Source organism: Dreissena polymorpha, chromosome 8, assembly GCF_020536995.1.
Source record: "Dreissena polymorpha isolate Duluth1 chromosome 8, UMN_Dpol_1.0, whole genome shotgun sequence".
Taxonomy (NCBI): domain Eukaryota; kingdom Metazoa; phylum Mollusca; class Bivalvia; order Myida; family Dreissenidae; genus Dreissena; species Dreissena polymorpha.
In genome coordinates, this window is record NC_068362.1 from 58,355,717 (window position 1) to 58,427,805 (window position 72,089).

Sequence of the window (72,089 nt, forward strand, 5' to 3'; positions counted from 1 at the left end):
TATTATAAATTCCTCTGTTAGGACTATTCTGCATGTGGATTGAGATAAAAATAAAAGAATTGTTATTAATAAACCCTTTCCCACTAAGAACCAAAGTGGAAATGGCTATGTGCAAACAGTATAAAACCAGAACAGCCTGCAAGTAACTTGCAGTCTGTTCAGGTTTTATTCTGTTTGCTGCTCATCAGCATCTAAGGTTTATAGATAAAGCCTTAAAAACTTGAATCTAGTAAGAAAGGTCTTAAATTAAATTAAACTTTCTAAGGGACTACAGATGCATGAAAATACGTATCTAAATGGTAAAGGGTTAATGATTTTACACCAAACCACAGAGGAATATATATGAGACTATTATTGACATTCTTGGCATTGCTCATGGATAAAAAAGCTACCAAACCAAAAAAGAAAAATAACTAGGTGAAAAATGCAAAACTATAGTTTGAAGCCCACTTTCACCATATATTATTAATAAATCATTTAATATATATCTGTAAATATATACACTACTGTCTTATGACAAACGGACATGGCCCTCTCATTCATTACACATGCAATTGCCCTGCATTATCAGGGCTATGATATTGTTCAAAACTTATTCATTACAATTTAAAAATAAAAAGAGGGCCATGATGGCCTTGTATCGCTCCACTGCTGAAAAAAGGCTGAAACAAATATTCTCTGCATGTGCAAATACTTAAATATAGGCCATATTTAAGCACATGTACACTTTTGTGACCCCCTGGGCTTGGTGAAATTTAACCCCAGGGGCATGATTTTAGCAAACTTTGTGGAGGACTACTATATCTCACTACATGGACATACAAAATATGGTAGCCCTAGGTCCTAGAGCTAAGGACAAGAATATTTTAAAAGTTTTCACAAAATAAGCAAGATATAAGCATATATAATGTTCAATTTTGTGCCCCGCGGGTCAGGGTCAAAGTTGACCCACAGGGCATAATTTGAACAAACTTGGTAGAGGACTATAAGATGTGACTACATACCAAATTTGGTAGCCATAGCCATAGTCTGAATGGTTTTCGACAATAAGATATTTAAAGATTTCACAAAATAGGCGTTTTAGAAGCGTTTATTCAATTTTGTGACCCCCCAGGGCAGGGTCAAAGTTGACCCCAGAGGCATTATATGAACACATTTGGTTGAGGTTTATTAGATGTCACTACATACCAAATTTGGTAGCCCTAGGCCCAATGGTTATGGACAAATAGATTTATAAAGTTTTCACAAAATAGGCCCCATATAAGCATATGTTCAGTTTTGTTACCCCCTGGGCAGGGTCAAATTTGACCCAAGGGGCATAATTAGAACAAACTTGGTAGAGAACTATTAGATGTCACTTCATACAAAATTTGGTAGCCCTATGCCTTATGGTTAGGGACAAAAAGATTTTTAAAGTTTTCACAAAATAGGCACTATATAAGCATATAATCGATTTTGTGGCCCCCAGGGCAGGGTCAAATTTGACTCCTGGGGCATTATTTGAACAAACTAAGTGGAAGACTATACAATGTCACTACATACCAAATTGTGTAGCCCTAGGCCTAATTGTTATGGACAATATTTTTTTTTAAGTTTTCACAAAATAGGCCTTATATAAGCATATGTTCAATTTTGTGACCCCCGGGGCAGGTTCAAATTTGACCCCAGGGATAAAATTTGAACAAATTTGGTAGAGGACTATAAGATGTCACTACATACCAAATTTGGTAGCCCTAGGCCCAATGGTTATGGACAACAACATTTGTAAAGTTTTCACAAAATAGACCCTATATAAGCATATGTTCAATTTTGTGACCCCCAGGACAGGGTCAAATTTGACCCCAGGGGCATAATTTGAAGAAATTTGGTAGAGGACTATTAGATGTTTCTACATACCCAATTTATTAGCCCTAGGCCCAATGGTTATGGACGAAAAGATTTTGAAAGTTTTCACAAAATAGGCCTTATATAAGCATATGTTCAATTTTGTAACCCCTGGGGCAGGGTCAAATTTGACCCCAGGGGCATAATTTGAACACATTTGGAAGAGGACTATAAGATGTCTCTACATACCAAATTTGATAGCCCTAGGCCCAATGGTTATGGATGAGTAGATTTTGAAAGTTTTCACAAAATAGGCCTTATATAAGCATATGTTCAATTTTGTGACCCCCGGGGCAGGGTCAAATTTGACCCTAGGGGCATAATTTGAAGAAATTTGATACAGGACTATTAGATGTCTCTACATACCAAATTTGATAGCCCTAGGCCCAATGATTATGGATGAGTAGATTTTGAAAGTTTTCACAAAATAGGCCTTATATAAGCAAATTTTCATTTTTTTGACCCCCGGGGCAGGGTCAAATTTGACTCCATGGGCATAATTTGAACAAATTTGAAAGAGGTTCACCCCAGGAACATTCCTGAGAAATTTAAACAGAATTGGACCAGTACTTTAGGAGAAAAAGATGTTTTAAGGAAAAGTTAACGCACGCACGCATGCACGCACGACGGACACAGGACCATGACATAGGCCCCGCGGGCCTCTGGCCAGTGGAGCTAAAAATGAAAAATGGAAGAAACATGTTCTATCTAATCTAGAGCTATCGATGTTGTGCCTGAAAAATTCCCCATGCAGCTTTGCCAGAGGCCATATGCACCTCAGTTTAAAGAAATAGTTTTTAAACAATCAAGCTTCATTTCAATGAAGTTTTCGTTCGATATCTAATATTATAATGAAGACATGTCCTGGACAAAAGTTCAGCATGAACAATGAAAAGCACATAACTTAGAAAGTATGGCTCTCTTGCACCTCTTATAGTTTGTTTTAGATTCAAAATTTAAATGTAATAAATATACAAAGGGCAATAAGAATAAAATTATCAATTAATAATCAATTACCAATTAGGTTTCAAATGAAACCTTACAGAGTTTTCAAGATAAAGTCGGGACAAAATTTAAGTACAAACTAATTCAAAGGTCAATAACTCTTTAAATGTGGAAGCAAGAGTCATAGTTCATGTACACATCCCAGAAATGAGTTCTTTCCTCCTTATAAGTTTCAAGTTTACCTGTTTGTTATTTTTTTAGATATTTTCTGGAATTGTTTAAAATAAAAACAAAAAAATAACAAAGGTCAATAACCCTTAAAACAGGGGAGTAAAATGTATGCTTCAAAGTTATGCACTGCATAACCCCATGAATGAGATCTACCGATTTGGTTTTGTTCAAATATGATCTGGGATCCTCTAGTTCACATTTTTACTTGCATTATATAATTCAAAACAGAACCAAGTTATTGTAAAAACTTGACAATACAACCTTTTTGTACATATTTGACAATTTGAAATACAAGATATAAACACAACTTAAGCTTTTTTAGTTCAATTTTCAAGTAAACAAACAATTAACAACTAAAATAGAAGATACATTTGCTGGTAAGATTTTGTGAAGGCATGTTTACAATATACTGGTATATAACATACTTTGCAAAAATAACATTGACTTAAGTAATTTTACATTCACTGTTGAACATCTATTTAAAAACAACAACATATAACATAGAACTAATGAGTATATAAATTATATATTAATTTGCTTAACCAAAAATGTAACTATTTATCAACCAATCAAGTTTGTGATTAAACTTGAAACAATAAACTTTGAAAAACATGTTTTTAATAAAAAATGAATGCAAAATCAGTTAAACAAATGAACACATCTTAATAAGGTAACATTAAAAACAAAAACAAATTCATTATGTATCCTTATGGGTGACATTAAACAAGTGATGTGTTTGCCAGAAACGCAATGGCCCCTATTGCGCCGCTTTGAAAAAAAACTTAAATAAATCATTTGGCAGGTTTAAAAATAATCTCCCTTTTAAAGCTTATTACTTCCTTTGGATTGTATTTTTTGAATTTTGACCTTGAAGGATGACCTTGCCCTTTCACCACTGAAAATGTACAGCTTCATGAGATACACATGCATGCCAAATATCAAGTTGCTATCTTTTATATATCTTATATGGCAAAAGTTATGGCCAATGTTAAAGTTTTTGGACAGACGGAAGGACAGAATGACTGACGGACGGACAGTTCAACTGCTATATGCCAAGCTACCGGGGGCATAAAAATGTCCTCCTGATTTTATAGCAGACGCAATACGAGCGTAAAAGTCCTTACAAAACAGAAATAACACCAATAAAATCAGACAGTCATTGTGGACAATACATAATATACTTGAGTAAAAATATATCTTGGTACTTTAGCATCTATTTTTGTGTCTTTTTTGAAGCTTGACAAGTTCCTCATTAACAATGAAAAATCAAGTGTATGAAACAATACAAATGAGCCGTATCATGCCAAAAAGGTTCTTATGCTAGATATGGCTGGTATAGCTCCAGACCAGCCTGTGCCAGCTGCAATGGAGCTACGCTGGCTGTATATGGCATATGACACATTTTCAATACTGCAGCTCATATCAAGGACTACATTTATGGCAATTATTTATGCCTGGTTCTCAAGCCTGGTCTTAGGTTTGCAATCATGCTATATCTGTATATAATTTGAGGACAAAGTGTGATAGGGCTCATCTAATAAACAGCTTACAAGGAAGTTATAGTTTCATAGCGTCACCCTCAACCTTTCGCTTGCACAAGAATAACTCTTTCTGCCATCAAATTGGCAAAATAAAAATTGAAAACTTACTGATGATAAAAAAGAAATGTTGTCATATCACATACAAAAAGGAATGTCGTCATATCACATACAACCTGTGGATTTAACAAAAAATAATCTTTCCAACAAAAAAGTTTTCAACAAGTAGTTTCTTTTTTAAGCAATTCAGTGGAATAAAGAAACATTGTAAACAACCTTTGGTAGCGGTAAAAACAGATAAATACAGACTTTAGATTAATATAAACGAACAAAAATACAAGACTTCAATTATAAGTGATACAAATATAACATTTGGACAACATTTGAGCCATGCTCTGGGAAAACAGAGCTTAATGCATGAAGTGTGTCCCAGATGAGCCTGTGAAGTCTGCAGAGTCTAATCAGGGACAACAACTTTCAACTGTTATGGTATTTTTTGTTATAGTGATATTTTCTCTTAATAGAATCAGTTTAGGCGGAAATTATCATCCCTTATAAGACTGTACAGACTGCACAGGCTTATCTGGGACAACACTTTATGTATATGCATTTAGCTGCATTTTCCCATAGCTGGGCTCATTGCAATTTAAATCACATCCTGAAGAGGGGCACTGGCAAATATTGCAGGTGACAGCTTCCTCACAAGACGACTTGTTCAATATCATTATTTAAACCTGAACAGAAGCCACAATGTTTTGTCATCCTTCTGAATGGCGTTGACAATGTCAGGGAATGTTTTGGTTACAATGCAATGACTACTCTCTGAAAAATTGCAATAAGATTTTACATTCTGTCTCATAAGCAAGCAATAGCACACAAATTTGTGATGCAAAAAATAACATTTTGTATTAGAAATGTATCAGGAATTAAAGTCTTAATTAATAGTGAGTCAATCTCTTTATAAATTTCATTCAAATAAAATAATAACTTTGCCTGCAGTTTTGGGGTAATTTGGTTAACCAAGTGTGGATATTACAACCTTAAAATTTTATTTAAATTGTGGAACAAGTGTTGAAACAGTGAAAAAATATCATTTGACTTTTATATCATGCAATGCCCTAACTTCACAGTTCCTTCTCTTCAAAATTGCTTGTAAAACAATTATGAACAGGATCAAAAATATTTTTGTTGAAGTATCAAGTAACTTCATAGATCTAATCAAAGCTGTAGGAAACAAATGTGAATAACAGATGTAAGCGAACCAATGAACACTGCTGCCATTAACTGAAACCAAAACGAAACTTAAAATAGAACACTTTTGTTTGATAAACTTCTTGATTTTATAATATTCTGTGAGATTAACAAGCTTTAGATGTTTTCACAAGAAACAACTTAAATCATGTGTAACTCCAAACCTTTTATTTAAGTACACAATTAGAAAATATGAAAAAGATGTGCGAACATGTATCACCTAATGTAACAAAATGTGACAATTAAATGTCTTACTAAAATTTCAGTTGTTTATTGTTCAGTAACATAATATACAAAAAGAACCGTCCACCAAAGTACTTCAGCTGAGAGTGCTATACCTGTTTAGCATGATTGGCAAGCAAAGATCAGCACAGGAACGTAAATTAAGCATCAGCTGAGACAGCAGGTTTCTTTCTGAGACTGAGAAAAGAAGACGAGCACATCAAAACACAACTGAGCCTTGCTCTGGGAAAACAGGGCTTAATGGATATGTGTAAAGACAGGGTAGTTCCAGATTAGCATGTGCAGTCCCCCACAGGCTAATCAGGGACTTCAATTTCACTTGCAGCTTTTATGATATTTTTGCGTTTTAAGGAAGCTTCTTTTCAGCAAAAATCAAGTTTAGACAAAAAGTTTCGCCCTATTAATTAGCCTCTGAGTACTTCAGGGACAACAATTTGCGCACATGCATAAAGCCCCATTTTTTTCAGAGCAAGACTCAAATATGAAATAAAGAAGTTCTGAACAGATACTATTGGAGTTTATAAATGGCAAGTTTATAGAGTTAAGCAGAGAACAAAAAGCTATGGCTTTAATTCACAGCCAAAACACGTCTGAGCATTGTCATGCACAAGTCAGACTTATGCCATGTGTGGGCAACATAGCAAAAGACCAGTCTGGGAATCTACACGGTCTGTTCAGGAGCTACCCCGTTTGCTAATGAGACCAAGAAACCTTGCATAATTTTATAGCAGAAAGCTTAGCTCCTAGCTCCTGACCAGACTACATGATTAAGCAGACTGGTCTACAGCTACTCTGGTCGCATCTGACATAAAACCCATTTTTGCATGACTTGGGTCATATAAATTTAAAAATAATGTTTGAGCATAGTTTTTGGTCTGTAAGAAAGACAATTGAGTGTTTAAATAAATACATTTAAAACAATGCGGGTGTAAGTATGAGAATAAAATATCCATATTTATTTGCTAACAAGAAATCAAAGATAATTTTGTTTCAAACATGCTCTGACATACATAATGTTAAACGTTTGAATGTGAACGTTGCAACATGTAAATTCTCTGTAACCTTTGCCATCATTCATTTATATGCACCATAGATTTGATTGACCAATCCTTCAAGTCATACAACAGTTATGCCTATCTTCTTAATTTTTGTATGTAAGTGTTCCATGTGTCAATCTTCTATGAACAGCTAGGATTCTATTGAACAAATGATCAATACTTTTTACAAAATAAACATCGTCAATGTCATCTTGTAGACACCAAACAATGTGACAGGATTGAATGAAATATCTTTGTTAAAGTACAGTGGGGAAATACAGGGTAAGTTAAAGGTGTGTTCATGAGTGTAAGTATTTATTGCTTATATTTAAGTGTTTTCATCCAAACATAAACTTGCACACATTCATACAGCTAGATAAAATAAACCTGTTTTGAAATACATTTATATACAGATTGCCCTTATTTATGTAATAAGAATACACCTTATGATATAAACCTAACGATGCAAAATATTTAGCTTTTTAAGAGGGTTAGACAGAATTACAAACTGTTGTAACAAAAACAACTACTTCAAACATAACATAAGATACTTTTTTCAATGAACTATAAGACTTCCTTAATTATTTTCATTTTACTGTTTACAAAACATGTACAAATAAAGATAACACAATAAGTCGAAAATAATAGAACATGAGGGTAAGATATCAATTTTTTCGAAGCATACTACTGTGGCAATATATCGTGAGTGCTTTTAGTTGCATAGAAAGAAACAAAAAAATCTTTAGAAATAAATGCAGACACAAGTATAGCTTTTACACATACACATAATGAGCGTTATTTTGTTACCATGGCAACCACTTACATGACTTCAGATTCTCGCTCTTCATGCACTTGAGACAACTTTATTCTCATGTTAACTGGTGACTCTGAAATTGATCAACAAACAATGTAGAGCTTAACTTGAAATAACTTTCAAAAATACACTTCTTGTTTTCTGCCCCCTAAAGAACATGAGAATGCAGGTTGGTTTATTATACAGGACACATATTCTGGTAAAACCAGCTTCAATGCATGTACATTAATTTTTTTTCAGATAAGCCTGTGCAGTTTGCACAGCCTAATTAGGGAGGACACGTTCAGCCTAGACTGGATGTTCGTTAAGAAGACTTCCTTTAAAGGAAAAATTCCATAAAAGCGGAAAGTGTTGTCCCTGATCATGCTGATTAGCCTGTGCAGAAAAGGCAATAAGTTGCAGTTTCCTAGAGGGTAGTTGTGATTGTTAATTAAAAGACTTTGTGCTATTCATATATGGAAGATATTAAGGTTGAGCATTGAGAAGTGGTTCAATGCATGTGGTAAAACTAATGTGAAAATGGCTTTTGCAACCAGCATAAAACCAGAACAGCCTGCAAGTAACTCGCAGTCTGTTCAGGTTTTATGCTGTTTGCTGCTCAACAGTTACTAAGGGTTGGAAATGAAGCCTTTAAAACTTGAATTTTCTAAGAAAGGTATTTAATTAAATGTAACTTGCTAACGGACTACACGTGCATCAAAATACGTATCGAGGGGGTAAAGGGTTAACTGATCAGCAAAATTGCAAGTTTTAGAAATCTCTGTTAAAAAAGATGAACAACTTAACACCTATGTAATACTTTGTTATATTTCCTGGGGAAGTATGCACTTTTGATCTGCTTGAAACAAGAAATATAGTCATAAGCACAAGTTAGGGATAAGTTCAGAGAACATAAACATGTCCTTTTATGAGGAAAAATATAATATTCCAATTCCTTATTTTTTAATAAAATAAAATTTAAAGTTACCGCAATATATTAAGTAAAATTATTTATTACCATGTAGTTTTCTGACAATTGTGTTCTATACCTGTTTCAAGATGAACACAACCCATATTTAGGTCTGTAACATAATTTATAATGTCTTATGAATTCTTCAGTCAAATATAGAATTATTAAGTTCAATGGGGATTTACACAGTTCCCTGCAGTTTTAAACAGAAAACAATATTTGTACAAATATTATTAAGTTAATAATACAAATAAGACACTTTCTGGGAAAACAGGGCTTAATGCATGTGCATTTAGTATCGCCCGAGATCAGCCTGTTCAGTCCTCTTTTTTAATTTTCATTTATAGGAGAAAAAAACACCGCCAGATGGACAGTGTCTTCTCCCATTAGCCTGTGCAGACTGCACAGGCTTATCTGGAACCAGACTTTACGCAATTGTATCCTGTTTCCCAAGAGACCAACATAAAAAAAAGGCCAACCATCAATGGAGCCTGATTTCTTCACGCGACGGAAAACTTGAGCTAATTCAGAGTTTCCCTGGTCCTTCACAATTGGTTCAAGTTCTGGCCCACTGTTGTTGCACTTCATCTTTTGCTACAAGACACAAGATTTCTGATTGGTCAAAGCATACAAGATAAGATTTGTTCGAAGAAAGAAGATTTCAGATTGGTAAAAATATTAAAGATAATATTTCATTATTTGTAGCATGTTACAAGATTTTTGATTGTTCATAACATTTTACAGCTTATTGAAGGCAAACAATGTTTGGGCAAAACTTTTATGTGAATATTGGGTCAAAGAAACACAATTTTTGATTTGTTAAAACTAAGGATGTCACCAACTTTCCACAATTCAAGTATTTGAATACTTACGTTGTATTGGAATATTTGCATGAAAATAAACACAACAGATAAGTCTGTTTTTTAGGCAAACAAAAATTATGGACTTTTATTTATTAAAAAAGCTAGGTGGCAGGCCTCAACACCTTGCATGCCATCATTTCATGAACGCACTTGATTCATAAATCAAATAACACAAATCATATTGTTTTCACACTACACTAACATTTGTCAACACAAAACACTACAAAGTCAATTCGTTTTGCAAAACATGATAGCGCTTGACTTCAATATAAAAATTTGAACTAATCAAAATTATTTGAATTGCAAGAAATCAAGCAATCTAAATTGTTAACCAATGAGTTTAAAAAGAATAGCTTTTGTAAAAATATCTTTTCTAATGATACAAAATTATCACTAGTATTTCAATCCGTCCTATCTAGGTATTTTTTTAAGTGTTTTGTGCAATTTACAAACAATTAAGGTAATGCAATAAGCATGATCAAACATGTACAGAGTACTACTGAGTTGTTGTTTCAAGTAAGTAATTTTTTATCATAGAAAAGGTAATTCAAAATGTTCACAAACGATAATACCATGTACCTTACTTATGATTATATTGCTTATTTCAGTAATATTATCAGTACAGAAGTCTTAATGAAACTATTTAGTACATATATTGATAGTTTAATATATTAAAAATTGATGGTGTTTGTTTAACAAGATAAAATATGTGAACTTAAAAAAAGAACCTAATGAAAGCCGATTTTGACTATACTACTAATATACAGGAAGTATACGGATGAGGATAGTATTTGGTATTTGGACATCATATTATCACAACCAGAAACCAATCCAGGGTTTTAGTCTGGAATTTCTTTTCCACATTTTTCTTTCTATATTTTGTTTCTTTTATGAGCCTCAATCTGGGAAAACAGGGTTAAATGCATGTGCCTAAAGTGTCATCACTGATTAGCTTGTGTGGACTACACAGGCTAATCTGGAATGACACTTTACGCACATGAATTAAACCCCAGATCCCCAGGCTCATAAATGTATCTTATCTTACCATTATTTTGGACAGCTCAATCATAGCAGCACCCTCTTGTTTTGGTTTTTTCTGCAAAAGAGACAACACATCTGCCCTTACTTAGACATATCATAATATGCTTTAAATGAGTCAATACTTAACACTTTACCACTTAGATACGTTTTTTGACGCATTTGTTTTCCCCTAGAAAGATACATTTAATTAAATCCTTTTTACAAGATTCAAGTTTTAAAGGCTTCATTTCCAATCATTAGTTACTGATGAGCAGCAAACAGCATAAAACCTGAACAGACTGCCAGTTACTCGCAGGCTGTTCTCTTTTTATGCTGGTTGCAAAAGCCATTTTCACTTTGCTTTTCATGGGGAAAGGGTTAAATGATTCATTACTTGGATTTTTGGTCTTGAGAGGTAAGGAAAGCTAGCTGGTAAAATTGTTATATAATGAAATGACAGATAAAGATTTAATGTGCAGCCTATAAATAGTTCAAATATTGCAGTGCAACATAATTGTCCATATTTCAGGCACAACAAATGACCCATAGAGTTTAGTTATTTGTTACTGTAAACCATAATTTCAAACCTAAAACATAGTTGAAACCATACTAGTCTACCTTGAACGTGTCTTGATAATGAAACCACAATACTCTGAGTCTAGAATATGGAATGCATCATGCATAACATGCTCAAAGGAATCATGCCAAACTATATTGTACTTGTGTAAGTTGTAATAAATCTATAAAAAATGTTCTATTGCCACAATGATATACCCATCAGTAAAACACCGTTTTAGATAAAGATAAGCCAATGTCGCCTTGATTTATATTATTTTACCTCTGACCTTTAAGTGTGATCTTGAAGTTTTTGTTACTACAACATAGTTATTCAAAATCCTTAATTTGCTCAAGGCTATATTTTGACCTTTAAACCTTCATTTGTGAAATTGACCTTCAACCTAGGGATTTGATTCTAGCGTACATGGCTTAGTATACTTGTTACTACTGCATATTTACTTAAAATACTTAATTTGCTCAAGGCTATATTTTGACCTTTAAACCTTCATTTGTGAAATGCATCTTGCACATAAGGACTTGGTTTTTGCAAGCGAAAACATCATCGAACCATGCTTATCGTTTCTGACAAGTTATCTGATATTCCATAATACTACACAAAGTTTAAAATTTTCAAGTATTCATTTTCCAAATTGGACCAAAATGTCCTAAATTTGATTTTAAATAGTGACCTTCATATTGAAACTACGGACATGGTTCTTACACGCAACACTCTGTCATATCATGTGGATAATTCATGGTGAGTCATATGAAAATCCATTGATGCTAGAGAAATGTATGCGCTGGACAGATGCATGTTTCTTAAATATCATCTTTGACCTTGAATAGTAACCTAGAATTCAGACATAAGAACCTGGGTCTTGCAGGCAACACTACAACTCAGCCCTCACACACACACTTTTCATAACCCTTTACCACTTAGATATGTATTTTGACGCATTTGCAGTCCCTTAGAAAGTTAATTAAAGACTTTTCTTACTAAATTCAAGTTTAAAGGCTTCATTTCCAACCCTTAGAAACTGATGAGCAGCAAACAGCATATAATCTGAACAGACTGTGAGTTACTCGCGTATGTTCTGGTTTTATGCTGTTTGCACATAGCCATTTTCATTTTGCTTCTGCGTGGGAAAGGGTTAATCTTCTCATAATACAGCAGGGTATTTTTAACTGGCCAATAACATTTGAGATTTCTATAAATGTTTACACCAGTTACCAAACAAATTTAAACTTGTAATTCCTGTGAATTGCACAACAAAAGTTAACAGGTAAACAGGCTTTGTTAATGATCTATAAAAATGATACTTATAAGTATATGTAATATATTATAAGTATACCATTTAAAGAGGCTTTACATTTACACATTTATATAATTTATAATTAAATGGTTCATGTTACCCAATCTTACTAGACAAGAAAATGCTGATGCATTGAAAAACAAGCAAATTCGTTGAATTGATATCCCCCGCCATGAAACTTCTGGACACAAAAGTGTTCTGGACAGATGGACAATGCCAACGTGCATCATCCTCTTATGCATAATAATATATATACTCATACCAAGTTATAATAAAATCCGTAAAAAAAATAAATTCAAGATACAAAGGGCCATAACTCTTTTATTATCCGATGGTGTACAATGCCATTTGGCATGCATCACCCTCTTATCCCTATATATAAGCATACCAAGTTTCAATAAAATCCTCCAAAGCACTTCCAAGATATGACTCCAGACACAAAAGTACCTGATGGACAGACCGACGGAGAGACAGAAGGACGGAAAGACGGAAGGACGGACAATGCCAAACCATATCCCTCTGCCTATGGCGAGGGATAAAAATTCTAACTATTCAAGAAAAATTCCCCTGAAGAGGTACATCATAGTATACAAAATATTCCCACATGTAAATGAAGTATACTTTTTTGAATTACAGTATTTAATTTTAAATAAAAAATCTCCTTCAATTAATTCTTAACAAGTGCAACTAAATAATGTTTCATAACAGGTTAATATTCTTACATGTAACTTAGTTTTATATCTAATGTTTATAAATACTAATTATGCACTTTTTCTTTATAAGCCTGTATACAAGATAATTATGCTATAAATAAATGCAAAATCTAGGGTAAAAGATTAAATGTGCATATTCATCACCGCCTACATGAACACAAATTTGCAAAAGAAACTGTGTGTTGATTTTAGTCGTTAGTAGTAAAGCAGGGAAGCATTGAACAACCAGGCCTGTATTCATCAACCAATTCTTAGACTTGACCCTTATTCCTTTCCCACTTAGATACGTATCTGTATGCATTGAGAGTCCCTTAGTAAGTTGAATTTAATTAAAAACCTTTCTAACTTAATTCTAGTTTTAAAGGCTTCATTTCAAACCGTTAGTTATTGATGAGCAGCAAACAGCATAAAACCTGAACAGACTGCGAGTTACTCGCAGGCTGTTCTGGTTTTATGCTGTTTGCACATAGCCATTTTCACTTTGCTACTAAGTGGTAAAGGTTTAAAATGAAGAATAAAAAAGTACAGTTAATTATTACATGGAATTTAATACCTTAAACAAAACAACTCTTAAATCCTTCTCAACAATTTATTTTTAACATATGCAAATTTTATAGATTGTATATATTAAAATGCTGAATGCATTTTTCTGGGTTCCAAGTCAATTCTTAAAGTTTATGTCTAAGAAAAGGTTAGTAAATTTAGGCCCTAGACTAGAGTATAGCATAACAGAAGACATGAGTCACCTCTATTTCATCAAAACTCTTGGACTTCAAGACCATTCGGAAGTTTGAATGGCCTGAAGCATCTGTGCTCTACATGGGGTAAAAAAAAACATCAAAATAAAAATACAATTGACAAAAACAACATTTCAAGTGAGCCTTAAGTCATGAGGCACTCACCAGATTCCCCAAAGGAACTAATCTTTTCCAAAGAGTTTATTATATGTTCACAAGTTGTTTCTTTATTTGACCTAATGAATTACTTATGACCCCATGTGACCCAGTTTAAAACTGGGTTGCCACATTTTTGGGATGAATGCTCTGACCAGGTTTCATGAAGATTAGGTAATACATGTCAACTCTAGAGTGTTCACAGACATTTTTTGTATCTGTATTACTACGTTTTTTTACCTCACATGACCCAATTTCAAACTTTTTGTAGATATCATTGCCACAAGTGTTCTGACAAAGCATCATTGAGAGTGTTCTTTTATAAGCCTCTCTCTGGGAGTTGTTTTCTTTAATTTGAACCTATGTGGGTTAGTTTTGAACTTGGCTAAAGTATTATTGGGACAAATGTTTTGACAAAGTTTCATGAAGATTGGACCTCTCGAGTGTTCACAAGCTCCTTCATTAATTGTCCCTATTTACCTAGTTTTTGACCCTCGTTACCCAATTTGAACATAGTGGTTCAAAAGAGAAATGCTGAAGACTCACAACACAAAACACTAGGAAACAAAGCATTACAAAAAAAAGGGCGACCACAAAAGCTCACCATGAGCTAAAAATCTGTTGCAGAAAAAAAACAAACTCGTATATTACAAAGATGAACTGAGAAACTATTGTATCTAATCCAGTTGTATGCTCACCTCATGTATTATAAAGAAATCACCGATAAGCAATAGAGGTTAATAGAGGTTTAGGAGTTGAAGTTTTATGCCAACGATTTATATGAGCCTTGCTCTGAATAAGCGGTGTTAAATGCAGATGCATATAGTGTTGTCCCAGAATAGCCTGTGCAGTCAGCATAGGTTAATCAGGGGCTACAGTTTCTGTCCTTTTTGTATCTTAAGTTTTAAAGGAAGTCTCTTCTTAGAGAAAATCTATTTTAAGCAGAAAGTATTGTCTCTGATTAGCCTGTGCACACTGCACAAGCTCATATTGTACAACACTTCACGTACACGCATTAAACCCCGTTTTAGCGCGAGGCTCATATGCTTGCAAGTAAAGGCTTGTGAAGGGATCAGGATGACAAATGAATTTGCACAATAACATAAGAAAATAATTTACATAGAACTTTAAAATTTAAAATGCTTCATCGCATGCAGTTCTATAGAGACCATATTTTACACATATTGGTCGTGCTCTGTGAAAACGGGGTTTAATGCATGTGGTAAAGTTTCCTCCCAGATTAGCCTGTGCAGTTTGCACTGCAGTTTTATGATAATTTCTGTTTAAAGAAAGTCTCCTTTTAGCAAAAATCCATTTAAGGCGTTAAGTGCAGACTGAACAGGCTAATCTGGGACGACACTGTAGGCACATGTATTAAACTCCCTTTTCACAGAGCACTGCCCATATTTCAAAATAGGAACAAACCATGCTTTGACAAAATACTGATCATGACAAGCACAGTATGAACATAAAATCAAAGTTATTTCCTTGAAATAAAATGTTAACTAGCAAACCAAATAGTCCCATTACCAGTACCTTTGTTCAAGGCAAAGGTCCATATTCCTACGCGTGTAATGCAGCATAATAAAATGTTTGAGAGAACATATTTTCTTTTGCCACACATCAACACTTTGAGCATTAAATCCAAGTAAAACAAGAATAACATGAATAACACTCTACAACTTACAATTTGACAAATTTGTAGTCCCTTAGAAAATCAAATTAAATTAGAGAACCTTTCTTGCAAGATTCAAGTTTTAAAGGCCTCATTAACATACCTAAGGAACAGCAAACAGCATAAAACCTGAACAGACTGCGAGTTACCCGCAGGCTGTTCTGGTTTTATGCCAGTTGTACATGGCCATTTGCAATTTGCTTCTAGTTATATACAATCTATGAAAGAGCTATATACACTATTTACCTCTTTCACGGGTTTCAAGGTCGGTCGGAGTGATCTCCCATGTTTTATGTTCTCCATCATCTCCTCCAGGGCTTTGTTGAAGTCTTCATTGACCACACCTCCTGTCTTTTTAACTGTGTTAAAAAATATTTATCAAATTTACAATCTACATTCACCACACCTCATTTCTTTTAAAAAGTATTATTTAGATTTCTTACAATTACAATTTTCATTGTCAAAATGAATATGTTTAAAATTATTATTGATTTTAAAAAGGAGATATTTTAGTGTGTTATCATTACTAATTAATATTTCATTAAATTCCATATTTTCTAAGCTTATTACAAGCTGGCCTAAAGGAAAGCTATATCTCCGGCAGTGAAACATTTCACCTTTAAATGGCGACCTTGACCTTAAATCTGCATGATTGCCTTATGCCTTCTTTATTCCTAAATGAGATCAATATTCTAGGTAAGTTTCATAAGCATGTGAAATGTAGAATAGACATGAAACTACAGGGTTAAACATTCAATCTCTAGAGTGACCTTGACAAGAAACTTGGGTTAAACATTCAATCTCTAGAGTGACCTTGACAAGAAACTTGGGTTAAACATTCAATCTCTAGAGTGACCTTGATTCAATCTCTAGAGTGACCTTGATTCAATCTCTAGAGTGACCTTGATTCAATCTCTAGAGTGACCTTGACAAGAAACTTCTTGCTTTTGACACATGAGAACAAAAATGGAGAAAAAAGTTCCATAAAACATATTTCAAAGGGGATATAGGATACAAAAAAATGACAATGCTTCAGCATGACTCATGGGTGGTCATTAAATGGGGTTTTTAATATTTGACCTTCAAGTATTGACCTTGGACAAGCGCTAACAAATCAAACTGTCAGCATATAATTTAAATAATATTTACATCAAGTTTAAAGAAAATCCTCCAGTTTATGGAGGGAGATATGGAGTGGAAATAAAGTGGAGTCTTGAACATTTGAGCTGAAAGTGTAACCTCGAGCCATCATGAATGACTAATGTCTTTGTTACAAAACATCAGTGAACTTTTGAGCATTTGAGCCTAGTTTCATATCAATCCTAGTAAAGTATAAAGACGATATGGAGCAGAAGAGAAAAAAAAGTGCTATAAGATGGATGGATATGCAAATGCCCAGACAGACAGAAAACATGGATTTTTTAAAAGATTAGTCACAATTACAGCCATAATTGTCCATACTACCTATCGTCTTAGCAGTTAAAATGATTAAGTGCAAATATATTCTACACTAGGCTAACCCCTGATCTTCTTATATTCTAAACAAGGCTAACCCCTTATCTTCTTATATTCTACACTAGACTAACACCTTATCTTCTTATATTCTACACTAGGCTAACCCCTTATCTTCTTATATTCTACACTAGGCTAACCCCTTATCTTCTTATATTCTACACTAGACTAACACCTTTTTTTATACACTGTAACTCCAATATAGAGGGGTCAATGGGGTCCAAGCTGCGAAACAGCGTTATAAACGGATCCGCGTTATAAGTTTGGTGCTCATTTATTGCAGGGGGCTATAAAAACAGGTAAAGTATAGCCTATAATATTGGTCCTGTGTATTGCCATGCTTTGTTGTCATCCCCAAATACATGCATATAAACCGAATCGAATGATTACAGTATACATACCGCTTTTCTTATGTGCACATTTATCAAATAATCCAATAAAATTACATCACTTATGAAAAAATAAACTTGAACATTAATGACGAGAAATATGTTTATGAATTTCATAAACACATCCATATGCCTAAGCCATTTTTCAGAAAAAGAGTACAGTGCATTATGGGACAGAGCTTTCATTGGACGAGTGAATTTAAATTTAAATTGAATACAATATAATACATGTACAAGAAATGTTTTATTGCGTCATACGCGTCATGTAAAAAACATGCTTCCCAAGGACTTTCTGATAACGGGCAAGAATTAAAGTGAATATCTGTTAACAAGAATACTGCGTTAGCATGTTAATAAATCGTCAGGATTATTTAATTTATTTTTCGTACACGTACTGAAACATTAAACATACACAAAGATCTTTTTATTTATCAAGCATGTATAGCATATAATAAACGATAACACAGCCATAGTTTATACAATGTACCGCTCTGATAGGGAATATATGTAATAAACACTGAGTTATACACACCTTTATTGACATTACACAACAGATTAAATATGTAATAAACACTGAGTTTTTCACACCTTTAGTGACATTACACAACATATTAACACCAATTAGCTGTCGAGTTTCGTTTAACCTCTAATCGATTAAAATCAGTTAAATGGACGGATAAAGAAATCAAGCTGTGATAGCCGCCATCTTTGAATTTTCTGAAAATACATGAAGTCGCATAACATGGATTTGAATCAGTAATGGAAGGTTGGAGAAAAAAACAGGATCCAAGCACCTCCCGCGTTATATTGGATTCAGCGTAATAACGGAGAGCGTTTAATTGGAGTTACAGTGTATTGTACACTAGGCTAACCCCATATCTTTATATTCTACACGAGCTGACCTCTTATCTTCTTATATTCTACACTAGGCTAACCCCTTATCTTCTTATATTCTACACTAGGCTAACCCCTTATCTTCTTATATTCTAAACTAGGCTAACACCTTTATCTTCTTATATTCTAAACTAGGCTAACCCCTTATCTTCTTATATTCTACACTAGGCTAACACCTTTATCTTCTTATATTCTAAACTAGGCTAACCCATTACATTCTTATATTCTACACTATGCTAACCCCTTATTTCTTATATTCTACAATAGGCTAACCCCTTATTTCTTATATTCTACAATAGGCTTACCCCTTATCTTCTAATATTCTACACTAGGCTAACCCCTTAGTTTTTAATATTCTACACAAGGCTAACCCGTTATCTTCTTATATTCTACACTGGGCTAATCCCTTTTCTTCTTATATTCTACACTAGGCTAACCCGTTATCTTCTTATATTCTACACTGGGCTAATCCCTTTTCTTCTTATATTCTACACTAGGCTGACCCATTATCTTCTTATATTCTACACTAGGCTAATCCCTTTTCTTCTTATATTCTACACTAGGCTGACCCATTATCTACTTATATTCTACACTAGGCTAAACCCTTTTCTTCATATATTAGTCACTAGGCTAACCCCTTATCTTCTTAACTATAATAACTTCTTATATTTGACACTCGGCTTAACCCTTATCTTCTTAACTATAATAAAATTATAAATAAGTAACTGAAAACCTCAAAATCAACCTCAAAATCATATTCATCAATCTACTACCAAAATACTTACAAGACTTCTAATAAGACTTATACATCTGAAACAAGGCAATAAACAATATACTGAACATAAATTTGCATATTTAAAGATCCCACAACTCACCCATTGTTTGAACATCTGGCTTCTTGGTACGCTTGAACATGGACAAGAATCTAAAATAAGAGATAGGGCAATTACTATATATTGTTAACACTTCAAAAATAAAAATCTTTTAACAAGAGTCAACCTACCTATCAAGTTATTCAGTGTCTTTTGAAATTTACCCACTACTTATAATGAAATGTCACTATAAGGTACTGTAAAACCATGTATACCAGTAATCGCATACATGAATTATTTTGGTTTTTCAAAAAATGACTTACATATCTTCCAATTGGTGCAAAAAAGTTCCATGTGCCTTCTAATTTAAATGTCACATGGTACCTTATTGCAAGGGGCGATATGTGGATTTCTGATTTTGGAAAACAAAATGAGGCATTTGCAACAGTCATTCTCAACCATCTGTGTTAAATTTGAGGATCAGTCAACCCACAGAATCAACACAAATTAATGTCCCACAAACTATGAGGATTTTACAGTATTAATTAGTCAATCAACATACTTATTATTAATTTGTTTTTTTAGTGATTGAGCAGGGCCATAAGTCTACATTTAGTACCAGTGACCTTAAACCCACAAACCAACACATATCCAAAGTGAGATCTGATATATAGTATTAATAAAGTATGTTTCAATTCAATAGCTCCATTCTTAATTGAGGCATTAAGTGAGTCACATCTATGTTAACATACAATAGCCATATCCTAGAATTCACCATCCCATATGCAGTCTTAAGTGCAGTCTTGATACCTAGTATCTACAGATTATGAGTGTATTAAGATATATAATTTTGCTCTAAAGTAATTGAGTTGAAACTATAATTTTAAAACTTCATCTAAAATCTGTTCTATCTGCATAAAACAGACGGGAACAATTAAAAAAAACATTGTAGAGGACCACCCAAAGATAAATCCTTTGAAGTTTGATTGAAACTGGTCTATAAGTAAATGTCCTTTAAAGTAATATCTGATGCATAAACAAACTCTAAACAACAACTGATGACAGCAGACAAATTGGCCATACACCAAAGCTCACCAAAAGTACTATGTGCAAAAATCTACATAAATTTAATGACAAATGAAAACAATACTATTGCCAAGCAATAAAAATCCCCTACCTACACAGGATCCACCATTTTCAGCAATATTTGTAGTTTATTTGTTGCCATAGCAACCAGAATTCTTCACGTAGGAACAAAATGAAATGATTTGCATAATCTCCTGTTATGTATAATGATCACGTCAGTCATGATAAACCCCGCCTACCATGTTGTATTGCTGCATGCCTATCGCTGTATCTGTGTAGTATTACACTAGCCAATAAGCAGACCGGTGTTCTCGCGTTGTCTTAAACCCACATACACAACATCTCCATATTGTAATATATCCATGTTTCAAGTTTCATGAAAAAATATGACAAACTTTTAAAGTTATCGCAGGATCCACCATTTTCAGCAATATTTCTAGTCTATTTGTTGCCATAGCAACCAGAAATCTTGACGGCGGAACAAAATGATATGGCATGCATAATCTCCATATTGCCATCGGTCCATGTTTCAAGTTTCATGAAAAAATATGAGGAAATTTTAAAATTAACGCAGGATCCAGAAAAGTGTGACAGACACACAGAGCGCAAACCACAAGTCTCTCTCCGGTTTCACCGGTAGGGGACTAATAAGTCCTCCCTTAAGTGGCTCATTTTCTATAAACCCAGTTAAGTAATCCTTAAATCACATGATAGCCAGCCTACGGTTGCTCTTCATTTATAAACACAGTTAAGCTATCCTTGATATCACATGAGGGCCAGTATACCCCTTGTTCACTGCTGGTGGGGGTGGAGGAGGGGGCGGGGGTGGGGGTCGCTTGGAGTCCTCGTACGCCTTCAACAGCTTATCATCTGCAACAACACATAAACATGAAGAAAGACAAAGAGACAAAATTGGTAATTGATTTATTTAAGTCATTTGTATACAGAGAATATATTGATTTACAATGTTGCTCATCTGCAATGACACATTAAGCTGTAGCACTTGGCCAAAAAATACAAAACAAAATATTTGGTAATTTTGTTCTTGAAATCATTTATGTAGAAGGAATATATTGAAGAACTTTTTTTTTACTGAATCAATTCTTACCAAACACTGAAAATAATAACTTGTAAAACAAAACAAAACAAGGGCTGTTTGTAAAACATGCATGCCCCCCAAATGGGCTGTCAGTTGTAGTGGCAGCCATTGTGTGAATACATTTTGTGTCAATGTGATCTTGACTTTTGACCTAGTGACCTGAAAATCAATAGGGGTCATCTGCCAGTCATGATCAATGTACCCATGAAGTTTCATGATCCAAGGCCTAATTATTCTTGAGTTATCATCAGGAAACCATTTTACTGTTTCGCGTCACTTTGAACTTGACCTTTGACCTAGTGACCTGAAAATGAATAGGGGTCATCTGCCAGTCATGATCAATGAACCTATCAAATTTTGTGATCCTAGCCGTAAGCATTCTTGAGTTATCATCTGGAAACCATTTTACTATTTCGAGTCACTGTGACCTTGACCTTTGACCTAGTGACCTAAAATTCAAGAGGGGTCATCTGCCAGTCATGATCAATGTACCTATGAAGTTTCATGATCCTAGGCGTAAGCATTCTTGAGTTATCATCTGGAAACTATTTTACTGTTTTGAGTAACTGTGACCTTGACCTTTGACCTAGTGACCTGAACATCAATAGGGGTCATCTGCCAGTCATGATAAATGTTCCTATGAAGTTTCATGATCCTAGGCGTAAGCATTCTTGAGTTATCACCCGGAAACCATTTTACTGTTTCGAGTCACTGTGACCTTGACCTTTGGCCTAGTGACCTGATAATCAATAGGGGTCATCTGCCAGTCATGATCATTGACCTATGAAGTTTCATGATCCTAGGCGTAAGCATTCTTGAGTTATCATCCGGAAACCATTTTACTGTTTCAAGTCACTGTGACCTTGACCTTTGACCTAGTGACCTGAAAATCAATCGCGGTCATCTGCGAGTCATGATCAATGTACCAATGAAGTTTCATGATCCTAGGCGTAAGCGTTCTTGTGTTATCATCCAGAAACCATTTGGTGGACAGACCGACCAACGGACGGACCGACCGACATGTGCAAAACAATATACCCCCTCTTCTTCGAAGGGGGGCATAATAAAGGAGTACTTCTTTGAACAAGTTTGTGTATACAATCTTTGTTTACAAATATTTTAAGGAATGGTTGCCAGTGGCCACTTTAAATTTAAAAACTGCCCAACCTTCTCATTAACGCAAGATGAAATACCAATACAAATGTAAGTTAACAACAAGCACCAAATCTTAGTAAGCTAGATACAATAGGATTACCTCACAGTTTTTTTTTGCTGCTTTCCAAGCATCAATGAATGTCAATTACTTGGCCTCCTTCAGAGAAAACTGGGCTTTATGCATGGGCATAAAGTGGTATTTCAGATAAGCCTGTGTAATCTGCAGTCTGCACAGGCTAATCTGAGACTACACTTTCCATATTAATGGCACTTTTTGTTAAAAGTAAGTATCTTCTAAGCAAACAAGAGCTTGTCACAGTAAAGCCAAATCACCGCCGAAATGTGTTTGTTTGTATGACAACATTTGTTTTAGAGAGTAGAATAATATTTGTAAAACAAATAAAGGGAGATAATTAAAAAACTATGACTGAAAGCGTTATGGTTCATGTTCACTGCAATTCTCCTAGTTGCCATCTGTTTATATTTTTAGTTTCAAGTAAATCCCTTCAGTAGATTTAGAGTTAGCTCTGGACAAAAATTTACTTTGTAATTAAAAAAAGGGAGATAATTCAAAAACTAAGGTGGATAGAGTTATGGTTCTTAGTCACTGCACTTCTCCTACTTGCCATCTGTTTATATTTCAAGTTTCAAGTAAATCCCTTCAGTAGATTTAGAGTTTTGCTGCGGACAAAAAAATACTTTGAAATTAAATAAAGGGAGATAATTCAAATACTCAGGTAGATAGAGTTATGGTTCTTAGTCACTGCACTTCTCCTACTTGTCATCTGTTTATATTTCAAGTTTCAAGTAAATCCCTTCAGTATATTTAGAGTTATGCTCCGGACAAAAATTTACTTTAAAATTATATAAAAGAGATAATTCAAAAACTAAGGTAGATAGAGTTATGGTTCTTGGTCACTGCACTTCTCCTAGTTGCCATCTGTTTATGTTTCAAGTTTCAAGTAAATCCCTTTGGTAGATTTGAGTTATGTTCCGGACAAAAATTTACTTTAAAGTTATATAAAAGGGGAGATAATTCAAAAACTAAGGTAGAGTTATGGTTCTTGGTCACTGCACTTCTCCTAGTTGCCATCTGTTTATGTTCTAAGTTTGAAGTAAATCCATTCAATAGATTTGGAGTTATGCTCCGGACAAAGTTTCGGACAGACAGACAGACGGTCAGACAGACGGACGGGACCAATTTCTATATCCCCTCCAAATTTTTTTTCGGCAGGGATAAAAACAAGTTAAAGCCGATAGCATCATCCTGTTCTAACCAGTGCAGACCACACAGGCTTAATTGGGACAACCCTTTCAGCACATGCATTAAGCCATGTTTTCCCAAGACAAGGTTCATTTGACTCGAGCACTATCTCACTCACACTTGGCCTCAAGGGAGGTGTACTTGTCCTCATTCTCCCTAAGTTTGGCCTCGAGGTCCTCTCGCTCCGTGATCAGGGACGTGTTCTCTACGGACTTTGACACCTGCTCGGCACTGCCCTCTGAGATTCTCTCCTCAAGCTCCGCTATCTGTTGCGCAACAGGAAGAGCATGAACATTTTAGACCCGTTCAAGAAAACTGGGCTTAATGCTGTACAAAAAGTGTCGTCCCAGATAGCCTGTGCTATCCAAACAGGCTAATCAGGGACTACACTTTACGCTTTTATGAAAATTTTCGTTAAAAGGTTGTCTTTTCTGTATAAAATCTAGTTTAGGCTAAAAAAATTGTCCCTGATTGCACAAGCTGATCTGAGATGACAATTCATGTACATGATGCATTGAGCCCACTTTTCATATAATGAAGTTCAACAACTAATTGCTTGTCAAATTTTAAGAAAAATTCGGAAACTAAATGTACTGATATCAGGCAATTTTGTATAAGCCACTTCATGAGAAATTTGTCTTATGTCATATGCGGCCAGGCTGGGCAGGAGTTACCTGTCCACTATATAATAGCAAGAATTTGTGGTCTAACTAGCAGACTGGGTAGCTCCAGACCAGACAGCGCACAGGCTAGACAAACAGATATTTGGACATAAAGATGTCAAAGGTGATCCCAGCATACTCCCTTTACTTCGTATCGGGGCTTTTTATGAAAAAATGATGGATCAATAATCAAAGTAGCAGGAATTAACTTGTAATGTTTTTTTGCACAGACTGAAACATACATGACTATTTGAGTTGCCCAGAAAAAGAGTTACAAACAAGTAAGCAATAGTTAGGGAAATGGAAACTGATACATATGAATTCTGCCATTTTATCATTATGACTCCTCCTAATTAAATACTGTTGATCTTTTCACAGATATTCATAGATCAACGATAAGCTGCTTGCAAGCACTTTGAATTAAATTACTTAATTACTAAATGAGTTACAATTCGCCAAGCCGCTTTACCATCTTTTGAAATTGAAATTTACCCGCAAAAAAGCAAACAGGCCACCACTTCTTTTCAATAAGGTATCCATATTTACAAACCCATTCTCATACTTAAGAACATAAAATAGTATAAACAAGAGCTGTCACCATAGGATGATATATGCCCTCTAAAAACGCTTTGATAGAAGTTATGAGCATTTTTCGAAACCTAAACGCAGATATTGAAACCTAAACGCGGACCCTAAGTTAAAGGTCAAGGTCACAGGGGTCAAAATTTGTGTGCGTATGACATATGCCCCCTATAATTGCTTTGATAGAAGTTATGAGCATTTTTCAAAACCTAAACGCAGATTTCAAAACCTAAATGCAGACCCTAAGTTCAAGGTCAAGGTCACAGGGGTCAACATTTTTGTGCATATGGAAAGGCCTTGTCCATATACACATGCATACCAAATATGAAGGTTACATCTCAAGGGTCATAAAAGTTATGAGCATTTTTCAAAACCTAAACGCAAAGTGTGACGGAAAGACAGACAGACGGACAGACAGTCCGATCACTATATGCCCTCATTCGGGGGCATAAAAATACATATGGACTCAATACAAATACCTCAGAGTTTGCATAAAATCAGGCTAAAAATTGTGTTCATTTCATAATATATTATTCTTAAAAAAGAACTGAATAATTAAATGTGTTAATTGCCATGCTAGACTTGAATTTGAAGCACATTTCAGTTTCATTCATAGATGTTTAGACTTGAGTCTAAGAATGGGTTGGTGAATACGGGCCCGGGAGTCACTGCTCTACCTGTTGATCATAGTGCTGTCTCTGCTTCTCCAGCTTGTCTGTGAGATCTTCAATCTCCATCAGGGCATGATGCAGTCGGTCACCCGTGACAACGCTGCTTAGCAACGCTGCACTCTGACGCTTCAGCTTGGAGTTGTCCACAGTTATCTGGGAATATATTAGAATATGGCCTTAGCTGTTTAAATTTTTTTTAAACCATATAAATCTTGAAATAATATTCAAAAAGAGATGTGTTTGTCAGAAACACAATGCCCTCTACAGCGCCGCTTTGATTGATTTATTTTTTATCATTTGGCAGGTACAGATAATTATATCCCTTTAAAGCTTATTACTTCCCTTGGATTTGTTTTTTGACCTTTGACCTTGAATGATGACCTTGACCTTTCACCACTCAAAATGTGCAGCTCCATGAGATACACATGCATGCCAAATATCAACTTTCTATCTGCAATATTGCAAAATTTATGGCAAAATTTTAACCAGGGTTTAAGTTTTGGGACAGAATGACAGACAGACAGGCCAAAAACAAAATGCCCCCAATCATTCGATCCGGGAGCATAAAAAGTATGCTTCAGCTTGGGGTAGTCTAGGAATACATTACAATATGGCTTGAACTAATTTAAACATTTTGAAGCCATAAAAATCTAGTAAATAAGGATGATAATAATTAAACACGAGCACCGCATAACGGGTGCCACGCTCGGCTGCGAAAGCTTTTTTTAATTTTTTTTAGAGGTAACAGTGACCTTGACCTTTGACCTAGTGACCCAAAATGGGTGTGGTGTGAAGAACGATTCAAGGTGTATCTACATATGAAGTTTCAACGTTGTAGGTGGAAGCACTTTGATTTTAGAGGCAATGTTAAGGTTTTTGTTAAAGTTTTATATTAGAGGTCACAGTGACCTTGACTTTGACCTAGTGACCCAAAAATGGGTGTGGCAAGTAGAACTCATCAAGGTGCATCTACATATGAAGTTTCAAAGTTGTAGGTGGAAGCACTTTGATTTTAGAACCATGTTAAGGTTTAAGCACGACGAGGATGTTGGACGAGCTGGCTATGACAATAGCTCGGGTTTTCTCCGAAAACAGCCTCGCTCAAAAACAAAGATGCTTCAGCTTGGAGCTGTGCACAGTTATCAGGACATAAACAACATGATGGTTCTAACTACTATGTTATATTGGAGTTACAGTGTAGCACTTATGATAAATATTTTAAAGCTTCGTACATGTAAATCTAATGATGATATTTAAAAATTATCATATAAATTTCATGATTATAATATCAATTTCATTCAGAATGACTTCATGTTATTGAGAATAATATCATAAAAAACAGAGATACTGTTTCTTTTCTTTAATAAGTCTTGCCCATAGTTTCATTGTTATTTTTAAATTATTCTTTTCAAATATGCCATAATATTGGTAAATTGTACATATGTCAACAATTACAAAGCCCATATTTCTGAAATATCCCACCAATTAAGTTTTGTGTCTTTTAAGCTATATTAATGGCAGAAATAAACTTTTTCATGTAACAGCAGAAATACACTCTAGTCAGACCTTAACAACAGCACACGCTGTGAATGGTTAATGACCACAACCTTGTTTGTTATTCCTATTTGTAAAATGTGAAAATGATACCTCTGCAACTTTCTTCTCTACAAAGCTTCTGCGTTTCTTCTCCAGTGCATATTTACCCTTCAATGACTCATATTCTGTCAGGGCTTCCTCAGAGACTAGAGAAATAAAATCCACTTTTATGGTATTGTTTCGTTTAAAGGGAACCTTTCTTAGCAAAATGCAGATTAGGCGGAAAGTGTTTTCCAGATTACACCAAGCAGTCAGCACATGATAACCTGATGCGACACTTTATGCATGTGCATTTAGCCCTGTTTTCCCAGACTGAGGCTCGTAATAAACTATTTTGCCATGGCAACTTAGCATTACGTAAGTTTGAATTTGACAAAACTAAATTATTAAAAATATGTTCATAAATACATATAGCACTAATGAGAGAAAAAAAGGTTGATGGTTTGTCAGTGTGTCTTTGCTAAGTAAAAAAAGAGTTCACTATAAACCACAAGTAAATTCTGGTCAGTGAATAATTGTTTAAATGTCGTCAAAAGTATGCATGTTACTCAAAGTTTAATGTGCTTTTTTTAATAAAAAAATACAAAATTTGTTTTCAAAATTAAGTTTTCTGTTGAAGCAAACATGATTTAGCATTAACTAGTTTTATAGTACACAAACATTACCAAATAGGTATACCTTTGGATAACTCTTGTAGTGCTAACTTGTGTTTTCTCAGAGCTGATTCAGTTTGCTTCAACTGATATTTTGATGTTTCATACTGCAAATAAATAAATGCAAATGGTACAGCTTAAACTTTCTATGCATGCAGCTGTAAATGTATTAATATTTCCTTGACATCCAGATGTTGAAGGGGGGGAGGAGCAAGATTGTATACTAAACATGTATCACACTATTCTAATGAAACTACACATTCGGAATCAATGGAAACATAAAACAAGACTAGTTGAAACATGTGGTAAACAAAGACATGTCTAAACTTATATTTATAGATTCATCAAAATAATTTTAACTTTTACATTATTTTCGTTACGAGGAGACTTACACTTTCTTTCACCCACTGGTGATTTTCTTTCTCTGTTTTTAGTTCTATCTCTGTTAACTCCAGTTTTGTGCTTAGTGTAGAAACTTCTTTCTTTAGATCTATCAAGTGAACAAAATTATTGCATTTATTAAAAAACAATTAATTAGTCAAATGTAGTTCAATATTAAAAAGAACCACAACTCCTCATTCTTTTCAAAATGTATTGCATATACACAAAATATAGATTCAATATCACAAGCGTTCAAAATAATTAAAAACTCAATGCAATTTTGTCATAATAAAAATAGCTCCTTAAATCTATTAAACTTAACGGCAATTATGAAATGAATTGATGCGAGAACTGCAAGTACATGCAACACAATTTATAAATGTTATTCAGATTTTTTTCTCCTTTAAAATTTCAAATAAATATACAAGTGTGATTCACATGATTTCTTGCCCTACTTTTTAACCCATTTGAGCCAGATTCAAAAATGGCATTCAGATTATAAAAAATAAACATCCTGACAAAGTTTCACAAAGTCAATGATCGAGTCATCAATGACGCCTCTAGAGTGATACCAAGGTTCTTATAAGATTTGACCTGTTGTCATAGTTCCTATGCTCACATGTACCAGATTCAAACTCAACCTAGATATTGTCCAGATAAACATTATGACATAGGTTCATTGTGCAATACATGCTGTCTCTATTGTGTTAATAAGCCGAAAGTTTAAAAGCGCAAAATTCACACCAAACTATCACGCACCACACGAGGACAAATGCCAGTCATAGAGTGATCACAACAGCTCACTCTCAGACGTTGAAGATCAGGAGACTTTATCACTGTAACTTTTAATCACTCTAATAGCACTAGAATACTTTTTTTCAACCAAAAATGCTTAGGACAGACTGACAGGAAAGAGTGAACCTTAACTATGAAAGTGATGGAATACAAAATGAAAAGCTAACAAACTTTTGATGGTGGTGTTTGGACATAAAAAATGACAAGCTTACAAACTTTTGATGGTGGTGTAAAGGCGTGAAAATTACAAGCTCACAAACTTGATGGTGGTGTAAAGGCATAAAAATTAAAAGCTCAGTAACTTTTGATATTGGTGTTTAAGCATAAAAATGTAAAGCTCACAAACCTTTTATTGTGATGTTAAGGCAAACAAGTTAAAAGCTAACAAACTGTTGATGGTGGTGTTAAGGCCTAACAATTTAAAGATTACTAACTGTTGATGGTGTTGTTAAGGCATACAATTTAAAGCTAACACACTTTTAATGGTGGTGTTGAGCTGCTGTTGGTGAGCGTTCTCGATACGGTTCTCAGTGGGTTCCTCCTCATCTTCAAACTTGATGTCCCGGATGTTGAAATTGTGGTCGGCCCGGTTCATCAGGCCTATCAGGTCCATGCTCTGTCGCTTCAGCTTCTTGTTGTGCTGCACCACCTGAAGAAAAACATTTGAGCCTCTCTCTTTAACCCTTTGCATGCTGGGAAATTTGTCGTCTGCTAAAATGTCGTCTGCGAATTTCCAAAATTAGCATTTCCTTCAATTTTTTTCAAAGAATAATATCAGAATAGCAAACAGTTTGGATCCTGATGAGACGCCACTTTCTGTGGCGTCTGATCTGGATCCAAACTGTTGGCAAAGGCCTTCAAAATTTGGTTCCAGCACTGAAAGAGTTAACCCATTTATGCCTAGTGGACTCTCCCATCCTTCCAAATTGGATCAATTTATTTCCAAAATTAGGGATGTCTAGTATATTTATTTCTATATTTAGAATTTTTCTTACAGAAATTCCATTAAGCAAACAGCGCAGACCCTGATGAGACCCCCGCATCATGCTGCATCATGCATCATACGCTGCTTGCCAAGGCCTTTTTTCTAGACACTAGGCATAAATGGGTTAAAAACCGGGATTAAATGCATGTGCGTAAGGTATCGTGCCCGATTAGCCTGTGCGGTCTGCACCAGCTAATCAGGGACGATACTCTACACTTTTATGGATTTTTTCGTTGAAGGGAAATTTCTTCTAAACAAAACCCAGTATAGGGGAAAAGTGTTTTCCCTGATTAGCCTGTGTGGACTGCACATCTAATCTGGGATGACACTTTGTGCACATGTATTTAGCCCAGTTTACTCAAAGCAAGGCTCATTTAGAATGCCAGGCAATTTAATAGGCCCCACAAATAGGTAACTTCCCTTTAGTTAGCAAGAGTTATGTCCCATTTTTCAACGTCTGGAAAATTGTATTAATTGTTGGGTGTATTTATTTGTATACTGATATACCAGTTATGGTCTACCAATAAATATAAGAGTAAAAAATACCCTTTGTATGAATGATTTCATGTTGTAGCAACAATCATTTAACAGCCGTTTAATTTGATTGTTTTTATGTTATTGAGTATTATCTAAATGAATCATGATTGTTGACTTCGCGATAACTTGAATTTTAAGAAAAACAATGGGAACACTCAATTTTTTCCTGTAAGGCACATTTATACAATGACAGCTTTTAGCACATCATATTTTGTTTTGGGATCATTAATTTTGTCATTGTTATACATTGAAACTTGTATTTACTTATTATACTTCCTTATCAATTAAATAACGTCAAAATGTCTTACATGCACATGTTAAAAAACAGAAAGTTTTAAAAATGGTAAACAAATAACAAACAAGGGCTGTTTGAAAAACATGCATGCCCCCCATATGGGCTGTCAGTTGTAATGGCAGCCATTGTGTGAATACGTTTTTTGTCACTGTGACCTTGACCTTTGACCTAGTGACCTGAAAATCAAAAGGGGTCATCTGCCAGTCATGATCAATGTATCTATGAAGTTTCATGATCCTAGGCCTAATTATTATTGAGTCATCATCAGGAAACCATTTTACTGTTTCAAGTGACTGTGACCTTGACCTTTGACCTAGTGACCTGAAAATTAATAGGGGTCATCTGCCAGTCATGATCAATGTACCAATGAAGTTTCATGATCCTAGGTGTAAGCATTGTTGAGTTATCATCGGGAAACCATTTTACTATCTCGAGTCACTGTTACCTTGACCTTTGACCTAGTGACCTGAAAATCATAAAGGGTCATCTGCCAGTCATGATCAATTTTCCTATGAAGTTTCATGATTCTAGGTGTAAGCATTCTTGAGTTATCATCCGGAAACCATTTTAATATTTCGAGTCACTGTGACCTTGACTTTTGACCTAGTGACCTGAAAATCAATAGGGGTCATTTGCCAGTCATGATCAATGAACCTATGAAGTATCATGATCCTAGGCGTAAGCATTCTTGAGTTATTATCCAGAAACCATTTTACTATTTCGAGTCACTGTGACGTTGCCCTTTGACCTAGCGACCTGAAAATTAATAGGGGTCATCTGCTAGTCATGATCAATGTACCTATGAAGTTTCATGATCCTAGGTCTTAGCATTCTTGAGTTATCATCCGGAAACCATTTTACTATTTCAAGTCACTGTGACCTTGACCTAGTGACCTGAAAATCAATAGGGGTCGCTGCCAGTCATGATCAATGTACCTATGAAGTTTCATGATCCTAGGCCTAAGCGTTCTTGAGTTATCATCCAGAAACCATCTGGTGGACGGACCGACATGTGCAAAACAATATACCCCCTCTTCTTCGAAGGGGGGCATAAAAATAAACAAGAGCACCGCATAACAGGTGCCACGCTCGGCTGCGAAAGCTTGTCAGATTTTTTTTTTTAAGAGGTCACAGTGACCTTGACCTTTGACCTAGTGACCCAAAAATGGGTGTGGCGTGTAGAACTCATCAAGGTGCATCTACATTATGAAGTTTCAAAGTTGCAGGTGGAAGCACTTTGATTTTAGAGCCTATGTTGAAGTTTTATATTAGAGGTCACAGTGACCTTGACCTTTGACCTAGTGACCCAAAAATGGGTGGGGCGTGTAGAACTCATCAAGGTGCATCTTCATATGAAGTTTCAAAGTTGTAGGTGAAAGCACTTTAACCATAGAGCCTATTTTAAAGTTTTATATTAGAGGTCACAGTGACCTTGACCTTTGACCTAGTGACCCAAAAATGGGTGTGGCGTGTAGAACTCATCAAGGCGCATCTACATATGAATTTTCAAAGTTGTAGGTGGAAGCACTTTGATTTTAGAGCCAATGTTAAGGTTTTAGCACGACACCTAAGGCAGACGGCTGACGGCGGATGACGAGCTGGCTATGACAATACCTCGGGTTTTCTCCGAAAACAGCCGAGCTAATAAGCTTATAGACTGCATTTTCATTTTTTAATTTGGATGTGCCTGCAAAATAGAGTTATAATTCTTATACTTTATACTTTATCTCAATGTCCTATATTAATGTACAAAGTTTTATTATCATACCATCAATAACAAGTAAATTTGTTAAATTGATATCCCCCGCCAATATGCCTTTGGACACAAAAGTGTCATATTTGACACTCAAAAAAGCATTTTTTTAAGATACAAAGGGCCATAACTCCTTTATTATCCAATGGTGTACAATGCCACATGGCGTGCATCATCCTCTTATCCATATATATACTCATTCCAAGTTTCAATGAAATCCGCCAAAGCACTTCCAAGATATGGCTCTGGACACAAAAGAGCATTTTTCCAAGATACAAAGGGCCATAACTCTGTTATTAACAGATGGTATACATTGCCATTAGGATACAAAGGGCCATAACTCTGTTATTAACAGATGATGTACAATGCCATTAGGTGTGCATCATCCTCTTATCCATATATATACTCATACCAAGTTTCATTGAAATCCGCCAAAGCACTTCCAAGATATGGCTCCGGACACAAAAGTGCCGGACGGACGTACGGAAAGACGGACAACGCCAAAACAATATCCCTCCGCCTATGGCGGGGGATAATAAGGGATGTTATCCAAAAAAAAAATCACTTTAGGGCAAAAACTCTGTAAATGCTGAAGTTATAGATATCGTCCATGGACATGGGGGGACTATACAATTACTTTATGCCTCCCTCCGGGAGGAAAAAAAGTGTAGATTAAACATCAGAATTCATGGTATACATCTGCTTATAAGCACACACAAGATAAAACTGTGTGACTAATATATGAACATTAACCAAGTACCACTCAGATACGCACTTTGACCCTTTTTTAGTACCTTAGAAAATCAAACTTTATTTAAGACCTTTCTTACTAGATTCAAATTGTACAGCCTTTATTTCCAACTCTAAGATGCTAATAAGCAGCAAACAGCATAAAACCTGAACAGACTGCAAGTTACTCGCAAGCCTGTCAGGTTTTATGTAGGGTGCATATAGCCATTTCAGTTTGCTTCTTAGCTGGAAAGGATCATTATACCTTTTCCCACTCAGAGCCAAAGTGGAAATGGCTATGTGCAAACAGCCTGAAACAAGAACCGTCAGTTTTGATATTGTTTGCTCCTCATCAGTATCTAAGGGATGGAAATGAAGCCTCTAAAACTTGCATCTAGTAAGAAGGTCTTAAATTAAATTTAACTTTCAGAGGGACAGTCAACAAATGCGTAAAAATATGTATCTAAGTGGTAAAGGGTTAACAGTTGTCCAGTTACCTCGCAGGCATAGTACTCTGCCTCCTGACGACATTCCTTCTCTATCGAGTATTTCTTCTTGAGTTTGCCATACTCAGCGATGGCAGGCTGTACCACTGGAAAGTATAAAACAATGTTAATTGTAACCATGGAAACCAGGAGAAATGTGTCATACTAAACAATGGTAAGCTGCATCCCTGAAAGGTACAGAAGGCTGGCAATTGTAACCATGGTAACTGAGACGGTGTAATTCTAAGCAATAGCAGGATGAAACACTAAAAATTTAAGTACAAAAGGACGTCAATTGTATCCATGGTACTTGAGATGGTGTGTCGTTCTAAGCAAAAGCAGGCTGTAACACTGAAAAGTACATAACGATTTCAATTATAACCATGGTACATGAGAAGGTGACATAACTCAACTTAAACCGGCTGCACTGCTGAAATGTTCAGAAACATGTTGACTATAATCATGGAAACCATGGAAGATTGCTATTACTGTATAAAATTTGAATGTTGCCATCTGAATCTGTTCATCAAGTAGTGCTGTGTGACTCACACCTACATGAAAGCAGCTTCATGACATCTAAAACCATGATTGTAAGTTGAAAGGATAACTTCTTATAAGCATGTTTGACAATGTTCACATCTTCTACGTACTTAATATTGTATTCTTGACAAGCTTAGTACATTTGCATTGTTAATTTCTCTGTACTTAATAAGGTATTCTTGAAAAGCTTAGTACATTTGCATTGTTCATTTCTCTGTATTTAATATTGTATTCTTGACAAGCTTTATATGTTTGCATTATGTGAGAAATGAATGTCATGATTCATTTAAATACAAAGAAAAAAATCTCTTGGTTGCATATTACATTTCAACAATCCAGAAATAAAACAATTTCACATTTAACATACAGCTCAATGTTTGAAGGAAAATCATAGCAACATTAGGGAAATTTGTTTCTTATTGTAACAGATTTGAACTTAAACATGATCAGCATGCAACCATTATAACCATACTTCAATCGCGTTTTATTATGAGTTATGTGTATACATATCAAATTGTTAATTTATTTATTGCATAAAAACAGAAGTTTAAAAGGAAATCAGCAATAAAAGCATGATTAATACAAGAGCTGTAACAGGCCATGTATCACTTGGAAAACCAATGAAAACATTTAATAGCTGGTCGATATATCAAGAATACTTCAAATATCATTGAGGAAATACTTGTCGCACTAACATACCAGAAAACGAACAAATACAGGTGTAACTAAAAAAACCAAGTAACCATAAATGTGTTTTATTTAGACAATTTAGTAGATCACTATTCAACTAGGCAACTTCTGTATAATAACTGGGTCAACCAAATTTTTGTTTGTTAAGTTGAGGTCATACTTCACCATTTGAGTTCCCATTCTATGCCAGTTGTGATAACACCAGCTTCAAAATAATTCCTTTCAAATTACATTTTTTCTGACATTGTCTCTGGTCTCCCAGTGGTGGATAGCATCCAGATACTTTCTATACACTCACAATACCTGTTTACTACCTGTTACTAAGCACTGTTTGAACATTGCCAAGAGTCATACTTGTAAGGACTTGATCAAGTTTTACTATCAAAGCATTCCAAACACAAGACTGTTACACAGTTGATAAGATAATTACATTTATTTTTTACGTTCACCTTTAAATATTTTTAAAAGTCTTGATAACAGGAACAGTTTAAAGTCAAAGCTTTACAGTTGCTACTCTCACCGTTGCCATTTAAAACACTCTTTTCTAGGACAGTATTTTTGCCGTGTTCTGTGAAAAGGGGGTTTAATGGATGTGCGTTAAGTGTCGTATAGATTAGCCTGTGCAGACTGCACAGGCTAATCTGGGACAAAACTTTACCCCCATGCATTAAACCCCCTTTTCATATTGCGCGGCTCATATATATTTGCACTCAAACTGACTAATGCAGCTTAATGTGTCAGTTTATTGGCTATCTTTTAAAGCTAAGAACATTCAAGTGCTGAACTGTAAACATAAGGATCATTGAGAAAAATAACATATGAGATAATTGAAAACATAATCTGGTTTCATGCAAGTATATGATGATAAGTTTTGAGCACTACCATGTCATCAAATGGTATATAGCAGACAATTTACTAAAGATATTGTGTCTTAAGCTCTCCACATAAATAATATCTGTCATTATAACACTTTGAGCCAGACATAACAATTGTGATGCAGGAATGAATTGAAAATTGTGAAAAATTAAGTACAATAGTTATCTTTATTGTAAAAATGTTAGCTACTAAATGCTTGTTATTGCGCATAATACAAGTTTTGAAGTTAGAGATTAGTTCAGAACAGGAACTTCAAATTCTTCAATAATAATGCTAAAAGCCACAACAAAACACTCAAAAATCTTGATAAATAATTCAAATTGCCACATAAAATGATACAAAAGATCCCCCAACAAACAAAACATTTAAGGTACTCTTTCGTTGCTTAGATGCTACAGATTTCATCACATCAGTTATCTTATTATCTTTCAGAATTATCATTTTAATTAATTCAGGGATTTTGCTTAATATACAACATGAGCATGCTATCTACCTATAACATTAGAGGAAATTTTTTAAAGAGGTTATGAACAAATTATGCTTATTTATTCTGACAATGAATGAACTCAATTATAAAAGCCACCAATTATCTTAAGAATAGCTAAATATAATCTCTATTCAATATCAGATTTTAAAACAAACTTTCACATGAACCCAGACAAACTTTCTCTTTTCTCGCCCTAAAAGTCTAATATTTTAAAACCATATTTCTCTAAGTAATATTTGTTAGATTGAAAATTATTTAATGTTTGTGTTTATTGACATGGCTGTAAAATGAGTGTTTTCATGAATTGTAAAGAAAAAGAATAGAATCATATCACATCTGTGCACATTCAACAGCCACTCACTCTAATGTCAACGTATGAATGTGAACATGGAATTGAAGAGAGACAAAGCATCAACCTCAACCTTTTTTCTTAATTCTGTTATATTATACTTCACTGTTCTACTAGTGTTAAACATCTTAATTACCGTACTTACTCTATGTTTTAGGACACTTAAAAATAATAAAAATTTTCGTGTCCGAAAACTTAGATACGAAAAATATTCACAAAATACCGGTGTCCGAAAACTTAGAGTCGAAAATTGAAGTGTCCGAAAATAGCGTCAATTGTATCAACGACTACCGGTAATATCACGCGCTTGTACAATACCATGCTGTATAGTATAAATTACAGTTATATATGTTTGCACTGCATTTTAAATAATTTTAAATGCTTAATTTATTTGACAGAAAGTTACTAAAAGGTTGTACTTTGACCAACGAGTTCAAAGATGAGCATGTGATGTGACTACTCGCTAGTATGAACCTGTAATAAACGCAATAAAAAAGCAAACTATGAATTCTTTGTTTACACATTTTCGATAGTTGTTGTCTAACACCTTTCATTGTTCGTAAAACTTGCAATAGGGTGCATCACACTTTGAAGCGTTTAGTATTTGTCACAGTTATTTTACTGAGAAGGGGTAGTACCATTGCAGTAGATAATTGAACTGTTAATTGACACTACCCCTGGTAATTGTCATTATAACGCTTATGCTATCGGGCGAAACCATTGTTTAATACCGGTTTACAAGGTTATTTACCCAATAACACACATGTAATGGTCCATTGCCCTCAGGCATGCACCTGCCATGTTTTATGATGTTAATCTGGTTGTAAAACCCCATGATCGAAGTGTCATTAGATATCGAAAACAGGACCAAAATTTGGTAAAATAGCGCTGTAAAATATACTGTCTGAAAACTTAGAGACATTAATTATGGACGAAAACTTGTGTGTCTGAAAATTAAGAGTCACAAAAATAATTATTTTTCCATAAAAAGGGGGTGTCCGAAAACTTAGAGTAATTACGGTATCTTGTCTTCAGTAGAATATATGTTTGTATTGTATTATATTGCTTTCATGTGTCTAGGAAAAGCTAAATAGATATTGTTGAAACCAACATGCCCCCTAAGTGTATTATAACCAACTTACGGTAAACATCTACTATAACTCTCAGTGTCCAAATCCAAGAACTGATCACTAAAGATGATAAGTAAATAAGTATTGATAAGTGTTGTCAATCAAGGAATGAATTGACAATTATCAAGGGTTTGTTTTTCAGAACACAAACAATAGACATGTTTGCATTATTCAATCATTTTTCTGCACAGCTTTGGACAAACTACAGAAAGTAGGAGCATAATGCTTTCTGGGAAATTGGGTGCATGTTTGGTAATGGTTTTACACATATATTATGAATCACTTTCTGGGATATTGGGTGCATGATCGGTAATGGTTTTAATTACAGTCAAACCTGAATTCAGCGGTCAGTCAAGGGAAATGATCAAAGTGACCGTTGTCCACAGGTGACCGTTGAATTCGAATCACAATTTTAAGAAGGTTGGTCAGTTGGTAGTATTACTACGTCGTTACCCCGCCCAGTCGTTTGCATACAGTGTAAAACAAATGCTCATTGCAGTAACAAAGCATAATAACAGCATTAACTTACGCGTGTACATTGAATAATAGAGAATAATATCTTTTAGATTGATTTAATTTCATATTGTTAAATTAAAGCAATGACTTTATCAACGCTGGTATAATTGTTTACTCATGCATCTCATTCATTCAGTAAATAAAGCTTGTCACGTTCCGTTGACGTCACGTCCGTAAAAGTCTAAAAAGCGGTTTCGCTGTTATAAACCGATAGTACGGTGTAATGGTACCGTTCTAATTCAAAGAATAGCGGTCATTTAATTTAGCGATAATTACTTTAAACAAGTCATAAACTCTGACATATTTTCTTTGAAGATACCCCCACAATTATCCCCGGAAAAGAAACGTTTACTTGCAGCGGACCGCTTTTATAATATCATAGACAATTACCGCTTTCAGACGCTTTAAACGCAAAATAGATGGACAAATAATGTGCTGTGTTTTTAATTTTCGCGACTCGAGACGACTGACGCGTGACCGTTGATTTTAGGTTAAACATAAATTTCGGAGTGGAAGATAGTGGCCGTTCGCCGTTATGGTCAGGTGGCCGTTAAATTCAAGTGTAATATAGAGTGTTTTTCGTCGGGGGGATTCCAGACTGACCGTTGTCTGCAGGTGACCGGTAAATTCAGGTGGCCGTTAGGTCAGTTTCGACTGTACACATATATTATGAATCACTTTCTGGGATATTGGGTGCATGTTGGGTAATGGTGTTACACATAATTATGAATCACTTTTTGGGATATTGGGTGCATGTTCCGCAATGGTTTTACACATATATTATGAATCACTTTATGGGATATTGGGTGCATGTTCGGTAATGGTTTTACACATATATTATGAATCACTTTCTGGGATATTGGGTGCATGTTCGGTAATGGTTTTACACATATATTATGAATCACTTTCTGGGATATTGGGTGCATGTTTGGTAATGGTTTTACACATATATTATGAATCACTTTTTGGGATATTGGGTACATGTTCGGTAATGGTTTTACACATATATTATTAATCACTTTCTGGGATATTGGGTGCATGTTCGGTAATGGTTTTACACATATATTATGAATCACTTTCTGGGATATTGGGTGCATTCTGCCTTAATGGTTTCACATATCTAATCAATCAAATTTTGTGGGACAGCAATATTTATCATTTCATTTTTGTTAGTTTTTACTGCATTGAAAGCATGATAATTAAGGCTTATTTACACACTAATGAAAAGGTGGACACCACATCCACTATGCAACTGCAAGCCTTTCATTTAAATTCTGTCATACTTACAGGAGTTCACTTCCTTTATCTGTTTGTCCTTCTCTATAATTTTCTGAGCCAGACTCGCATTCTAAAAGAGATAATAAAAAAAGATAACAAAATAAGATATAAACTGTCTTTGTGGCACCATCTTTTTCATGCCAACCCTTACTAGTGACCTTAAATCACACAGTATTAAATGTGATTTTAAATTATAAAGCCAACCACAATTAAAACATCTTTTTTCCTTTTTGTTAATCATATTTATATATAAAACAAGATGTGTTTGTGAAACACAATGTCCCCCTATATGACGTTTGACCTTGAAGGATGACCTTGACCTTGTGAAGGATGACCTTTACCTTGACCTTTCACCACTCAAAATGTGCAGCTCCATGAGATACACATGCATGCCAAATATCAAGTTGCTATCTTCAATATTGCAAAAGTATTCATAAAATAAGCGATTTGGGCCACATATATTTGACCTCTGACCTTGAAGGATGACCTTGACCTTGACCTTTCACCACTCAAAATGTGCAGCTCCATGAGATGCACATGCATGCCAAATATAAACTTGCTATCTTCAATATTGCAAAAGTATTTATAAAATAAGCGATTTGGGCCACATATATTTGACCTCTGACCTTGAAGGATGACCTTGACCTTTCACCACTCAAAATGTGCAGCTCCATGAGATGCACATGCATGCCAAATATCAAGTTGCTATCTTCAATATTGCAAAAGTATTTATTAAATGAGCGATTTTGGCCACATATATTTGACCTCTGACCTTGAAGGATGACCTTGACCTTTCACCACTCAAAATGTGCAGCTTCATGAGATACACATGCATGCCAAATATGAAGTTGCTATCTTCAATATTGCAAAAGTTATTGCAAAATGTTAAAGTTGGCGCAAACAGACCAACAGACAGGGCAAAAACAATATGTCCCCCACTACTATAGTAGGTCTTGAAGTCGGACCCATTTGCATATTGGGAAGAAACAAGAAACCGTCAGAGATGGGTGATTCTCCCAAAAGTTTTTTTTTGTCACAATATTGCACTATATATTCAGACAAGAGGGCCTGAAAGGCCCAAAGTTGCTCACCTGAGATAATAAGATATAATTGGGACAAATCTTCTGACCAAGTTTCACGAAGACCGGAAAATAAATGTGGCCTCTAGAGTGTTAACAAGGTTTTACTATAGCCATATAAGGAAAAATGCCCTACCCCTTGGCAGCCATGTTTTTCAACCAACCGGCATAATTTTTGAACTCATCCAAGATATTATCGGGATGAATCTCCTGACCAAGTTTCATGAAGATCGGACCGTAAATGTGGCCTCTAGAGTGTTAACAAGGTTTAACTATTATATAATAGCCATAAAAGGAAAAATCCCCGCCCCTTGGAAGCCTTTTTTTTTCAAGCAAACATAATTATTTTTGAACTCATCCAAGATATCACTGAGACCAATCTTCTGACCAAATTTCATGAAGATTTGACAATAAATGTGGCCTCTAGAGCGTTAACAAGGTTTTACTATAGCCATAATATGGCTATAGTAAAACCTTGTTAACACTCTAGAGGCCATATAGCCATTTAAGGAAAAATGCCCCCCCCCCCCTGGTTGCCATGTTTTTGAAGCAACCAAAACCATTTTTAAACTCATCCAAGATATCATTGGGACATATCTTCTGACCAAGTTTCATGATGATCTGAAAATAAATGTGACCTCTAGAGTGTTAACAAGGTTTTACTATAGCCATATAAGGAAAATAGCCCCGCCCCTGTGGTGACCATGTTTTTCAACCAACTGGCATCATTTTTGGACTCATCCAAGATATTATTGGGATGAATCTTCTGAACGAGTTTCATGAAGATCAGACTATAAATGTGGCCTCTAGAGTGTTAACAAGATTTTACTATAGCCTTTTATAGCCATATAAGGAAAAATGCCCCGCCCCTTGGTGGCCATGTTATTCAAGCATATGTAACCATTTTCGAACTCATCCAAGATATCATTAAGACAAATCTTCTGACCATATTTCATCAAGATTGGTCAATAAATGTGGCCTCTAGAGTGTTAACAAGGTTTTACTATAGCCATATAAGGAAAAATGCCCCGCCCCCTGGCGGCCATGTTTTTCAACCAACCGGCATCATTTTCAAACTCGTCCAAGATATTATTGGGATGAATCTTCTGACCAAGTTTCATTAAGAATGGCCAATAAATGTGGCCTCTAGAGTGTTAACAAGATTTTACTACAGCCATATATAGACATATAAAGAATAATACCCCGCCTGTTGGCAGCCATGTTTTTCAAGCAAAGGTTACCTTTTTTGAACTCATCAAAGATATAAGTGGGACAAATCTTCTGAGCAAGTTTCATGAAGATCGGAAAATAAATGTGGCCTCTAGAGTGTTAACAAGGTTTTACTATAGCCATATAAGGAAAAATGCCCTGCCCCCTGGCAGCCATGTTTTTCAACCAACCGGCATCATTTTCGAACTCGTCCAAGATATTATTGGGATGAATCTTCTGACCAAGTTTCATGAAGATCAGACAATAAATGTGGCCTCTAGAGTGTTAACAAGATTTTACTACAGCCATATATAGACATATAAAGAATAATACCCCGCCTGTTGGCAGCCATGTTTTTCAAGCAAAGGTTACCTTTTTTGAACTCATCAAAGATATAAGTGGGACAAATCTTCTGAGCAAGTTTCATGAAGATCGGAAAATAAATGTGGCCTCTAGAGTGTTAACAAGGTTTTACTATAGCCATATAAGGAAAAATGCCCTGCCCCCTGGCAGCCATGTTTTTCAACCAACCGGCATCATTTTCGAACTCGTCCAAGATATTATTGGGATGAATCTTCTGACCAAGTTTCATGAAGATCAGACAATAAATGTGGCCTCTAGAGTGTTAACAAGATTTTACTATAGCCATATAAAGCCATATAAGGAAAAATGCCCCGACCCTTGGCAGCCATGTTTTTCAAGCAAACGTAACCGTTTTCAAACTCATCCAAGATATCATTAAAACCAATCTTCTGACCAAATTTCATGAAGATTGGACAATAAATGTGGCCTCCAGAGAGTGAACAAGGCAAATGTTGACGACGCACAACGGACAACGCACGACGGATGACGGACAAAAGGCGGTCACAAAAGCTCACCATTAGCACTTTGTGCTCAGGTGAGCAAATAAAAGGAAACGTCTTGAGGGGCATACATTTGGACAAAATAATACGATGGATGGTTTAGCAACTTAAACATTTCAAAGGGCCATAACTTTCTAAATAAATCATCTAACCAGAACCCACAAATAACATGCGCATCTCCTCAAGGTAGTTATAGTTAAGCTTCCCATAAATCTTCATTTAATTCCAGTCAGTAGTAGGGGGGACAAGAATTGCACTATATGCACAGTTAATGGAAAATTTCCAAAGGCCATAACTCTGTGAAAAATCATCCGACCAGAACCAGCTGATAATATGCACATCTCCTCTTGGTAGTGAAGCTTCCCATAAAGTTTAATTGAATTCCAGTCATTAATTGCTGAGAAATAGCCCGGACAAAAATTGTGCATGGACGGATGAACACACACACGCATGGACACACGAAGCGGCGACTATATGCTCCCCCAAAAAAAAATTTGGGGGAGCATGAAAATAATTTCTATGAACATGCATAATTTATGTTACCATTACATCTAAAAAGAATCATTAAAAAAAAAGCTAATTAAAACTTCTATTTCTATGCAATATTTTGTTAATACCTAAAGACAATATTAAAATACAAACTCCTACATGTATTTCGTCTCAATGTACATATAACTTCAGTGGTTTACCACACTAGCATAGCTTGTCGGTAACCTTCATAGCCACTGTAAATTGTTCTGTTTATTCAAACCCATTTGTCTTGTTCATGCAAGTGCTTCGCAAGTTTAATGACACCATGCATCACAGGCTACTAAATTTCCATTAATAGATGAATAACTGTATTCTTATAATTCAGGCACAAAAGTCGCTGTCAGGTTAACATTGGTAAGCAATAAGTTTGCATTCCTCTTAGTTGGGTAATAAATTGGATGGAAGTTTACTAATCAATTCTTATCCATTCTCTTGTGCAGTTATTTAACAATGTTGGCACTGAAATTACCCCATAAATTTCCCATCATAAGACCATTGATAAATATGAAAAAAGTATAATAATGAGCAACATGATCTTGGAACCTAATGTAGGTGGAAGCATTTTGATTTTAGAGCCAATGTTAAGGTTTTAGCATGACGCCTACGGCGGACAGCTGACGGCGGATGTCGGACAACCAGCTGGCTATGACAATTCCTCAGGTTTTCTCCGAAAACAGCCAAGCTAATAATCAGGAACATAATCATGCAACCTGATAGGGAGTCTTTTCATTTCTGTAAAGGATGTTTCATATCTGTAAAGGATGCTCATGTAATTATCCAACAAAAGTTTAGCATTGCAGGACATAAAAACAGGATTTTGTTCAAATTCCATTTATTTCGAAATATAGAGGCAATCAAGGTGTTTTCCCACCAGCTCAACACATTAATTATCTTGTAGGAATAAATCCAAAATTTAGAATAAAAATTAATTTGGAAATGTAGAAAATATAAATATGTATTAAAAGAACGTCTGAAAAACAACACCAGAACATAGAGCAATCAATTTAATAAGGTGATTGACGATATAGATAAGGTACTTTCTGCAATACTTAACAAATAATTTTTTATTTCATCCATTTAAAGGCCAGTAAATCAAATTCTATAATCAGCTGGAGATAATTAGACAAAAAATGTCACAGACATAATGTTTATTTAAAACATTAAAGCTTTAAAACAAGAGAGGGCTTCATTGTACATGGTACATTTATCATAATGTTTTCTGATGCGTGGCGTTATGTATAATTCATTTGAATCCACTCAAGGACAAAACATTCTGTATTGTGTTTACAACAGCAAACAAGCCTGCACAATCATGTCTTACAACAACAGGTAGACACTGATAACATCCTTATTTGAAATGTAATATATCTTTCATTGTAGGGATTTTTTCTACCATGAATTTCAATTAAATTATTTGTGACTTTTCGTAATACACTATGATGTTTTGAAAAAACATCATCAAACGAATTAAATTTTCAAGGCCATGCTTTGGTGTACCTCAAGAAAACATGGTTAAACAAAAAGCATATACAATTTCAGGGGTTGAAATGAACCGTACCGAAAGTTTGTGTGAGGCTGCTAAATAAACTCGTATTTTCAATACTCAAAGAGAAAACTTACCGGATCCACATTTATATTAACATATACCTATTTTGTATTAGTGCAAACCTGGTCAAAAGACCATTAGCAAATTTGAACTTTAAAAAAATGTGTGAGCTTTGTAAAGTGTTCACAGTAGTAAAAGAAAAAGCAGCAGCAGTAGAAATAGTATGACAAATACACTTATCCAATATCTTTGCATAGATATTATTATCATTGCAAAACCCTTGTAAAACATCATTCAACGAATAAAAAATATATGACCATGCTTTGGTGTTCCTCAAGATTACATGGTTAAACAAAGCATATAAAATTTCAGGGGTTGAAATTAACCAAAATTTTACAAGCGAAATTTGTGTGAGGCTGCTAAATAAACCCGTATTTTTAATTCTCAAAGAGAAAACTTACCGGATCCACATTTATATTAACATATACCTATTTTGCAATAGTCGCAGCAAACCTGGTCAAAAGACCATTAGCAAATTTGAACTTGAAGCATTGTGTAAAAAGTGTTCACAGTGTAAGTAGAAGTCAAAGCAGCAGCCGTAGTAATAGTATGACAAATACTATTCAATATCTTTGCATTACTTTCTGTACATAATTTCATTTGGTTTGGACTAAGTTATTTAATTATTTGTATACATGCATCTTCGGTTATTATTTGTAATACAGAAGACAAATTTTCAATGTGTTTTGCTTCATATAAACTGAATTGCTATAAACATTATATTTGAGTTCCAGGGAGCTAATTGTTATACAATGGCTCACAACTGCAGCACCTTTTTTTATTTAAACTTGCATAATAAATGACCAAGTAACAGTCTGGACAAGCTTGAACGCACATGCATGGACATTACCCTCTACCATTCTTACGGCAATAATACTGAACATGTATCCCGGAAAAGCAACTTTTTGGAAAAACCCACTTATCTGCGGGTACAAATAAAGCTGACCCATTTATATTACTTTCAAAATCACACACCATATCAACCGTTATTTTTTAAATTAAGCTATCATTGGTTGATATAATGGACCAGCGTTGTTTGTATGGATTAGTGGCTCTTTTTAAACTTGTGCTAATTCCGGGATCAGTCTATTATAGAGCTTTCTGCAAACGGGCTTGACAAAAACCAACAATATGAGCCCAAAATTTGAATGAAAAACACTGTTTACATATGTCCATACATAGATATTTATATTATTTATCATTAACTCTTTCAGTGCGGGAACTGAATTTTGAAGGCCTTTGCAAACAGTTTGGATCCAGATGAGACGCCACAAACTGTGGCGTCTCATCTGGATCCAAACTGTTTGCTATTCTAATAGTATTCTTTGAAAAAAATCGAAGAAAATGCTAATTTTAGAAATTAAGCAGACAACATTTTAGCAGAAGACAAATTTCCCAGCATGCAAAGGGTAAGTCATCAAAAGCACAAGCCTTTGCATTCAGCTCTTGCCATTTTGCACTCAGCTCCTGAATCACTCAGCCATGGCAATGGGAAACAATCACAACAATGATCAATGGCTTTATACACTCTTTAAATCAAATGTAGTTGGTTAAACTTGTTAAGATGTCTAGCCACTAGTGGGGGATTATTCTAATTCATTATGGTTCACCATAAGGAAGTTATAGTAAACTTCCTTGATAGTGATTCATTCACAGCATCTAGGGTAGTTTTAAGAATTTTTTAATATTGACTCGCCTCTCAATATTTACAGCTGTCTTTTTCTTGTTGAATTGACTTTACTGTTGGCATAATATTTGCATATTACATTTGAATCTCTTAAAATATTTTACCCTATTGAGTGAGGATGGAAAGCAGTTTGGAGAACAGAGTAGAACAGTGGGTGGTGGTCTCTTGAGCCAAGTTTGTTTGTGTAAATCCCTTTAGCAGAGATGCTATATAGCTGGGACCAGAAAAAAAATCCATAACCCCAAACAAGTTAACATGTTAAATCAGTATAATTTAAAACAAGAGGGCCTGAAAGGCCCAAAGTTGCTCACCTGAGATTCAAAGGAACTGACATGTTCTGTGCAGCCCAAGATGTCATTAGAACAAAATGTTCTTACCAACTTTCATGACTAGTGAACACCCTGGCAGCCACGTTTTTCAACACACCAGAACCATATTCATACACATCCAAGATATCATTTAAACAAATATATTGACAAAGTTTTATGAAGATTCATAAGTCCATATAAGGAAAAATGCCCCGCCCATTGGTGGCCATGTTTTTCAAGCAACTGGAACCATTTTCGAACTTGTCAAAGATATCATTGGGACAAATCTTCTGACAAAGTTTCATGATGATCGTACAATAAATATGACTTCTAGAGTGTTAACAGGGTTTCACTATATCCATATAAGGAAAAATGCCACGCTCCCTTGGCGGCCATGTTTTTCCACCAACCAGAACCATTTTCGAACTCATCTAAGATATCATTGCGACAAATTGTCTGACCAAGTTTCATGATGATCAGAAAATAAATGTGGCCTCTAGAGTGTTAATAAGATTTTACTAAAGCAATATAAAGCCATATTAGGAAAAATGCCCCGCCCCCTGGTGGCCATGATTTTAAAGAAACCAAAACCATATTCAAACTCATCCAAGATATAATTGGGAGAAATCTTCTGACCAAGTTTCATGAAGATAGGAAAATAAATGTGGATTCTAGAGTTTTAACAAGGTTTTACAAAAGCCATATAAGGAAAAATGCCCTGCCCCCGGCGGCCATGTTTTTCAACCAACCGGCATCATTTTCGAACTTGTCCAAGATATTATTGGGATGAATCTTCTGATCAAGTTTCATGAAGATCAGACATTAAATGTGGCCTCTAGAATGTTAACAAGATTTTGCTATAGCCATATACAGCCATATCAGGAAAAATGCCGCGCCCCTTGGCAGCCATGTTTTTCAAGCAAACATAACCATTTTCGAACTCATCCGAGATATCATTGAGACCAATCTTCTGACCAAATTTCATGAAGATTGGACTATAAATGTGGCCTCTAGAGTGTTAACAAGGTTTAACTAAAGCAATATATAGCCATATAAGGAAAAATGCCCCGCCCCTTGGCAGCCATGTTTTTCAAGCAAATGAAACCATTTTCTAACTCATCCAAGATATCATTGAGACCAATCTTCTGACCAAATTTCATGAAGATTGGACAATAAATGTGGCCTCTAGAGTGTTAACAAGGGAGTTAACTATTAGAAAGTATGCATGTACAGGTTATCTTTCTTTATCAGACGGTTCACATGTTTTCACTATATACATATAGAGAAAACTGCCCCACCCCCTGGCGGCCATGTTTTTCCACCCATTATGACCATTTTCGAACAGTCCGAGATATCTATAAAATTGATGTTTAGATATTTTTTTATGATGATTAGGCAAAAAATGTGCCTTCAAGAGTGTTCACAAGCTTTTTTTACTATATAAATATAAGGAAAATGACCCCCCCCCCTGGCGGCCATGCTTTTTTACAGATCGAACCATTTTCAAACTCAACAGTCCTATCCAGAAAAAAAATGTTCTGACCAAATTTCATGAAGATTGGACCAAAAATGTGACTCTAGAGTGTTCACATGTTTTCACTATATACATATAGAGAAAACTGCTCCGCCCCCTGGCGGCCATGTTTTTTCACTAGTCTGGATCATTTTCGAATTTGTCCAAGATATTAATGAAACCAATGTTTTGACCAAGTTTCATGATGATTGGGCAAAAATTGTGACTTCAAGAGTGTTCACAAGGTTTCTCTATAGCCATATAAGCAATACTGCCTTGCTCCCTGGGGGCAATGTTTTTCAACGGACCTGAACCATTTTTGAACTCAACCAACATATCATTTAGACAAACATTTTGACAAAGTTACATGAAGATTGGGCATCAAATGTGACTTCTACAGTGTTCACAAGGTTTTTCTTTTTTTTGACCTAGTGACCTAGTTTTTGACCAAGCATGACCCAGTTTCAAACTCAGTCGAGGTATCATTATGACAAATATTCTGACCAAGTTTCATGAAGATCAGAAATAAATGTGGCCTCTGGAGTGTTCACAAGGCAAATGTTGACGGCGCACGACGGACGATGCACGACAGACAAAAGGCAATCACAAATGCTCACCATGAGCACCTTGTGCTCAGGTGAGCTAAAAAACAACAGTTAAACATGTTAAAAAATGTCACAATCAAGAATGATATGCTTATAATTAAAACCTGTTAAAAAATTCGTATAAATCTCCTAAATAGACCTCGTTTAAACACTTAAAGTCTGAAACCAGTTGCATGCTATATCTTTTCAACTGTCCACGTCAGGCAAACATGCTTAACCTGTCAATTTTACAACACATTCAAACGCTTTACTGCTCATGCATGCATTGTGACGCATTTGAAGTCCCTTAGAAAATCAAATTTATTGAAGACTTTTCTTACTAAGTTCAAGTTGTAAAGGCTTCATTTCCAACCCTATAAGACACTAATGAGCAGCAAACAGTATACAATTTAAACAGACTGCGAGTAACTCACAGGCTGCTCTGGTTTTATGCAGGTTGCTTATAACCATTTTCACATTTTCGCTTTGCTTTTGAGATTGAAAGGGTTAAAAGCAGTAAACACAGCAAACAATTAAAATTTCAAAAACCAGTCAAACAGATACACCAGTTTAATGCCATTCAAATGTTTTACAAACCAGTCAGTCAGGTAACTGTCTGAAATCAAAATCTCATGATTTTTACAGTAAAATTGCCTTGGACTTAAGCACAACTTTTATTACAATAATTTATTTTAGTCAGTTAACCAACACATTTTTCCTAGGATAGCTTGCGCATCATTACTAAGGGGCACATTTATATGCCAGTTACTGACAACTGCCCTATTTAAATCCAAGGAGATTTGCCATATAAAAATGATTTTATGACCAATCAACATATAATTAATGTTGCCTGGCAGAGGATCTAACCCTTGATCCTTGGATATTATGTACTCCAGCACTCTATCAACCCTTTGCATGCTGGGAAATTTGTCGTCTGCTAAAATGTCATCTGCTGAATTTCTTAAATGAGCATTTTTTTCAATTTTTTTTAAAAGAATACTATCAGAATAGCAAACAGTTTGGATCCTGATGAGAAACCACGTTCTGTGGTGCCTCATCTGGATCCAAACTGTTTGCAAAGCCCTTCAAAATTCGATTCCAGCACTGAAAGATTTAACTCAGATCATATTGCTGTTGATCGCAACAAATTTGCATCAGTGGCAATTGAATAGTTTTATTGGGTGTAATTATTGGATTGACTGTCATTGTCTAAGTTATTGAGCGCTCAATTCACAAGTAGAGGGACAACTGTCACAAAGACCAATAATTAGAACGATAATTAAAGCCCGTAAAAACTTTTGAATGTTAAAATGTTGAGTGTCAAAAATTAGACCTAATGTTCTTGTGTAAGTATACAAGTGATAGTTTGAACTGAGATCTTCAATGTTCAGAAGTGAGGTCTCATTTCTTTGATCTTTTTTTTAGAAGTAAACTTTGTGGCACCAAATTGTATCCATTGCTAGGCTACACTCAACTACATTTCCAAAGGGCATCAATCTAAATTGGTGACTAGTCCTCAAGTAAACAAGGGCTGTTTGTATGTCCCCCATATGGGCTGTCAATTGTAGTGGCAGCCATTGTGTGAATACGGTTTTTGTCACTGTGACCTTGACCTTTGACCTAGTGACCTGAAAATCAATAGGGGTCATCTGCCAGTCATGATCAATGAAGTTTCATAATCCTAGGCCTAAGCATTCTTGAATAATCATCTGGACACCATTTTTCTCTTTCCAGTCAATGTGACCTTGACCTTTGACCTAGTGAACTGCAAATCAATAGGGGTCATCTGCCAGTCATGATCAATGTACCTATGAAGTTTCATGATCCTAGGCGTAAGCATTCTTGAGTTATCATCCGGGAACCATTTTACTATTTTGAGTCACTGTGACCTTGCACTTTGACCTAGTGACCTGAAAATCAATAGGGGTCATCTGCCAGTCATGATCAATCTACCTCTGAAGTTTCATGATCCTAAGCCTGAGCATTCTTGACTTATCATCCAGAAACCATTTAACTATTTCGAGTCAATAAGACCTTGACCTTTGACCTAGTGACCTGAAAATCAATAGGGGTCATCTGCAAGTCATGATCAATCTACCTATGAAGTTTCATGATCCTAGGCCTAAGTGTTCTTGTGTTATCATCCTGAAACTATTTTACTATTTCGAGTCACTGTGACTTTGACCTTTGACCTAGTGACCTGAAAATCAATAGGGGTCATCTGCTAGTCATGATCAATGTACCTATGAAGTTTCATGATCCTAGGCCTAAGCGTTCTTGAGTTATCATCCGGAAACCATCTGGTGGACGGACAGACAGACCGACCGACCGACGAACTGACATGAGAAAACCAATATACCCCTTCTTCTTCGAAGGGGGGCATAACAAAAGCAGAATCTGTAGAACTATCACACTGATATAATGTGATATGAAATTGGCAGTGTGTGTTGTTTCAATAATCTTCCAAAATGTGTAAATCTATTTACAAATATTGAATAAATGTGTAGTTTAGTATAAAAAATAGTAAACACCACTTCAAGCTTTCTTGCCTTTGAGTGACCTCCCAGTTCGATCTCAAACAGATAACGGATGGTCTGATAAATACTTGAGAGCAATAAATACCAAGTTACTGGTCGGTCACTAAAAGGCCAGCATGCCCTCAGCATTGTTTACTTTTTCTTTACTAGTAAATCAGGATCAATAAAGTTATGCACTAACCAATTAAAAAACCAAGAACAGATTTACGAAATGACCTTTTGGGGAAAATTCAATAATAGCAGATAACAGCATATCCATTTAAAATTATTTATCGCACACAGTTTTGATGAAAGTGCATGTAATTTTTTAATCAAATAGATCTTCAAAGCAATTTGTTAATTTATGCATTCACACCACTCTAATAATCTATAAGTAGCAATTTCGTTCAAATGGTTCATAAATTGGAATGGAAACCTAGGACAAATTTATAATTCAACCATATCTATGGTCAGTAATTCAAGTCCACAAAAATTGACAGTATTCTCTTATTTTTCTTTTAGTCAAACTGTCCAAACATAGACAGATCAAGCCTCGCACCCAGCTGCATAGTCAAATGATTAACTAACAAAACTTTGCTTCAGATATCGATATCAACTACCGTAATTCATAAGGAAAAGCGACACACAAAAAAGAACATTCACATGTATTATATTACAGTTGGATTTAATTTACAGTTTCTGATAACTTCACTATCTTGCAGAGTCAATAGCTAGGGTGTAATAGATCTACTATCACTTTGAATGACAAAAACTTGATAAAGCATCTTAGTTTGTAAATGATTTTTAATTGGCATAATCTATGGGGAGCATAATTGACAATGGGCTTGACTGATATTTACCTAGTATTTTATTATCCATGATTTTTGGAAAAACTACCTTATTTATTACCAGCTGAGGTTTGCAATAAGGTATTGCCAAACTATGTCAAGAATTTGTCTTAAAAAACACAATATTTAGCCAGAAGACAACTCTATAATCTATGCTATCTGTATGAAATTACAATTTTATAATTTCATGCCTTATATTAATAAAAAACAAAAGCTGTCACCATAGGATGACTTATGCCCCCTATAAACGCTTGATAGAAGTTATGAGCTTTTTTCTAAACCTAAACGCAGATTTCGAAACCTAAACACGGACCCTAAGTTCAAGGTCAAGATCACAGGGGTCAAAATTTGTGTGCGTATGGAAAGGCCTTGTCCATATACACATGCATACCAAATATAAAGGTTATATCTCAAGGAAAATAGAAGTTATGAGCATTTTTCAAAACCTAAACGCAGATTTCAAAACCTAAATGCGGACCCTAAGTTCAAGGTCAAGGTCACAGGGGTAAAAATTTGTGTGGGTATGGAAAGGCCTTGTCCATATACACATGCATACCAAATATGAAAGTTATATCTCAAGGGACATAGAAGTTATGAGCATTTTTTGAAATCTAAACGCAGATTTAGAAACTTAATGCGGACCCTAAGTTCAAGGCCAAGGTCACAGGGGTAAATTTTTGTGTGCGTATGGAAAGGCCTTGTCCATATACACATGTATACCAAATATAAAGGTTATATCTCAAGGGACATAGAAGTTATGAGCATTTTTCGAAACCTAAATGCAAAGTGTGTCGGAAAGACCGACGGACAGACGGACAGTCCGATCACTATATGCCCCCTTTTCTTCGAAAGGGGGCATACAAAATAAGTTGCATATAGTCAATTACCTAAAATGGTGAATATGTAACCTATCTTATTATTGTCATTTTTTCAAATTGAAGCGTGTTAAATGTTACTTCTGAATGGGTGCAGGCCTGTTTACCTATTGCTCATTCATAGCGTTTCTACATACCTTATGTTAACTGTGCATTTCTGGTATTATTATGCGTAACTTTCACTTACACTGATGATACTTAAATATTTGAAATGAAGAATGTTCATATGTAAATTGTTAAGCATTCAATATTTTTGGTTTAGCACCAAACTTTTGAATCAAATAAATTGTTAGAAGCTTTGTGCTTAACCTGTTCCAGCATCTGAAGTTATGTGAGTCTCCTTCAGGATGAACCAAGCTTAATGGATGTGCATTAATCTCTATCCAAGATTGGATACAGTCTGCACAGGCTAATCAGGGACAACACTTTGTGCCTATACTCTAGATTTTTTTATAAAAGAGACCTTCTTCAAATGATAAATTCCATAAAAGCATAAAGTGTCATCCCTCATTAGCCTGTGCAGACTGCACAAGCTAAGCTCTGATGTCATTTTACGCACATGCATTAAGCCCAGTTTTCCCAGAATGTGGCCTATGTGTAGATGTTGCATCAGACACTTACCTCTGTCTTCAATGTTTCACATTCTGCTGTAAGCTCTTCATACTCCTTTAAGACTGAAGAAGGAGAAAACATGCACAATATTGTATTACAGGCACGTTATATACTGTGTTCATATTATATTACAAGTATATATTCCCTGTTCATGTAATACTTAAAGTGCATAAACATACAGATCGTTCATATCAAATGATAAGTACCGTAAATACACAACATTCAATACGCAATAGTGCAGTTTGATACATGTGAACATTATGTTATAGGCATGCACATTTATTCGACATGCAACCAAGCTAAGAAAGGACACTTTATGTTCAAATGTGTTAATGTGTTATATGCTGATCATAGGGTACAAAGAAATGACACTGTTTTTTCCAAATTGAGTGTAAGAAAGTCAAACCACATTCAAACAAGAACATTTAATCATGTAAAGCCGAGTTCACATTGCTACTGTGGGTGTTTTTTTCCCCTTTTTTGCATTTTTTAAAAATCGATTCCATTTTTAATAGTTTACAAACACAGTATGGCCTTAGCTTCAACTTTTGTTAACTCTGACTTCAAAAAAACAACTGCTGACAATTCCCCCTATCTTCAGTCACTTTAATTACGATGATGGTGTAAAATAAATATATATCATTTAATGTTTAACACAAGAAGTTATCTAGAGCAGGAATTTAAAATATTTAAAAAAAATGAAGGAAAACGCCTTGACCTTTATTCTTGTCTTATTCACCTGATATTATGTTATCATTCTATTTTTGACAACAAAATGTGTTTATTGTGAACAAGTTAAATGTATTTGTCACATTTAAGTGTAATGGGTCTTAAATCCAGTCATCTTATGTATGAGTAATATCTCATAATTTTAACCTTTAAAAGATAATATATTTGAATATCACTCAATGATTTGTTAAATTAAACCTACAATATATTTGTGACATTTATTGGCGCACACACCTTTATTTACTATTTACTCATTTCTCCCAACCAGTTAACACCAAAGGAGCATATATATGAAAGTCGAGACAATTGTGGACACTATGCTAATTTTATGACAAGCAGTTAGCTGTATAGTTTCCTAGTCCCTTGCATACAAACGTGAAAGAACATAAGAAACTACATAGATGTTATAGCACTTACCATCTTTCGAGATTTTCTCCAACCCTTCTAACCGTTCAGATATTTCCTCATACTTGGTCTTCCAATCAATTTCATTTTCTTCAATGTCTTCCATGTTAGTTTGCTAAAAATGTTTTGTAAAACTAAACTTTAGACCTATGCTAGAGGATATAATGTGAAATGTGCATTAAATGATAATCGGACTGAACAGAGGCATTATAAGGTTTAACATTTGAGCCTTTTTCTGGCAAAACTGGGCTTAATGCATGTGCATCCATAATTGTACCAGATTAGACTGTGAAGCACCCACAGACTAGTCAGGGACGACACTTTCCGTTGTTGTTTTATTTGTAAAAAGAAAGTCCTTTTCTAGACAAAAATCTAGCTCAAGAGGAAAATGTTGTCCCTTATAAGCCTGTGCAGACTTCATAGACTAATCCCAGATGACACTTTATGCACATGCATTATGAGCCCAGTTTACCCCAAACAAGGCTCATCTATCTAGTATCAATGCAGCGAACAAAATTCTGTACTTCTAACACAGAGCATTAAGCATTGTTAGAAAGTCTTTAATAATTTTCCTGTTACATACATTATATCAGAATTTATTTTTACACTTTGATGCGCAGAAACAAATATACCAAATATACACAAAGCAAATGTAGTCAGAATCAAATGCATCAACTGTTTCATAAGATAGGGAATGCAGTTTTAAATGAAAGTGTAATGAAACATTAAATATTTTCTGAAAACATCAGCAAGATACTGACATTTACGGGTTACCATTTAAAACTAAAAGTACATATTAAATAGCCATCTGCATGTGTGAATAGTTTGGGGCTTAGAAGTATTTTTTGCAATATTGTATGACATAAGCTTATTCAATAATGAGCCCTTAGCACTTTCACTAGCACGAACAATTGTAAATAGAAGTGACACTCCTTTTTTTCTACAAAAAAACTCTTCAATTTTTCACTCAATATTTTGTTTGATTTGTGATATGAAAGACAGTCGGACATGTATGGATTCTGTTATAGTTTTATTTTTCTGAGCTTTACAATGAAACAAATAATTACAGGAAACTAAAAATGCTAACTAAAGTCTAAAAATGCTAAAATGCTTTTTCATGTTGTTTGTTAAATCAAAATAGTTGTTTTTGAGGCAGCAGTGATTGTTAAAAATAGCAGCTGCAGATTATAACACACTTAATAAAATGAAAATAATCCAGTGCATTGTTTTGAAACTGCTTTTGAAGTCTTGCCCCAACAATTAAATAATTTACACCATATGATATTACTGACAGACAAATGACTATGTTTTCTGGTTGTTGTCATGTCTTGAATTACCTTCAACACAGCCCAAACACTTCCTATAATGGTTAATTTTATGCATGGAAAAATTATAATTGACCATTGTACAGGAATATTATAGTTCCTCTAGGTTCATTTTTAAACAATTAGTTAAAATCCATATTCCACCAAATCCAAAAAAGTTTTTATGTTTCATGCTTACAAATGATACTTTTTTGTATATTTGATGAAATAATGTCATTATTATTACATAGTATAACACTGAACATTATTGATAATTTTTACTGTTAATTTTCACTGTTGGAAACAGTGAATTATCAGTTTTAATTCACCCATATTTATCTATAAACCACTGGAAAGCATAAAAACACCTATAAAGTAAAATCCACAGTATTATTTGAATGTCATGCTTAATAAGACTAGAAAAATGACATCAAAGTGGCCCTATTATTATTAATATAACTTGAATTGAAGATATAAAAGCTTACTTGCATCTACTGCATTTATGAACTTTACTTCCTCCTGTGAAAGTGACAACGTCGTCTTTGATGTTAGACGTTGATTTAAATTTTAAAAAGTACCCTTTTTAATTTGTTATTGTATTACCTTCTACTATTGAATTCAAACACACATTGCCACTTCGAATCGAAAACAACCTTTTCTGACAACCCGGAAGTTTTTATACAACGATAAATAGTGGCAATGTCAATGATATGGGAGCTAATCCGTGCAACAAATGGTCAGGTCATTGTGTCACACCGGTCTTACTGACCTGTGTGAATGCGCGCTAAGCATTGTGTGACAATAACGTAGTGACGTCACCATTTATGTATAGAATGATGGTCAGGTTACACACGACCGACACCACGGACTCTAGATGAGTCAATATACGCTTCATGCCGACACGTACCGATATAAGTGATTATCGAACGCGAGTTTTACTTTGTCAAAAACTTGAGCCGTGTCTGACAAAGTTACAATTTATCTGTAGAATGTACTGCATCAACTATTCATTATTTGTCTGATAACTATGGAATGCCATAGTTGTCTTGCGTTTTTACATTTCTTTCTGTCTTCTATAGAAGGTGTCTCTTATGTCAAACCGTCGTGATTGTTTGTCAAAATGTGGTGTTGACTTGTCAAAATACAGTCTTATTATGTCAAACCGTCGTGTTATCATGTTCAAATGTGGTGTTGACTTGTCAAAATTCAGTCCTATTATGTCAAACCGTCGTATTATCTTGCCTAAATCTGATGTTGACTTGTCAGAATACAGTCCTATTATGTCAAACCGTCGTGTTATCTTGTCCAAATGTGGTGTTGACTTGTCAAACCGTCACGTTACCTTGTCCACATAATAGGACTGTATTTTGACAAGCCAGCACCAGATTTGGACAAGATAACACAACTGTTTGACATAACAGGACTGTGTTTTGACAAGTCAGCATCAGAGTTGGACAAGATAACACGAAGGTTCGACATACAATAACTGTATTTTGACAAGTCAGTACCAGATTTGGACAAGATAACATGACTGTTCGACATAATAAGACTGTATTTTGACAAGTAAACATCACATTTGGACAAGATAGCACGCCGGTTCGACATAATAGGACTGTATTTTGACAAGTCAGTACCAGATTTGGACAAGATAACAAGACTGTTTGACATAATAGGACTGTCTTTTGACAAGTCAACATCACATTTCAACAAGATAACACGACGGTTTGACATAATAAGACTGTATTTTGACAAGTCAGCACCAGATTTGGACAAGATAACACGACGGTTTGACATAGTAGAACTGTGTTTTGACAATTAAGTCAACATCACATTTGGACAAGATAACACGACGGTTTGACATAATAGGACTGTATTTTGACAAGTCATCACCAGATTTGGACAAGATAACACGACTGTTTCATATAATACGACTGTATTTTGACAAGTCAACATCACATTTGGACAAGATTACTGTTTGACATAATAAGACTGTGTTTCGACAAGTCAACGTCACATTTGGAAAAGATAACACAACGATTTGACATAATAAGACTGTGTGTTGTCAAGTCAACATCACATTTGGACAAGATAACACGACGGTTTGACATAATTAGACTGTATTTAGACATGTCAGCACCACATTCAGACAAGATAAAAAGTCGGTTTGACATAATACGACTGTGTTTTGACAAGACAACAACAAATTTGGACAAGATATTACGACGGTTTGACATAATAAGACACCTTCTAAAGAAGACAAGAAAAAATGTAACAACATGAAACAGCTATGGCGTTCCATAGTTGTCAGACAAATAATGAACATGCTAAATGTTTTAATGACAAGTTGATGCAGTACATTCTACAGATAAATTGTTTTTTTTTCATTACCTGGTCATCACCACAATCTAGCTTGAAATTGAAGCTATTGTTCAACATTCGTCCCAAACTTTCTAGGGTCTTGTAAGTGAATTAGGTAAGAGTGCTGGCCCACACACTTTTAATACACACATGGTCTACATTCCCCGTACATGTTAGCATATGATTTAGGTTGTTGGTCACCCTACCTGACAGGTTGGCCTTCCGTTAGTCGAGTTATCTCGTAAGTAAGTAATGTTGGTAAAACTCAAGGTACTCATATAATGCACCTTCAGGCGCTGAAGGATCTCGTAACCTTAAAGATATATTACCACTTTTGTTTAGAGAATAATATGTTAATGTTACTTAATTTATTGTTTTTTGGCTGTCCGGCTTGCACAGTGGTTGGTACAGTCGCTTCTCACCTTGGCGACCTGGGTTTGAATCATGTTACCGGCAGCATGTGAGTTTGGTTGGTGGGGTTTTCTCCGGGTACTTCGTCCCCCCCCCCCCCCCCCCCCCGCAACGCAAGACCAAACCCAATCAAAAAGTCTTCCAGTAACAACGAAATAGCTAGAAATTACAGCTAGAATTCAAAATTTGTCCAAACTTTGGTGAGTCTAGTAAGTTTATTACGTAGTGCTGGGGTCCGTGTCCGCACATAATGTCGAGGCCCTGCTTCGAAAAGGACGTCATAAACCTCAAAAGACTCACACATTTATTGTTTTCTTGTTATTATAACAAAACGCTCAGACATCATGTGATAGAATCCAAAATAAATTAAGAACAAATAGGAAGTGTTTATCTCCGCCATATGTCGGTTCAGACGTTGCCACGTTCCGTCGAATTAAATTTAATGGGTGTATACTTTTAACGGACTTAATTTAGTATGGAATGAGTGCTGTATTGGACGTCATCATTGATGACGTTCAATCGAACGAATGATAAAGGGGGCTAAAATTCGTTAAGCTCCAGCGTATAGCAGCGATTTGGGAGTCTTGAAAACTGGTCTGTAACTTTTGCTGAAATTTGACATGTATATGGACCAGAACTCGATCTACACGATGGCGTATTCGTCATATCTGGGAAAAGTCCAGTTTTTGATAAAATTACGAAAAAGTGGTGTTTTTTATTGCGCAATCGCTATAAAATGAGTTCTCGCCGGAAGCGTTAATAGCGTTAATAGCAACCCAAACACAATTCAACCCAAGGAGACAATTCACGCGATAGACACTTCAAATTTGATTTTAATTAATACATATTGCGATTTTATTCCCAAATTAATAAATAAATTCATATTGCGTTTAACATACATAGCTGAACCCGTTTAGAAAATATTAACAAAACAAACAAAAACAAACAACAGTTAAATTTCATTAATGTAAATATGGTAACCTGATTACATATCCACTAGCGTACACATGAAAAATAGTTCGCAAGTAAACAACAAACAATCAAATTTAAACGCAAATAAGTTAACAAAATATATAAAATAAATCCGAGAAATTGATACTTAAAAATACAATTTCTGCACTAAAAACATTTTTGAGAGTCATTAAAACACATAATTTCGGAAGTATACAACCAACATTCAATATGGCTGCCAATGAACGTTCGAACAGAACGCGAGAAAGTATTTACAAAATAACATCATCAAAATAATTAAAGTGAACGCTACTTCGCCGTTTTTTAGATAAGTATACGATCTATTGAAAAACACTAGCATTTGACATAAACACACCCGTGGATATGGAAATAGACATCACGCGGCTCCCGCATTTTGCGCTGTGTACGGTTGTTCAGAAAACTTGGTAAGTGTCATTGTGTTCTTGAATTTGTCCGATGAGTTGAATTTTATATACCATTACCATGCGAGAAAGTTTTCAAACACATTTATTTCTCACGAAACTTACCTTTAAAAATAAACAACACAAATATTAGTGGCACGAACTGGTATTGGCACGAAACGACAATCAACCGTTAAAGTTCAAGGGCATAATTTGAATGGAAATACATGTGTTGAATATTGGATAAATTAATCGTTTTGCCGTTAAAAGGGTAAGTTTTTTTGGTTTGCTTTGCTTATTTTTTTTATCAAAACACAAGTTTTATAGTTTGATTTCTGTATAACAGTTCAGTTAACGTTATATCTTGAATTTATAAATATCGAAATAGATGTCGGAGTTTGCACATTTCGGACGTTGCTATGCAAATTGCAAGTTAGTTCTCGATAGAATATACTGTTTTACCTTTCGCATACAGTTGTGCAGCTGTTTTCCATGTAATGATGCAATGTTTTACGTCTGGAATACCCCCCTCGATGATTATAAATCATTAACTTCTCAAATTATAAGCATCGTCAACTTGACAAGGTTCTGTCAAGATTTAATTTTTTATTTAATTAATAATTAGTAGAATATGTAAAGCTGAGTAACATTAATTCAGACTGATTTCTGATTAGGGCAGTGGTTCACCTGATTCTCTCATAGGTTGACCACACCACAATTTATAGCAGTACAAAAACAAATAGCTTGTAATTATAATTGAAAAATGTAAATGTTTAATTTATTTGTTTGCAACAATTTGGAACCTTTTGGTTTGAGCATTGTAAGCCTAGTGTATAATTGCCCCTTTGTTCAGCACACATGAATTGATATGAAATACAGCTATATCTCGTGTGGCGTATTTTCATTTAAACTCTGGATTTTAATGACTACAAGTCAGTCGTGCAGTTAAATATGTTTTACAGCATAGAAAGAATCCAAAATTATTTTGGATTTTGTGTTTGCCATGCATAATTTTAATTTTCATAGGAATAAAATAACTTACAGCGACAGGATTACGGCTTTGTTATGTTAAGCATTTGATACAAATGTTATTAAGAATTAGTGTGGTTGTAAATAAATTTTGAGAAATGGAACGCAAAAAAAATCACAGAAAATGGAAGTGCGTGCATGTTACTGTATCTTGCAACTTTATTGTTTTAAGAATTGGATTAAAGTAATTTAAAGTTTAAATTTAGGTAAGTGTGTCGCTTATACCAAATTTAGTTCTTTATGTCTCCTTTGCTCTTATATGGTATGAAATGCGTATCTCGTGTAACGTAATTTCATTCAAACTCTGGATTTTAATGACGACAAGTCAGACGTGTTATTTTATTTAACAGTAAAATCTTTTTTAAAGCCTCAAAAGATTGTAAATATATTTCCGATTGTATTTTTTTCATGCATAATTTAATCTTCCATAAGATGAAAATAACGCGCTGCGTCAAGATTTTGGTTTCCTTAATCATGTTTTAGGTAAGAATGGTTAGCATTTGATACACAAATTTAAAAAAAAAAATAGTGTGGTTTATAATAAATTTTGACAAAGAGAAGGATGACCAAAATTGGAGGTTCATATCTTTGTAACTTTATTGTTTTAAGCAAAGGATTAAAGTTAAAATTTATGTAAATGTAAGCGTGTCGTTAATACTAAATTTAGTTTTTTTATGACTCCTTCGCTTCTGTATATACAATGTATACACTACGTGACCGGTTGTTGTTGCCTAATTTGCGGAGTCAAGGTGAACAGTTTGCTTTTTGAGTGGAAAATCACCGCGATTTCACGTGATTCATCACTCTGCCGTCCCGCGAGAGCAAGATAATCTTCGCCCTGATTCCCCTCAGTTTTGCGGTGATTTGCCGTGATTGCAGTGGATATCGGTGACATCGATGATTCAGCAATTCATGCATATAAACGGAATTGTATCGATAACTGTATACATAACGTTTTTCTAATGTTCACAATTATCAAATAATCCAACATAATTACCACTTCACTTACGAAAAAAATAATCTTAAACATTTATGTCGGTAAATATGCTTGAGAATTTCATTAACACAACCATATGACTACGCCATTTTTCAGAAGTGTAAAGAGTACAGTGCATAATGTGGGACGAGCGTATTTAAAAAGCTTATATCATATTTCTCGTAAATTACCAAATTATTAGTTTTGTCTAAATCAAATACCATGTATAGAGAAACAAGGTATTTATAACCGTCCAATGACGAAACACTATGCAACTTTCAATTTAGACAGTGCTACATGTATATGGCAACAATATGGAATTTGAAAAGTGGTAGTGTATTCGGGCCTGGAATATAATTAAATAATGTTTACATGTTATGTTCAATAATTATTGCATGATCATTCTGCGCTGTTATATTAATTTGGAGCCGTTAAAGCTTCCGACATTACTTCATCAAATTCATGTCGGAACGGGAGTATTTTAGCTAGTACGCCCATTGTATACAACAACAACAAAAGCTTTATTATTGCAATGTATAATGTAAATGTATACATATATGTTACATGTACATGCGGTGATGCGAGAATCGCGGCAAAAATCTCGTGTAACATAATTTCATGTAAACTCTGGACTTTAATGACGACAAGTTGGATGTACAGTTTCCTATATTGTGTTTAAGGTCAGAATGGTTAACATTTTATACTTTTATTATTAAAAAATAGTTTGGTTTTAAATAAATTTTTAGAAAGGGAAGGAAGAACAGAAAATGGAAGTTCATATCATTGTAACTTTATTGTTTAAAGCATTGGATTTAAGTTAAAATTGAGGTAAGCGTGTTGTTAATAATAAATTTAGTTTTTGTATGACTCCTTTGCTCTTGTAAAGTATGAAATACGTATCTCGTGTATCGTAAATTCTTTTAAACTCTGGATTTGTGATGGCCTTTTGTCTGTCGTCTGTTGTTCGTCGTCAACATTTACCTTGTTAACACTTAAGAATGTGTTGTATTGCAGATTCAGAGATGTCTGTTCTGTTTCGAAGGTCATATTAAAAATAAACTTACGGGATGTTTGCATATTTTAATACCATATAGATATTGTTCAAATCTATTTGTTGATAGATTTGAAATAGCTAACTTTCCTCTTACATGCCCTTGTATTTCAAGATAGAATACTTTCCTTCACAGAGGAAAGAGGTCTGAGTTTGAATCTCAGTGGGGGCTTCAGAGGATGATTTATTTTTAGAAAAATGATTATATTTGCTCAACTTTGTAAATGACTTAAAGCCACACACCTTAAAATTAACTGCATGGCATAGTAAATTTAAGTATAAATAAGAAACATATTTTTATCTTTGCCATTTTGAATATATCTGGTGATTACAAGGTAGAAATCCGTCTTTTTTGCGCTTTAAAACTTAAAAATAATCGCGTTTGTCGAAATAGATGTATGCGTCTACAAATCTTTCTTTCGGTTTAAAAGCGGTATCGTTTGAACAATAATAATTTATATTACTTTCTAACTAGGCTATATATTTAATTTTATCTATGCCAATTAGAATATATCTGGTGGTTACAAGGTAGAAATCCGTCTATTTTGCGCTTTAAAACTAAAAAATAATCGCATTTGTCGAAATATGAGTATATGTATATAGAAATCCTACTTTCGGTTTTTAAATATAAAAAAATTACTTTCTAACTAGGCTATAGATTTAATGACAATTTTGCAAACTTTCAAATTGCATCTTTATGTATTGATTAACATGTATTTCATTTCAAAGTGTGTGGCTTTAACCAAATAACTTTGAAAATTTCTTTTAAAGAATGAGGTTTCTGAAAATTCAATAATTGAAGAAACATTGATAAATTGAGGGTACATTATAAGACAGCAAACTAAGAATAGACATCCATTTGAGTTTTTTTTATCAATTGAATATGCAATGAAGAAATTAAATATCAGCAATACAAAAGCCTGTAATATGTGCAGTGTGTGGTTTTTATACGCCCGTATAAAATACGGGACGTATTATGTGAAACCCCTTGGCGGCGGGCGGGCGGGCGGGCGGCGGGCGGCGGGCGGCGGGCGGAAGGCATCACTTTGTCCGGACTCTAATTCAAATTGTATTCATCCGATCTTCACCAAACTTGGTCAGCAGTTGCATCTAGTTGATATCTAGGCCAAGTTCGAATATGGGTCATGCCGGGTCAAAAACTAGGTCATAGGGTCAATAAGTGCATTTTCAAAGGGGCCACTTTGTCCGGACTCTATTTCAAATTGTATTCATCCGATCTTCACCAAACTTGGTCAGCAGTTGCATCTAGTTGATATCTAGGCCAAGTTCGAATATGGGTCATGCCGGGTCAAAAACTAGGTCATAGGGTCAATAAGTGCATTTTCAAAGGGGCCACTTTGTCCGGACTCTATTTCAAATTGTATTCATCCGATCTTCACCAAACTTGGTCAGCAGTTGCATCTAGTTGATATATAGGCCAAGTTCGAATATGGGTCATGCCGGGTCAAAAACTAGGTCATAGGGTCAATTAGTGCATTTTCAACGGCGCCACTTTGTCCGGACTCTAATTCAAATTGTATTCATCCGATCTTCACCAAATTTGGTCAGAAGTTGTGTCTAGATGATATGTAGGTCAAGTTCAAATATGGGTCATGCCGTGTCAAAAACTAGGTCACGAGGTTACTTAGTGCATTTCAAGCATTTAGCATGGTGTCCGCTCTCTAATTGAAGTAGTTTTCATCTGATCTTCACCTAATTTGGTCAGAAGTTGTGTCTAGATGATATGTAGGTCAAGTTCGAACATGGGTCATGCCGGGTCAAAAACGAGGTCACATAGTGCATTTCAAGCATTAAGCATGTTGTCCGCTCTTTAATTGAAGTAGTTTTCATCTGATCTTCACCAAATTTAGTCAGATGTTACATCTAAGTGATATCTAGGTCAAGTTCAAATATGGGTCATGCCGGGTCAATAACTAGGTCTTGAGGACACTTTCAAGCATTGAGCATGGTGTCCAAAACCTTCGAACGGGCGTATCTTGTGACAGTTTGGCACTCTTGTTCTATTTATCTATATATACTCAGTCAAATCCAAACTAGGCAAATATTTACTGAACAGTAGGTGCTGTAAAATGGGAAAAAATACAGGACCTCCTCTTTTTTTATAGGACCTACTGGCTACAGAATATAATATAATACTAAAATAACTTGGTTTCATTGCTGGGATCAAGGTGTTTATGATATAAAAATGATAAAATTATTGAATAGCTATTAATTTTAAGGTCACACATTTGTATCTGACGTTAAATAATAATACAAGCCATACATGGTACTAGTCTTGTTTAGTTAAAAATTATTTTTTTTAATGCTGAACGCATGTTAACAGTAAATATAAACAGGAATCGCTTCTTTGTAATATCTTAATTTTATAGGAACAATTTCCAAAACAAAAGTAGCTGATACTTGTTTAACTAATCTACTCTTAGCGCGCATGTCAGGTATGAGTCTGGTCAATACAGCCTAAGCCTGAGATTAATGATATTGTGACCAATGATCTGCATGATATCAGTGGGAGTGCATCCTGAATCCCATATGTTTCCTGGTCGAGTGACGAGTGGTTGGTAAGTTTCATCGTTATAGTGTTAAAGTTATACATGCATATTACACATTTTACATTATTTGTGCTATTTTTGACACCCATTTTTCATGCTGATGAACCAACGGTCAGTGCCAGTAGTCCTACTGTCATTGGTCTGTGTGCTTGTTGAAAGTAGAAAGGGTTGTTTAGCTCCGATAAGCCATGTTGCTATTTTTTGGATACAATTTCTATCAGTGCGCTTTTTTATCTTTGGGCGGCAACATTTTGGGCCGCCTCATTTTGTGAAAACATTAGACGCACACTGTTCATATTGTGGAAAAATGAGTCGCGCAATGTTCAAAATGAGAAAAATTGGTGGTGACTATTCAACATTGTGAAAAAATTTGTCGCGCATTGTTGAAAATTCCTAAAATATAAGTCCCAAACTTTTGAAAATTGTGAAAAAGTGTCTCGCAATATTGATAATTGTGAAATATGAGTTTCGAAATGTTGAAGATTGTTAAAAATGAGCATCGCAATCTTTACAATTATGGAAAAATAAGTTGCACACTGTTCAAAATTGTGAACAAATGAGTTGTGACTGTTGAAAATTGTGAAAATATTTGATTTAGCATTGTTCAAATTTGTGAAAATATAAGTCTCAAACGGTTCAAATTTGTGGGAAAAAAATTAGTCGGTAACTGTTGAAAAATGTGAAAAAATGAGTTGCACGCTTTTTAAAATATTGACCATTTGCAAAGCGAATTCCTATAATTTGTGCAAAAACAGCCATTGCTATTAATCATTGAGGAAAAAAACCCAGTCTATTATAAACAAGTTTTCAGTTTAAAGTAATTTGTAATTATTTTTTATTTAAAGTTGTTTACGGCCTTTTCAAATGACTATATAATCATATTTTTTTATAATGATATTGTGTGCCTGTCTAATTTGTTATTTGTTCAAGTTGTGCTATAAAGATGTTTTTTTAATAATCTTTCTTTTGACATTTTGTCTCATGTTGGATTTGTTATATTTTATTATTAGATAAAAATGGCATCGTATGAACCAGTAGTCATAGTATAAGCAACATTGAAGCCTAATATGCATTCATCTATTATTATTTTGGGCACAAATAATTTTACCGTGTGAAGACCCTACATAAAAATGCTATTTTTTTCTCACTTGGTACCTGGCGACACACATTTTTAAGTCTATTTCATTAAATTTGGCATAGATATTTATAAAAATGGCGGCGTATGAACATGTCGTCAAAGTATAAGCAACATTGAAGCCTAATATGTATTCATCTATTATTATTTGGCCACAAAGAATTTTACAATGTGAAGACCCTACATAAAAATGCTGATTTTTTTCTTACTTGGTATCTGGCGACACACATTTTTAAGTCTATTTCATTAAATTTGGCATATATATTAATAAAAATGGCATCGTATGAACATGTCTTCATAGTATATTAGCAACATTGAAGCCTAATATACATTCATCTATTATTATTTGGGCACAAATAATTTTACCATATGAAGACCCTACATAAAAATGCTGATTTTGTTATGACTTGGTACCTGGCGACACACATTTTCAAGTCTATTTCATTAAATTTGGCATAGATATTTATAAAAATGGTATCGTATGAACCAGTAGTCATAGTATAAGCAAAATTGAAGCCTAATATGCATTCATCTATTATATTTTGGGCACAAATAATTTTACCGTGTGAAGATCCTACATAAAAATGCTAATTTTTGTCTTACTTGGTACCTGGCGACACACTTTTTCAAGTCTATTTCATTAAATTTGGCATAGATATTTATAAAAATGGCATCGTATGAACCAGTAGTCATAGTATAAGCAACATTGAAGCCTAATATTCATTTATCTATTATTATTTGGGCACAAATAATTTTACCGTTGGAAGACCCTACATAAAAATGCTGATTTTTTTCTTACTTGGTACCTGGCGACACACATTTTCAAGTCTATTTCATTAAATTTGGCATATATATTAATAAAAATGGCATCGTATGAACATGTCGTCATGGTATAAGCAACATTGAAGCCTAATATACATTCATCTATTATTATTTGGCCACAAAGAATTTTACAGTGTGAAGACCCTACATAAAAATGCTGATTTTTTTCTTACTTGGTATCTGGCGACACACATTTTCAAGTCTATTTCATTAAATTTGGCATATATATTAATAAAAATGGCATCGTATGAACATGTCGTCATAGTATATTAGAAACATTGAAGCCTAATATACATTCATCTATAATTATTTTGGCACAAATAATTTTACCGTATGAACACCCTACATAAAATTGCTGATTTTGTTATTACTTGGTACCTGGCGACACAGTACATTTTCAAGTCTATTTCATTAAATTTGGCATAGATATTTATAAAAATGGCATCGTATGAACCAGTAGTCATAGTATAAGCAACATTGAAGCCTAATATGCATTCATCTGTTATTATTTTGGGCACAAATAATTTTACCTTGTGAAGACCCTACATAAAAATGCTAATTTTTGTCTTACTTGGTACCTGGCGACACACATTTTCAAGTCTATTTCATTAAATTTGGCATAGATATTTATAAAAATGGCATCGTATGAACCAGTAGTCATAGTATAAGCAACATTGAAGCCTAATATGCATTCATCTATAATTATTTGGGCACAAACAATTTTACCGTGGGAAGACCCTACATAAAAATGCTGATTTTTTTCTTACTTGGTACCTGGCGACACACATTTTCACGTCTATTTCATTAAATTTGGCATAGATATTTATAAAAATGGCATTGTATGAACCAGTAGTCAAAGTATAAGCAACATTGAAGCCTAATGAGTAATATGCATTCATCTATGATTATTCGGGCAAAAACTATTTTACTGTGTAAAAACCCTACATAAAAATGCTGATTTTTTTCTTACTTGGTATCTGGCGACACACATTTTCAAGTCTGTTTCATTAAATTTGGCATATATATTAATAAAAATGGCATTGTATGCACATGTAGTCATAGTATAAGCATAGGAGCATAATACGCATTCATCTATTATAATTTGGGCTCATACAATTTTACCGTGTTAGCACCATATATCAAGTTGCAGATTTTTTTAATATTCGCCATATACCCAGTACAGGCATTTTCATTAATATCTCAGAAATATAGACATATATATTAATACGCATGGCATCTAAAGAATATTGTATCATAGTTAAACATGGTTCCCAGCCAACCTGGAAATCAGGGAAAACTGGAAAAAGACTTTCACTTTTTCCAGTCAGGGAAAAGTCAGGGAATTTGGAAAGTTTGTGAACTCAGGGAAATATCAGGGAATTTTGTTTGGTCAGACTTTCCTGACTTGTGTAGAGAAGTCCATACAATTTAAACAGCAAATCATTTCCTCTGCATATCTATGGTGACTTTGTAGTATATGTGTAGCAGTCAAAATCATAATCCTGGAAGTTTTATTTTCCATCAGGGAAAAATCAGTGAATTTTGTTCATACAAAAAGCTGGGAACCCTGTTAAAGCAATATAGAGGCATGAAATGCATTTTTTGTTATAATCTGTCCACAAATAATTCCACTTAGTGATGACCCAGCTTGAATATGAGGATTTGTTGAATAATTTATGCTAACCGACATACATTTTTAGTAGTATACCAGGATTCAATACCTATACCTTAGTGAAAATGGCATCGGAAGAACATTTGTTCATTGTACTAGATAGAATGATACATTATATCTATCCATCTTATACTTTATTGCAGTTTCAGTAATATTCTGTCTATGAATGATTTCAACATGATATAATTATTAATCATTGCTAGGAAATGTGTATATATGAAACTAAAATTTAAAAAAACGTTTTTTTTTCCCATTAATGTATATATATATCTATGTATACATCTTTTGTTGCAAACAGTTATGCAACATGTGTCAGAAAACACCCAGGACAAATATATGAACGGAATGTTTTTTTCACTTATGTGGGTGTATGTTGGCTCCACTTCACACGATACAGTCATTGTAGTTTAATTGAAAAACGCATCTTACAATGTGAGATGAGTTCTGGGTTCAAGCCCCAGCAGTGGCCGATCATGTGTGATATACAGAGCCATTATGATTAAATATACACAGTTATCTATTTAAACAATACAATTAAATATAAGGAATAATGTTAAAGGGGAATTGCTGCTTAGCCATTTTTGGGATTGTGTTGTGATTTTTGGCCAAATTTGACATTGAATAACAGGGTTTATATACATCCCAAGCATAAATGTTTCTAAATTATAAAAAACAAGTCGAAGTGTGCAGAATATTAAGAATTTGCAACTTTCTGATGTCTAAAAGTCATTAAATGCCACTTAAAGGTTACATTTTTTGTACAAAATGACCCATTTTGTGCTGTTCATTATTGGTAAATGTTTTACGCTGTCAGTTCCAAAAGCGCTCATTCTGTAGCTTGTTTAGATCATAATCTATAATGCGGCCAAGTTTCAGCAAATTCGGCCCAGTGGTTCTGATTTTATACGCCGTGCCTAGCTTTTAATGAGTATTACTCACTGACTTATGCATATGAGCTCGGCTGTTTTCAGAGAATACCTGAGGTATTGTCATAGCAAGCTCATCGTGTTGTGTCATGTCTTTTCGCCGTCTGGCGTCCGCCATGCTAAAACCTTAACATTGACCCATTGTACCCACAATTTTCGTACCCACATTTTTTTTTCGTAACCAAAATTCTCGTACCCACATTTGTTTAGTACCCAAAATTTGTGTTCCCACATTTTCTCACCCAAAATTTTCAAACCCACATATTTTTAGTTCCCACTCATTCCATCCCGCGAAACCCTTAAGGTGTCGCAACTCTAGTAGTAAATAACCTTATTACTAGTCACTGCAATAAATCGTCTGCAAATCCAGATTTCAGCATGAGTTCCAAATCAGTGTGTCGAGTTTGAAATTGAATCTTTTTATATCGAACGACCTAAAAGCACATCATCGACAAAGGCTCTAATAAAGAAGTAACACAGAAACTCACACATTTAGCGAGAAAGCGTTTAAAGTAAACAAGGTAAGTGTTTTGGGCAACTGTGCAAACTGAAAACGGCGTTTTTTTTCACAAAATCCGTCTAGTGCATTCAAGTTACTATTAACGGATCATTACCTATAGCGGATCACTTTGATGTTTAAGAATGCGTTTCACGATTAATAGTTATCATTTTTTAGATGATACTTTGCAGACAGCATATTTAAAGCATATTCCATTAACAAGATGCAATTGAGTTTTAAAGACCCTTTTTGCGAAAATTGGTCTTGTGTAATATGCTGCCTGTGGAGCTCCAGCCCAGCCTGTGCATCTGCTCAGTCTTGTCAGGATATGAATAGGCTACTCAGGAGATACCAAAAAACCTTGCATGATTTTTTATAGCAGAAAAGCCAGAAAGTGTAGCCCCTAACCAAACTGCCCAAGGGCTTAATTTAGTCCATATAAACGGACTCTGTCCCAGCGCCTTTGATTA

At 34.7% G+C, this 72,089-nt stretch overlaps 1 protein-coding gene across 4 annotated transcripts; it reads right to left on the reverse strand.

Annotated features, from left to right (window-relative positions):
• Positions 1-1,049: 1,049 nt before the first annotated feature.
• On the reverse strand, positions 1,050-57,514 carry LOC127843199 (shootin-1-like). 4 transcript variants are annotated; one of them, XM_052373064.1, is made up of 20 exons: positions 57,401-57,514; positions 55,506-55,608; positions 54,369-54,421; positions 40,138-40,198; positions 34,275-34,369; positions 29,956-30,127; positions 28,695-28,792; positions 28,328-28,409; positions 27,701-27,795; positions 26,060-26,206; positions 24,257-24,404; positions 21,406-21,490; positions 19,598-19,647; positions 16,174-16,286; positions 14,106-14,174; positions 10,801-10,851; positions 9,372-9,486; positions 7,953-8,016; positions 6,188-6,269; positions 1,050-5,420 (listed from the first exon to the last, which is right to left on the reverse strand). In XM_052373064.1, exons 2-19 carry the CDS (start codon positions 55,597-55,599, stop codon positions 6,233-6,235), a joined length of 1,629 nt encoding a protein of 542 aa, XP_052229024.1. In that variant the 5' UTR covers positions 55,600-55,608; positions 57,401-57,514; the 3' UTR covers positions 1,050-5,420; positions 6,188-6,232. The 4 variants fall into 4 exon arrangements, with proteins under 4 accessions (XP_052229024.1, XP_052229023.1, XP_052229026.1 ...); XM_052373063.1 differs by having other exon boundaries at positions 57,283-57,490; XM_052373066.1 differs by lacking the exon at positions 14,106-14,174 and having other exon boundaries at positions 57,283-57,490.
• Between the last annotated feature and the right edge of the window lie 14,575 nt (positions 57,515-72,089).

Bases quoted from the DNA above. Each gene is read 5' to 3' on its own strand.
- LOC127843199 (XM_052373063.1), bottom strand. The intron at 19,648-21,405 runs GTATACTGGCCC...CTCTTATTTTAG, and splicing joins CCACCAGCAGTGAACAAGGG to ATTCTTGTCCATGTTCAAGC. The intron at 9,487-10,800 runs GTAAGATAAGAT...TGTGTCTTGTAG, and splicing joins TTGAGCTGTCCAAAATAATG to CAAAAGATGAAGTGCAACAA.